The 71,256-nt window shown below is 32.1% G+C and overlaps 1 protein-coding gene across 2 annotated transcripts; it reads right to left on the bottom strand.

The window, feature by feature from the left end:
• Positions 1 to 23,319: 23,319 nt before the first annotated feature.
• LOC139523624 (deoxynucleoside triphosphate triphosphohydrolase SAMHD1-like) lies at positions 23,320 to 70,800 on the bottom strand. 2 transcript variants are annotated; one of them, XM_071317789.1, is made up of 22 exons: positions 70,702 to 70,800; positions 57,728 to 58,411; positions 56,039 to 56,111; positions 55,448 to 55,537; positions 49,899 to 50,198; positions 49,129 to 49,280; positions 46,575 to 46,812; positions 45,863 to 45,929; positions 43,759 to 43,846; positions 43,249 to 43,409; positions 41,771 to 41,886; positions 41,117 to 41,187; positions 40,602 to 40,802; positions 35,715 to 35,762; positions 34,841 to 35,005; positions 34,071 to 34,162; positions 32,186 to 32,242; positions 30,036 to 30,228; positions 29,231 to 29,320; positions 27,387 to 27,491; positions 26,208 to 26,341; positions 23,320 to 23,599 (listed from the first exon to the last, which is right to left on the bottom strand). In XM_071317789.1, exons 2-22 carry the CDS (start codon positions 58,403 to 58,405, stop codon positions 23,560 to 23,562), a joined length of 3,159 nt encoding a protein of 1,052 aa, XP_071173890.1. In that variant the 5' UTR covers positions 58,406 to 58,411; positions 70,702 to 70,800; the 3' UTR covers positions 23,320 to 23,559. The 2 variants fall into 2 exon arrangements, with proteins under 2 accessions (XP_071173890.1, XP_071173889.1); XM_071317788.1 differs by lacking the exon at positions 70,702 to 70,800 and adding an exon at positions 63,616 to 63,691.
• Positions 70,801 to 71,256: the final 456 nt, after the last annotated feature.

The raw sequence follows: 71,256 nt of genomic DNA, 5'->3' as shown, positions 1-71,256 counted from the left end.
TACTCTAACGAAAAATCGTAGCTTTTTTGTTGCTAAATTAAACGTAAAATGTTACTTTCGCGACGTCAAACCGTGACATATTGGAAACAGATGCATTTTTCGACTGATCATTTTATCATACAAACTAATTTAACTTTTAAACGAGTTCATGGACCCCTCTGTTTTAAAATGACATTCGGTTTGATTACGTATGAAGATTATTTGTACAAAATTTCATGAAAAGTCAACCGGATGCAAATTTTTTAAATTTAACAAATATACAGCAAAAACTTACGATTTTTTCTACATTCATGAACATTTGATAAATTTTAAATATTTTATAAATTTATATGATACTTATATAAAAGAGAAAGTAAAATAATTTAACAAACAAGAATGTGTCCATAGTACACGGATGCCACACTCGCACTATCATTTTCCATGTTCAGTGTACCGTGAAATTGGGGTCAAAACTTAATTTAATTTGGCATTTAAATTAGAAAGATCATATCATAGCTAGGGAACATGTGTACTAAGTTTCAAGTTGATTGGACTATAACTTCATAAAAAATTACCTTGACCAAAAACGTTAACCTGAACTTCGCACTATCATTTTCTATGTTCAGTGGACCGTGAAATTGGGGTCAAAACTTTAATTTGGCATTAAAATTATAAAGATCATATCATGGGGAACATGTGTACCAAGTTTAAAGTTGATTGGACTTCAACTTCATCAAAAACTACCTTGACCAAAAACTTTAACCTGAAGTGGGACGGACGGACGGACGAACGGACGGACGAACGGACGGTACGACGAACAGACGTACAGAACAGAAAACACAATGCCCCTCTACTATCGTAGGTGGGGCATAAAAACAGCTTGTGTTTATATTTTAAAACAAAAAAGTTATGCATTTCTGTTGGGTGGAAAAATAAGTCCACAAATACGAGTTTTGAGCAAAACTCGGAAATTTTTACCTAATTTTACGGAAAAAATAGCACGTGAAGGTCACAACATTTTTTATTACATAATTGAATTAAGCAGCGGTCAGTAAAATAGCCTCTATATCTAAAAGTAAAAAAAATCTCACCGTCAGAAATAAAATGTTGGATATGCCCTTAAAACGCCACGTTTCTTGAACGACAGTGTACGTATAGAAAAGAAATTTCAAGACATTTAGTGAAAAAAAATAGAGGGTACTTTTTTCATGTCTATGCTGTTACAAAATGTACCAACAATTTTTATTAATTACACCAACAGATTATACTAGTCTTGTAAAAAGTGCAATAACGTGTTGGAAACCAAATTCACAACAGAAAACCAATATCACTTCACCAAAGGGAGTATAGTTATTTCACAACAGCATTTAAAAATAAAGAAATTTGTCTATCCTATTACTATGGTTGCTATGGTTACAGTAACATAATAGACAATTGTAGACAGAAACGTCGTTAGATTTTTTTTTTATCTTAACATATAGTTGCCGCGAAAACGAATAAAATATTTCGTTGTTTGAACTAATCTTATTAAGGTTATAACGTCTTAATCTTCCCAATGAAGCATTTGCAGGTGCAATACTGATCTCGGTAACAGGATAGACAAAAAGGTAACAGGATAGACTTTTATATAGAGATATATCATAAACGTACGTTCCTGTTACCAATGAAATATAAAGAGAAAAGTAAACTAGCTTATGAGGGATTTACTTGATATTGGGTTTATTTGAAAGAGAGAGAGAAAATGCCGAACAATATGAATTGCTATCTTAGACTTGCATTACTGGAGGTAATTTTTACAACCTTTGAAAACCAATTTTAGAGGAACTTTTCAGTACAACCTGGAAAGTTGACAAATAATCTGTTATTTTACAGAATGAATATATCTAGAAAAAAGTAAAATCACAAAAATACTGAACTTAGAGGAAAATCTAATCGGAAAGTCCATAATCACATGGCAAAATCAAATAATAAAACAACTCAAAAACGAATGGACAAGAACTGTCATATTCCTGACTTGGTACAGACATTTTCAAATGTAGAAAATGGTGGATTAAACCTGGTTTTCATATAGCGCTAACCCTCCCACTTTGATGAAAGTCTCATCAAATTCCGTAATATTTACTTTGATGCAGAAGTTTATTCTCCTGGAAACCATATAATTGGCAACGTAAAACAAGCTTTAAATTTTATCTTAACCTTTTCTTAATAACCCAAAATTTCTTTTGAAAATGGTAACAAGAGAGACAAAATATTGTACCACAAAAAATGTTTCAAGATATTCTTGAATGACATTATTAAGATTGCATCTTTTGATATGTTTTTCTTTAAGTACTGTTTGTTTTGATTTGCTTATGTAGAGGGTTGTTTGAATAAGTAACTTTTAATAAATTTTTCAATTTCAAAATTCTACATTTTTTTTAAAATGACCCATATAAAAACAAACTATATATATTTTAAGAATTGCTACTTTGCGGCAAGATGTGGCAATTGTCCTCAGACCTGTGTCTATTATATTCTACCAGAAGTCACTATTGCCTTCTGATTATACTAACTTGGTTCATAATTATACCAGAGACATATATTATCTCTCTGTTTATGTTATATTAGTTTAATAGTCAAATCTTTCACTTCATTTGATCTGCTCTGGTTAATCATTTGTCGGTTTCATTTGATTACTTTAATTGTTATATGTAGCCTACAGGAAATTATTTAAAATTTTAATTGTATCATTCATAGACACCAAATAAGCTCAGCTCTCAAACCCCCTCGTAAGGCCTACCCGATGCAGATAAACAGCATGAACTAAAGGTAACAACATCTCAATATTATTCACATCAAATAAGATAAACTGTATTAATTATACTATGAGATCACAGTTTGAGAATATAACATAGGTTTCCCTACTGCAGTAGACACCAAAGGAGTCGAACGGCGCTCTAAAAATATGTATATCTATATCTATAATACTAAAATTACGAGGTCCAATTTGTCAACCGTCATCACGTAAAAACGACGAATCAAAGAATTCAACTTTATATATAACTAATTTAGTACAAAGGTGTAGACTAAAAATTACACCACCCCAGGCCCTTTTGTTTTCCACGTAATTAATATTGCCAATAATTAAGAAGTTCCTGGTCGAGTCCGATACCGATACCAATAGTATATTCACCTGTTACCTATTACCTTATCTGTACGTTCCGCATCTGACAGGCGCACCAACAAACGGTGTATTCAGGATTTTTTATGCTATATACACGGGTCATAATCACAGGTCAAATTGTTACCTATTGTAGTATTTTAATCAGTAAGACTTTCTAAGATAACAATACGAATACTAAAAATCTGGACTAAAAATAAAGCCTAGACGTAAAACAGCGAATCAAAGAATTCAACTTTATTTATAACTAATATAGGACAATGGTGTTGATTAAAAATACTCCATTTCAGGACCTTTGGTTTTCCAAATAATTAATATTACCAATAATTGATAAGTTCTAGTTCGACGGGTTCAAACTGAAAGATTTGAAAGCAGACGGAACACTGTGCATCTTATAATCGGCATGACTTTACCAGATGACAATACTATTACTGAAATAAGGCTTGCGCATAGTTATATACTTTAATTCAGTCACGGACCCGCGATATCACGGGTGTGTTCTAGTATATATATATATATATATAGCAGATCAAATGAAGTGAAAGATTTGATTATTAAACTAATATTAACAGAGAGCTAATATATGTCTCTGGTATTATTATGCGGTCATTCGGCATACAATTTTACACCTTGAAATGAAATCTGTCCAGTGACAACTAGTACAAGTTGTGTCTGAAAATTATATTCCAACACCTTCAGGACTCAATTCTTAAGTGATGTGATTGATGAAATTCTGAGCTTTATTCGGCTTCTTCTCTGTTACTAACTCCCCATAATGGAAAGATATTTTATTAGACAAATCCTAATGTAACGGTAAAGTAAAATATTCTTTATTTCATGTCGGGTTTTCATATATATTCAATTAAAGATTGACCAAGGAGCTCTTTGACCTACTGATATGTGTCATAAGGGTTTATTAACTTAATCGAATCAATTATAAGATAGCAACATAAGCATTTATAGCAAAAACAACCAATTCAAGCAGCAAATATGAATTAATACAGAGCACATACAAAACATAATGCAAAAAATACTAGTGTAAAATCATTCAAATGCAAAAACAAACGGTCTAATCCATGCATGAAAAATACTTGTAGAAGATCAAGCATGTGAATGTCAGCAACTTAATATGTACAATTCAAATATAAGTAAAATAAAACAGCCGATTAGTTTAACACACTTAATATTTCAAATTTAACTAAAAAGATAGATAAATAAAAAAAAGCTTAATCTGAATTAAAATATTAGTTCCTTGTTGCAATGGAGCAAAAGTTTTAACAAAGTTTAGCATCTGAGCGCTGTATCCTGTCAGTGTGTCATTAATCAATATAATCATATTTTAAAAAGTCTTTTATGTCAGTTTTGAAGTTATCAAATTTTTGCAATGAAAATACTCTTTGATTGATGTCTGTGATTTTTTAAAACACTGACTTCGCGCAGCCATAAAAAGATATATAGGTTGTTTTTTTTTAAATATTTTGTAATGTTACATAAACATCTTTGAGAAGAGAAATCTAACATTGAATTTTTCAAAGTTAGCCAAATACTTACCAGAGAATTAAGTAATATCTGTAATCCTCGCCCTTCCACAGTCTCTAAGCCTCATACAAACAATTTATTTTCCCCGACACTGACCTATTACTGTTTTCTATATTTTTGTTCGTGAGGTAAATATTAGGAAGCGAATACGATGTATGTATGAGGGTGTTTATGCACAGGGTTTACGGAATACAGAATAATAGGTGAAAACTGAAAATTACTAAATAAAGAGAGAAAAAAATTAAAGAATAGAGAAAACATTAGGATAATACTAGTATCATAATTTCTAGTTTTATAAACAACATCCCGTTATCTAAAACGTAATAACCAGTTTGTAAAAAGATTTTTTTCAGGAAAACCTAACTTTGTCTATCAAAATTTATCCGAGCCATCTGAACCATAGGACGTGCACGTACCAATAGAGACATTCGACCCATCCGAACAATAGGACATGTACGTACAAAGTGAGACATCCGACCCATCCGAACAATAGGACGTGCACGTACCAATAGAGACATTCGACCCATCCGAACAATAGGACGTGCACGTACCAATAGAGACATCCGACCGATCCGAACAATAGGACGTGCACGTACCAATAGAGACATTCGACCCATCCGAACAATAGGACATGTACGTACAAAGTGAGACATCCGACCCGTCCGAACGATAGGACATGTACGTACAAAGTGAGACATCCGACCCGTCCGAACAATAGGACATGTACGTACAAAGTGAGACATCCGACCCATCCGAACAATAGGACGTGCACGTACCAATAGAGACATTCGACCCATCCGAACAATAGGACGTGCATGTACCAAGTGAGACATTCGACCCATCCGAACAATAGGACGTGCACGTACCAATATAGACGAAAAACAATGAACCACCCATGCTTCAAATAGCCTTCTTGATATAAGCTCAAAAAGTGTTTGGATAAAACCAGTTTTGCATGCAAACGATCCCACTCTTTTTCATTCTAGACCACATATTTTAAAAGTAAAACACATAATAAAATACTTGCAAAAACAAAGGCGATAGAAGTATACGGATAATCAAGTTACCGGTTAACAGTTAGGTCATTTACATTGAACGAAAACATTAAAGAGGGTATATATGTAGGAGGAAGCAAGATCAAAATATGCTGGATATTCTTCATATAGGTAGGTATGATTGATAATTAATTTTTGTTGGTTGGTGACTGCCGTTCAAGAAAATAAAGAAATCAGACGAAACACTTCTTACAGGTTTTAGAAAGTCTAGGTAGAGGTACTATAAACTACTCGTAAGAAAATTGACATTTTTTTGTGGTAACACAATCATTGACTTTATCATTCTCCAATTATTAAGCGTGACCTTAATATGATATCTATTATATTCTCATTATTTTCTTATTTATAGAAAGTCCACTTGCTACACTATTCGAATGGAAACTAGACAGAAAAAAAGAACCATACCCCCGTGTCAAGCAGTCCTACATGACGCATGCGCACCATAAACCTTCATCATTTGTTACTTGAAATGCCAGGCACTAAGGTATAAACAAAATGTTACGAAGCCTTGATCCTCTTCACTAAGAGAAGGAAAAACAAACATGTTAAGCAGCAACCTAAGGTCCTAAAGAATAGAAGATGTCGCAATGACGAGGTATAGAGCGTAAATAATGGTTATACAAGGAACTATTAGACCTCCAAAAACCAGCTAACTGATTTCCGACATAGAGGAAGGATTAAATTTGTTCCAAGAAGAGTCTAATTAGTATCTTAGTTCATGAGCTTTAACTTGGTGTTTAGCTAAAACCTTTAAATGCTGAAGACTTATATGCCAACATGACAGTATTGCAAATCCAGGCTTTTTTGGTTTTTTTTAGCAGAAATGTCTGAAATCCCTTTATATATATAACCTAGAAGAACCAACAGGTCTTAATTTTGTTGACGAGACGAGGTACAAAAGTGAGGTTCTAACAGGACACACCACCTGATTACTTGCAGAAGTATGTATGGCAAGAATAGTAATAAACCTAGAACCTTTATCAGGTAATTGAGTCGTAACTAGAAAAGATGTGTAACTGAGGTCTTATCAGCCACAAAGCGGAAGCCAGACTCAGAAATTGACAAGGCACGAATCTCGCTGCTTTTACAGCCAGTACTTTGCCAAAAGCTATGATAAAACAACATTAATACGACAGGTATTTGAAGGAGGCTGAATGAAAAGACTCAATGTTTTCCCTGAAGCCACCACTGAAGATGTGGAAACAACCGTTGAATAATTGGAAAAACTGATAAATTGGATGCCAAAGCTATGACAGATACCACTGGATTGAACGTATGTGTATACGTCCTAGTGGAATGACGACCATTATTGAAATCGAGAAACCCATCAGCTGAGGAAATTGACGAGCTTGGACAGATGAAAACTGCATAAGAGCATTGACTAACTGACGTACCTTGAGTATCTTCTCTTCTGGAAGCGGCACTAGACACATACAATGTATCTGTCCGAAAGTGTTCTCCTAGGAAAATAAATCTCTGACTGGGAATTTTCTCTGCTTTTCTAAAGCGCAAAAGGATAGCCAAATCGATATGTACCTCCAGAAGAGATAGGCAATGCTTCTAGATTTAAGCATCTTCTAGGTAGGAGTAAGAGAGGGACGAAAGATACCAGTCAAACTCGTAAATCGAAAATACTCTGAAAACGGCATGGCTCAAAATGAAAAAGAAAAACAATAGTACATATGACACAACATAGAAAACTAAAGAATAGGCAACACAAACCCCACCAAAAACCAGGGTTATCTCAGGTGCTTCGGAAAGGAAAGCAGATACTGCTCCACATGTGGCACCCGTCGTGTTGCTTATGTGATAACAAATCTCGTAAATAGTCTAATTCGGTAGGTCACATTCATGAAAGGGAAGGGGATTGTAGTTACGACGACGTAAGGAACATATCCGATATCATTTGTGAAACGGTTATTCCATAACGGTCAACCAACTCGTGATGGCGTCCGTAAAATTTACGAAGGGATGACTTCAACTCTTGGTTTAATAGCTTCCTTGTTATGAGTAAATGAGTACTGCCTGAGTATGAAGATACGACACCACAGTCTGAAACATCCTGGTAAAAACTAGGGGTGCAATAGCCAGGCCAAAAGGCCAAGCTTTGACACTGTGTCTCAACGAAAAGTTGGAGAAACTGCGATGTGAATAAAGGCAACAGTAGTATACCAATGCTCAAAAGTCCTAAATCGATTAGTAAGAGAAAACATTAAAACCCTCTAACATACCCTTTTGAATAAGAATATCCACATCGTCTTTGCACAACTAATGCTTTTTGAGAATCATTTGTCACTGACAGATAGATTGGACCAGGAAAAAGAGGAGGCTGTTTCAAAAACTGAAGCTCCAATCCCCACCGTGAAATCGAAAGTACCCAAGTTATATGAAGTTATCAGATACCATTGATATAGAAGGTGTGACATCCTACCTTCCGCTTGAAGATGAGGAATAGGAGTAGAATGATATCCTCTTCCAATGGGGAACGATTCAACGGAGGGGATGCACAACACTTATCCTGCATCTTACCCTTTACAACTTTGACTTTCCACCTGATAGGTTAGGACGAGAAATCACTGATCTCTTCATATGCTGTGAAGAAGAAGATGAGGAAAAAGGCTTTAGCTGATGAGAGAAAGAAGGCTTGTTAACCAGAGAAGTCTTGACACATCTTTCTCTTTCAGTGACCTTAACATCCACCTTGACAACAGGAGGGGCCTTATTCACCTCCTCCTGTAGCTGAATCAAGGAAACAGAGAAGAACCTGCCCTAAGACAGAGGAAAACAATTAATAATGAGTAATGTGGTCATTTTTATAAATTTCCTGTTTACACAACTCTGAATTTTTCGAAAAACTAAGGATTTTCTTGTCCCAGGCATAGATTAACTTAGCCGTATTTGGCACAATTTGTTTTAAATTTTGGATTCTTAATGCTCTTCAACTTCGTACTTGTTTGGCTTTATAAATATTAATAATAAATATGAGCTTCACTAGTGGGTCTTGTGTGGGCGATGCGTGCGTCTGGCGTACTGAATTGTAGTTCTGGTGCCTTTGATAACTATTTACACCACTGGGTCGATGCCACTGCTGGTGGACGTTTCGTCCCCGAGGGTATCACCAGCCCAGTAGTCAACACTTCGGTGTTGACATGAATATCAATAATGTGGTCATTTTTATAAATTTCCTGTTTACAAAACATTGATTTGTTCGAAAAACTAAGGATTTTCTTGTCCCAGGCATAGATTACCTCACCCGTATTTGGCACAATTTTTTGGAATTTTGGATCCTTAATGCTCTTCAACTTCGTACTTGTTTGGCTTTATAAATATAAATAATAAATATGAGCGTCACTTGGTGGTCTTGTGTGGGCGAGGTGCGCGTCTGGCGTACTGAATTGTAGTCCTGGTGCCTTTGATAACTCTTTACACTGATGAGCTTTCATTTGTATAAAGTGATGATTGAGAATATAGCAAAGTGCCCTCGACCAATGAAATTGTAGAATTTGGTGTCTCTTAATTGTGAAGAATGATTGAAATCATGTTCTTAGTAGAGGATTATCCTATTGTTCAGGCCTACTTACTAACCAAAAAAAAAAAATTTCTATAAATGAGTTTCAACTGGCCCGAAGCACTTGTCCACCTTGAAAGAATAAGTGATTGAAAGCGACTTGATTAAAGTTTGATTTTGAAACAAACAAAAAATAAAAATGAAAATAAAAACTTGTGCAGTAACACGTCTTTAATCTTTTTGTATTTTCGCTTGAAAAGAAAGATTGAGATAAGAGAAAACGAAAAGATCTCTTGTATCCTAGAACAAAACAATTATGTCCTTCCCCAAATGGTCTGCTTCCCCGAAAATGTATTTCCCATGAAGATAAGAACTTATTTCACTTGACCTGTACCACCATCCTCCATGCCATTTTTCAGCATTATTATAAATCGATTCATCATTGTCATTATCAAAGGTCGAAAAACCCACGCCATTGTGGCTAGCAAGGCTATTACCTACAATACACAAGACATATAGATACGTGTACTATACAAGTAACAATATTACATAATATACACGTGAATCCAGTCTTCTTTAGGCCAGGAAATAATAAAAAAAAATATTTGCGCTCTCAACTCATCTGTGTGAATTTAATAGACTCAGCAAGAATTAACTTAATTTTGATACAAGGTCATGTTATTTCAGAATTATCATTTTAATTTCCCTAATTAGTTAATAACTTTAACATGTTTAATTTAACTTATAAAAGATAAAAATTGCCCATCATGCATGGAGATTAGATAATTTTCCAAAAGTTCAACCATTTGGTTCGAATGTCAAATGCACCATAGTGGACAGAAACGTTATGAGATTTTATAAATAAATAGTTTTACAAAAGCTAGTTATTATCCATTTGCTGTATGCTGTTTCTTGATTTGTATCGGTACCAATTAAGATTAAAATTTATATCTGATTTGCAATGTCCGATAGTGTAGTACTATACAACTTCCTTTTAACTATACTGATTACTTACAATATTGTATTTGTAGCATTTTTTGCGGACAAACTGAAATTACCCAGGTAATACAACACAATTTTATTTTGTCAAACTTCATTTTATAAAAGAGCGTTGACAATTTTACCTATAATGTCTGTTTTGTTCACGGATCGCTGTAAATGTAATGGAATTTGATGCAATTGTCATACAAGTGTGAGGTTTTGCGTTATAAAACCAGGTTCAATCCACCATTTTCTACATTTGAAAATGCCTGTACGGTCACTATCGAGTCGGGAATGTGACAGTTGTTGTCCATTCGTATGATGTGTTTTATCATTTGATTTTGCCATTTGACTTTTTGTTTTGAATTTTCCTCGGAGTTCAGTATTTTTGTGATTTTACTTTTTACTTTTTATACCACTTTACTTCCAGGATTTCCAAACTTAATATCCATCTTTAATAATATGACATAAGAAAAACTTAGTTATGCCTTTTACATGCTTTAGGTACTTTTGAAAATATAAATTTTAATGTGTTTTCATTCTTGACTTCGCAATATTTTAGTAAATCTAGAAAAAATGCTTCTAAATCTATTAAGCTGTTTTTTTGTTGTTGAATATTTGAATATTTCAAATCTGCAGATCTTTTTAGCTAAAGTTAACACCTTTTTTTGAGGTGACATTCTGTGGAGGAATATATATTGAAATACCTGCGTTTCCACTATAATCAAACACATCTAGTTTGTATTTAGATTCTTCATCCCCGACGTTAAAATGTTGGTATTTAGCATATGCATGATAGAAGTCAAAGTCATAGAGGTCTATTCTAAGTTGGTATCTCCCTTGTGATGTCAAGCTATGAAATTAGATATAAATTAAAGAACCACCTTTCTTTGTTGCATTTTATCCAACAGATTGTTCATACATTTATCGAAATTGATTTGTACATTCTCAAAAAATCATATAGATTATCGTTAGACCTGTTAGAGTTTGCCAGTTGGAACCTCAATGTCTTACATGGCAATTATATCAGCATCCATTATTTACCCAATATCAAATCCAGACTACCTTATGGTTGTTGCCTGTTATCTATTTCGATTGTTTTTTATCACACTGCACGGAGTTTAGTACGAAAAAAGTGATGTGAAAGCTGTGTTAAATTTACGGGCTTATCTAGCATCATGAGACATTTTAAAGACATTTCCATTTGCTATTCTTTATGTCACTGATGCCTTTCAAAGGTCAAGACAATGTCTTGCTGTTACAAAATGTAAGAAATTATTTTTGATTAAGGAATGTATCTCGCTCATGCAAAGCTCCGATTCCTTGCCCGACTATGTCTATTCTTTTTGTAATTTTTTGAGATAATAGCTCATCATCTTTTTAATAAGCTTTAGATTTTCAAATATTTTGACCTAGAGCATCACTGAAGAGGAATATATTGCCAAAATGCGCATCTGGTGCAGAAAACTGGCACCGTTAATGTTGTAAGGTATATATATGCCAACAATTTAGGTACAAACATACACGAAACTGATGTAAAGCACGTATTAAGTCATTATCTAACCAAAATTCGCGATTAAGATCTCCAAATCCCTCTTTGTACTTTTCCCATCCGAGATAAAGAAAAAAAATCAAGGTAACCATTTTCTCTTCTCTGTATAACATAAACAATGTCAAAGAACAAAAATATATCATATATATGCATGTATATATAACATGAAGTATACATATAAAACATACTAGACATTCTAAAATATTGTAACATGTAATACCAATTGATCCAAGAGGAATATAATTTAGCTGCCCATCCATCTAGGAAAGACTATTGTATGTTTTTGATCTTTTGATCTATTTTTGGCATGGCTTATCCGATCGTGTCCGACGTGTGAGTTTAATTACCCGTTTAAAATCATCAGTCTCTTTTTATGGTAAACAAAAAAATGTTCAAATCGAGGCCATGCGTTTGTCAGATTGTAAGCCATGACTTACCGCAACGCTAATCGACTGAGTTTGCATACAATAAAATTGAGAAAGGAAATGGTGAATATGTCAAAGCGACAACCACCCGACCATAGAGCAAACAACAGCCGAAGGCAACCAATGGGTCTTCAATGTAGCGAGAATTCCCGCACCCGTAGGTGTCCCTCAGCTGGCCCCTAAAATATGCATAATAGTACAGTGATAATGGACGTCATACTAAACTCCGAATTATACACAAGAAACTAAAATTTAAAATCATACAAGACTAACAAAGGCCAGAGGCTCCTGACTTGGGACAGGCGCAAAATTGCGGCGGGGTTAAACATGTTTATGAGATCTCAACCCTCCCCCTATACCTCTAGCCAATGTAGAAAAGTAAAACAATAACAATACGCACATTAAAATTCAGTTCAAGAGAAGTCCGAGTCTGATGTCAAAAGATGTAACAAAAGAAAATAAATAAAATGACAATAATACATAAATAACAACAGACTACTAGCAGTTAACTGACATGCCAGCTCCAGACCTCAATTAAACTGATTGAAAGATTATGTCTTCATCATATGAATATCAGGTACAATCCCTCCCGTTAGGGGTTTAGTATCATACTATCATAAAATATATGAGAAGAACATAACCCGTGTCATGCCAACAACTGTTTTTTTAGAAATAAATGTGTTTAGTTCCGATGCAAAGACCCTATCAGTGAATCAATGTTAAAGCCAAAATATGCAATCTTTAATGACCTGACAACAGTATCGTAACTATATCCCCTTTTAATAAGTCTATTTAAAGGTTTTGTTAGTTTCTGAGGAGAATACTGACATTTTTGTGCTTTATAAAGAATATTTCCATAAAATTTTGGATGTGAAATACCTGAACGTATAAGATGTCTGCATGTTGAGTTATATTTACGAATTATTTCCTTATACCGGTGATAAAATTTAGTAAATGTTTTGACCAGTTTGTGATATCGAAAACCCTGGTGTAATAATTTTTCAGTAATACATAAATTTCTCTCGCTAAAATCTAATACATTGTTACATACACGAGCGAATCGTACAAGTTGAGATATATAAACACCATAAGATGGTGACAAGGGAACGTCACCATCTAAAAATGGATAATTAACAATAGGAAATGAAAAATCATCTCTTTTATCATAAATTTTTGTATTAAGCTTCCCGTTTATGATATAGATATCAAGATCGAGGAAAGGGCAGTGGTCATTGTTATCATTAGCTTTATTTAAAGTAAGTTCTACAGGATAAATTTCTTTAGTATACATACTGAAGTCGTCATTATTTAGAGCCAATATATCATCCAAATATCTAAAAGTATTGTTAAATTTTTGTATCAAATGTTGTTTTGATGGGTCTTTGCTAATTTTAGTCATAAATTGTAACTCATAACAATACAAAAACAGGTCCGCAATAAGTGGTGCACAGTTAGTCCCCATTGGAATTCCAATAACTTGACGATATACGGAATCTCCAAAGCGAACAAAAATGTTATCAAGTAAAAATTCAAGTGCATAAATAGTATCAAAGCATGTCCAGTTGACATAGTTCTTTTGTTTATTGCTACTAAAAAATGATCTAAAAGAGTTTGAACATATGTACTCGCATTCCGACTTTTTAAATGCCCAGTTAATTAGGGATGTGAATTTTTTCTTAATAAGAATATGAGGCAAAGTGGTATATAGGGTAGAAAAATCAAAACTTTGAACAGATTCAAAATCACCAATATATGCATGCAATTTATCAAGTACTTCCAACGAGTTTTTGACACTCCAAAAGTAATTAATTCCACTATTTTCAAAGGCCTTATTTGAACAATTTATTATCAGGTTTTTTATTGTACCAAGTGTACTAGTAAGTAAAACAGACAATTTAGTAGTTGAACAATGGCTGGAAGATGAAATAAATCTATATTTGTAAGGTTTTTTGTGCAGCTTCGGAAGCCAGTACATAGTTGGGACTTTCATTGTGTTTGGTTCTGCTTGTAAAGAAGTAGCTAAAAGTTTATGTTTGTTACAGATGTCGTTTTCTGAAAATGAAGTCAGTTGGAATGTTGGTGAATTCGTGATTTCCTTTTGCAGAACCTCTATATAAAATTTACGTCAAACAATAATGATATTATTAGCAGCTTTATCAGCCGGGACAAAAACAAATTCCTTGGCTAGTTCTGTTAGTTTATTTTTGATACGCGAAATAGGGTTTTTATAGTTTTTGTTGAGGGTAAAATGTTCTTTAAAATGTTGTATTCGAATATCAACTATCTTCATTACTGAATTAAAAAAAGAGTCCAAAGATTTTTTGTCAGCTTTTTCCCGTTTTACCCATTTCAAACAGTAGGCGCGGAGTGAGTCGTTGATGATATTACGACACTCATTCCAGTTAACAGTTGACGGGGGACGATATTTAGGTCCTTTACTGAGGAATGATTTTAACTCTCGGTCGCGAACGATGTTAAGGTCTCCTGTTATAACATGGGAAATTGGTCCATAGGTGTATTCTGAATTACTGCAATTACACGACATAGGTGTATTTTCAGTGATATTTACATCTTTACACAATTGGCTATAATTAAACACATATTTTCGGGTAGATTTCTTGTAAATATAACAAATGAGAGGGAGTTCAGTATTATCAAAATATCCAGGAATTTGGTCTTTAACAGAATGGTCGTTAAAAATACCGGCAATATTTACAAAATCAAAACCTTTATTGACATACTTTATTTTAATAAAATGTTTTTTATGATCTTCAGGGCGATCAATTTTTGGAAACAGTTTAGAATAACAATATGCCATTATAATTTGGACAATTTCATACTTAGGACTGTAATATGAAATTGTGTTGCAATCCTCTAAAATTTTATTTAATTTATTTATAGGTAAAGAACAAAGCTTGGTTAACAGATAATGTCTGCCGTTGTTTTTTGAAATGGAAATTAGGTCCGAAATATTTGTATGGTTGGTCCGAAATTTTCTTTGATTGCGATTTTTTCTGCGTCCATGAGAACGATTTTTACGAACAGTTTTAGAAACTATATCCAAAATGTTAACAGAATCGGTTCTTGATATATTGCCAATTCCCATGATATTATCATTAAGACCGAGAGGGTAGACTGTCTGTAATTTTTTAATCCAATTTAATTCATTTATTTTTCGTGATCGTACAAACTTGGAATGAGATTCACCAGGCTGCTTATTTACTACTTCTAAAGGTTGAACTGTTAAATATTTAATAGGATGACTGTGCTTCTTAAGATGTTGATAAATGATACTTTTGAATTTATTGGGTCTTTTAAAACGATACAGGTGTTCTTGCGTGCGTTTAGATAAATATCGCCCAGTTTCACCTACGTACTGAATACCGCATCCCGGTTTGTTTCATGTGAGTAAATAAATAATACTGTTTGTTTTTCAAGTAATATCAGTTTCAAAATTTAGAGAAAATGTGCGACCATTAAATGTGGACCTTACTGTATTGTTGGTGGAAAGACGGGGACACGTAAGTCATTTTTTGGCATGACACTTATCGATAGAAGGGTAACCACGATTTTTATTGTTAAAAACGTTAGCTATGGTCGTATTTTTAGATAAGCGATTCTGAAGATTGAGACGTGTAGATACCCTTTGAACGAGTTTAGTATTTAATATTTTTCCATTTCTAAGCTTCATATTTGTTTTTTGGTATGTAGATTTATTACAAAGGAGCAAAGACTGGCGTCCAGAATATGAACCATCACACAGTAGATTAAATTGTGTAAAAATGATAAAACTGTTCGGCTCAAGACGTCAAATGCTTATTGTCATAAGTTACCCGACAAATTTAACAAAAGATAGGGTATATCAAGGTAGCGACTGACGTCTGACTAAATAGATGAATGGGGCTGAATATTAAAATACTACTTTTTGATAGATATTCCTAAAGTAATGAACATAGAGAAGTTCTCGCTCGGACACACACTCCATAATCTAGTATAATATAAGAGCATAAACCTTAAGCACGGGGAGGCACTCTACTGTCTCCACACGGCACTAAAGACAAACTCTGTAAAAAATAAAATTGAGAAAGGAAATGGTGAATATGTCAAAGCGACAACCACCCGACCATAGAGCAAACAACAGCCGAAGGCAACCAATGGGTCTTCAATGTAGCGAGAATTCCCGTTTGAGTTTGCATACAAGTTCATTCAAACATGTGAGGTGGATTTACGTCACTATGTTCTTCGAGAAATTGTTTTTTAATTCTGTATTTCTTTGTTCAAAAATATATGCATTGTTTAAACCGTATGTATGTAAAACAAGTGAAACATTTACGTTATATAAATTTAATTTTGTTTTTGCATTTGATGAAATTACATTTTATTTTACAACAAAGCATATTGTTACAGTTATCTGTGAGTGGTCGACATTTCCAAATAAAGGGGTAAAAATATATGAAAGTTATGACGAAATGAAGGTAATATCGTATTTCGCGCTTGATTAGTAACTCAAACACATATGCTATCATCATTATTACCAACAATTATTCTTTTCTCAAATTTTTCTCTTAGAAATTGAAAATATGTATGAATACATTCATTTCTTAATTCAGATATCAAAAAAAATATTTACCGTCCATCCGCCCCCGTCAACTTTCATTTCACAATAAACTTTAATGCTTTGTGAATGATCTGGTTTTATCGTGTAAATACCACTTCTGGATCCATCTGGTATATCACTACAGTCTCTAAAAACACCTTTAAAGCAAATTAGAACTTTAAAATGACGTGTATTTTTGTTTTTCAAATTTACTGCATGCAATTTGTATTAATATTCAGAAGAGGAGGAATACATTAAATATCTTCAGCAATATCAATGTTATTCATTATTTTTTTCTGCTGCAACTTTCCAACAGTGTTCATATATGGAACATGTGGAATATGTATTTAAGTGGATGCGTTTCTTTGTGTGATTTCCCTGATAGAGGATTGCTGCCTACAAGTAAATTTATAACTAAAGTTTCCAAATGGAATAGTTGAAATTTTTTCTTCGAATAAATTATTGTTTTTAAATCAGGATTGAAGTTTAATGAACGGTCATCGTTATGGAATATCTGTGAAACAGAAGACCAATGATATAATTCAACTGTTGTAGCCGAATTATTACTCTTAATGAATAACGCAATGGTAGCTACTAGATCTGGAACTGGTTAAGGTTCCGGATGAGCCATTTATTTTTCGGTAGAAAGTATAGATTAGCCCTTCTGTCAGAACTGTGGGACAAAATACGGAAATTTACATACTCATTCGTATTGAGTTGTTATTAGGTCTTTCCATTTTTCTGTGGAAAGACCTATTGTTTTTCTTCTGATTATTTTTTTTTCTTCCGCCTAATTTTGTTCTTGCGATAAATATTTGTTTCGCAATATGTCGCTTAGATATTTGGTATATGATATCGAACAGTTTATGCGCTTTTGAAATTTACCCTGCGTAACCGAATACTTTTCGTTGTAGGAGTTTTCTCCCCAAACACTGTTTTCCTTGTGATCACGACTCCTTCGCAACCGCAAGAGATTACGACAAATTTATTTTATAAAATTGCTCGTTTTATCCTTGGCATGATTTGTCCAATTTCGACCGAAGCAATATTGCGTCTGGTGTAAAATTAAAATTTCAATCCTTGTATCTATGATGAGTTCATTTAAACCCCCAAAAAGGTTTGTCGATGAAAACGTCCAGAATTGAAATGGTATCGCTTCGGTTTATTGTTCGTTGGACTAAGTGTAAATCCTTCCGAGGTAAGATTTCTTCATGACCTTAAACAGAACTCGTTTATCTAGAACAGCACTGTTAAATGTGAAGATGTAATCGATCTGTCAGGTTTCATAGAGAACGTATGTGTGATATGTAAGAAAATACAAGAGATTTTGGAGTTCATCTTTAAAAATTTTAAAGAGAAGGGAAACATATCAAAGGGACATTGAAACTCATTTGTCAAAAAACAAATTAACTATGCCATGAATACATACCTAATTGACACCATCTTTTACTGTGAATAAAATTGTTGAAGAATTTAGGAATTTTGTTTTGCTAAGATTTTAGAATACCCGGCTGCATTTCGGTATCTATAAGAATGTTCGTCAAAATTTTGATATCCAGTAAGAATAACAGATATTTTCTCCATCCTTTCTTGTAAAGACGTGACATTGTTTTGGCATGTCACCTCATAATGTATTAACGAGGAAGAATAAGGGAAAAATTATTCATACAGGTTAATAGATCTTTTTTTTTTAAGACTTGAAATACATTTATTGAAAACACCTGAATATAATTTACCTTGTATATCCCAAGGAGGTATATACAAGGGGCCCTGTGTTTACAATGATCCACCGTCCAGGTTCATAATCTTAATGATTTCGGGGATGAGGTGGATTACTTTAGAATGTAATCGATTAAATTACAATTACTTTACTTTGCTAATTATTCTAATCGATTACTTTGCAATAACATATAAATTCAAATGTAATTGGACAGATTAGATTACTTTTCAAAAAGTAATTATGATTACTTTAGATTACTTATGATTACATTGTATATTGTAATATTATAGAATTTCTTATAAACTTTGTATACTTACGAAAGAGCTAATTTTGGTGACATTTTTTTTAAATTTCCTTAATTTATTTATCTTATTAGGAATTCAGACAACTAGGAGCGGTGTTATATGTGTAAAATTTGGTAGAATAAACAAGAGTCCTTTTCTGTTTAAAATAACATATAAACCATTGAATTTAAAAAAAAATAATTGCGAACTGCCCGATTTACAAAAACGTGATCAAAAAATGAAAAAATGTATTAAGTAGTTTTAGTGTAAGTGGGATTAGAATTAATATATCCATATAAAAACAATAGGTGAACGTGGGTATGAAAATCTAATTGTCTAAATTGCAATATAAATACATTTATTATTTGTTTATTTCCATTATGTATATAATTGTTTGAAACTTTTTAATACTTGCAATAGTCAGAAAGTACAAAATTAATTCAAAATGTAAAACAAAAACATTTGGTTCTAAATCACATTATTTATTAAGCAAGAACTCATTCTCGGAATGGAGCATTAAGAAAGGTAAATTCCTTAGGTAAACTGTTTATAAGATAAATCCCACAATGTGATGTCTTCACTCTTCATCATTGTGCCACACTTGGTTGTACTAAACATTTTATACAGGCATGTGATATAAATATACAATATTAGGTAAATGAAAGGAAAATATTAACTTTTTTGTATGAGGCTGAGGAACTGGGGAAGGGCGAGGTGCTACCGAGCCCTTCCACAGTTTTGCGCCGAGTACAAAAAAGTTAATATTTTTATGACATTGATCTAATATTGTTTTATACTGCAACTTAAACTAATACATTGATAGGTTATTAAATCATAACACAATTGTCAAATTTATTTTCATCCCTTAATGAACCCCTGATTGTGGAGAAAGTGTTCCATGATGAAATTGACATTATACAAAATATAGCTATGTTACTATATTTAGGAAATAAACACAACTAGTTGCAGTATAAATGATATGATTAACCACATTGAACAATGATTCATGATATACTAGTTGGATAATTTTTCATTCATATCACCCATCTTCTTATTTTCATATTGTATATCAAATACTATTTTTATAAAAAAAAACATTTGTAATCAGTAAGTAATCATATGAATATAATCGTAAAATAATCTAAAAGTAATCATAATCACACCTGTTTTTCACACTGATTTGATTACATTACATTTTCTTGTAATCAAAATTTCACGAATACTGATTATATGAGATTATAATGCAAAATGTAATCGATAACAGCTAATTAAGATTACTGATTACGTATACTTACATATGTATATCGTCATATTCTGGTGACGATGAATACACACAAAAGAGTTTCACACACATATTCATGAAATATAAACGAATTTTAAATGTGGAGCAGGATCTAATTACCCTTCCGGAGCACATGTTTGGTGGGGTTCGTGTTGCTTAGTCTTTAGTTTTCTTTGTTGTGTCTTCTGTACTATTATTTGTCTGTTTGTCTTTTTATTTTTAGCCATGGCGTTGTCAGTTTATTTTCTATCTATGAGTTTGACTCTCCCTCTGGTATCTTTCGTTCCTCTTTTAAAGACAGCTCTTGAAAATTGTTAACTTTTTTTTTTAAATACGCGATAGTTTAGTGTCAATTTAGCCATAAAAGTAACATTTTCCTGTTATTGTTGATTTTTTTAAAACTTCATTAATATGCAACAAGTAGTTTTAAAATCTCATAGATTTGAATTTCGGCGATAGAAGACTTTTTGATCAATTTGTCTATTTTTTTATTTCTATAGTGGTAATCATGTCATACTGCATAATTATAAAGTTTGCCATTGTTTTGCCATTGGCGTTTGTTTTTGTTTCACTACAGTATTTCTCTTGTTCCGTTGTTTTTCTTTAAAAGTTGATGTGTGTCCCTCGGTTCTAGTTTGTACCTCTGATTGTTTTCTCTCAATCGATTTATGACGTTTGAACCGCGGTATATTACTGTTGCCTTTATTTAGACAATGTGTCATCTCATTATGTATCAGTAACATTTGTACAATAACTATTAACAAAATGTATCGTTTCGGAGTCAGACGCTAAAACAATTGTTATCAGGAAGCAACACTTCACATATGAAATATAAGAAGAATGTGTCCACAGTACACGAATTCCCTATCCGCACTATCATTTTCTATGTTCAATGGACCGTGAAAATAGTGAAAAATATCTAATTTGGCATAAAATTAGAAAGATCATATCATAAGAAACATGTGTACTTAAGTTTCAAGTTGATTGGACTTACTTCATCAAATACTTCCTTGACCAAACACTTTAATCCAAAGCGTGACAGACGGACGGACGAATGAACGGACGAACAAACGGACGGACAAACGGACGCACAGACCAGAAAACATAATGCCCATCAATGGGGCATAAACACCACTTATGAAACATGGTGGGTAACAAAGCTGATAATGTCTAAGGGTAAGACAAAGAGACAGTGTCATATGCTTATCCTTTATTGTAAAATGCTTTATCATCAAATATGGTATATATGATTTCTACACTCTGTACTATTTATAATTATCATATACTTAGCATTAATATGATAGCTTTTGTATATGTGTAATGGGCGGAAGTGCACAAGCCATATCTTCCCACCCGGGCTGATAACCCATATCAAGTGCCTCTCGTGCAAAAAACCCATATCAGTGCCTCTCGTGCAAGTTACTTCCGGTGTTTCCGGTATCGGTTGTTTACTTTTCCATTTTGACGTCAGATGTTTATTTTTATGACGACGTCAAAATTTACGGGAACTTTTATGGGGATAGTTTAGTACTTGCTAACAAATGCCATTGACAATTATGAATCATTTTATAGTACAACAAACATGGATTAGTAATGATCGTAAACTTTTCCAAATTTTCAATGTTTCAAAATGCCTCTATAGGAAATGTTACCATACATATATAAGGAGGTAGTGATGCTGTTGTTGGACAATTATAGTATATTTGATTCATAATTTATTTTCTTTATAAAGTTTTTGACTGTTTTAGTTATTGCATTTGTTTATTTGCCTTACATAAAACTATTGTCGGAAGTATATGATAAATTGATTAATACATGGCCTTTTCCATATCAGCCTGGGTATCATCCCTCGACCCCTATCAGCACCTCGACTCCGTCTCGGGCTGATATGGGGGTCTCTGGATGATACCCAGGCTGATATGGAAAAGGCCATGTATTAATCTCTATGTAATAGACTTAAAGCAATCGTTTTGCATGGCTTGGCGTGCTTGGTAAAATTTAGACGTTGCGGTATAATTACACATGTAACAGAGACCAACGGAAATGGCACAAACTAATATTGCGATGTATCTAAGAACAGATTGGCAATTATTTCAACAATATCAGCAGCCCAAATATCAGTAAGACCAACACAAATATCATGTCGTTCTTTACTTGTTAGCGAGAGGTAAAAGTTTTCTTCCTTTGTATACCTCAAATTTTCTGTCGTTGTCATACCCTAATAGAATTATATAAACGCACTATCGAATCTATCATGAAACAATAATTTGTAGCAACACTATTAGTAACATAAATGACTCAAAAACAACATCACAAGTCTGTTTTAAATTCAGGGTCAAATAATTGTTGAGTACGATCATTAACATTGTAAAAAAACTTTATGCCAACGTATTAAACTAGCAAACACTACTGAGGTCATTTATCAAGATGTTCCCTTCTATTGGTAACTCAGGAATAGAAATGCAGTCAATCAGTTCTTCTTCTGACAGGCAGTAAATCCTTTCCCACCATAGGGCGTACGTTTAGCAATGTGAGATGTACAAGTAGCAACGTCTTGTCAGAATAGGAATGTTTACTTCAAAGAGTGTCACGCTCTCTGCGCGATAATAAACACTGTTCACCAACTCTTTGACGGGCCGTTGGTGGCCTGATGTAAGGCACTACTTTTGCTCTTAATTTATATACCCTCCATTGTCAGTCCAAATTACATGAACTTCGCAGTAGACAGCCTCTATTACAGGACCAGATATATTTTTTAATATAAAAAAAACGTTTGGTTATATTCATTTTATTTGTCATGTTTGTGTCAACCCTTCACATCAACCTCATCTGATAGCCAATTAAAGTCATCAGACATTGTGTTTTGATATTTTTATTAAGAGTGATAATGGTGTTTTGTTTCTTTTCATCGTATGACACGTAAACATCCAGTTACTAATGTCCTTAAGTCCTCTTGGTACTTTTATTTAGTCATTCTACAGGGTCACACTCACCTATACTGCTAATGACGTTTTAATTTCAAATATGTTAATAATTATTATAACACTATCTTACAGGCCAAATTAATTTTTATTTTTTAATGTCAGCTTCCATGGAAGGCATAAGCGGTAAATGCATTACCCCTTAAAGTTATAAAACTAGGAGACAGTACAGGGTTAATAGATTCACAAAATAAAATGTATAACAGCCATCAACTACCAATATCTCTGATTTTGAACAAAACTTCAATGATAAGCGTTTTAATGTTTAATACATTTATTGATAGATTAGTTACATCGACATTGGTATTGCCCTGTCGATTTATTTATATTTATTGTTTTCTAGTCACAAAAACTCCAATGATCTCCTTGTGCATGTTAGAAAGTAAGAGTAAACCAGATTTACTATAATACACAATGTAGCGTAAGCAACTTTGAGTGTCAAAATAAACGTAAGTCTTGAATTTGACAAATTGGTTATCAATTGAAAATGCAAATGTTATGCATTCTTTACCAGTACTTCTTCTGACACCTTGATACTGTAAAACATAAAATATACAATTTCTGAGGCTACATATAAATCATTTAATAAGTATACTATATATTTTTGCAATAAATGTACAATAAAAACCCGCAGACAAAATCGACTTACAATATATCAGAGTCTCTAATTGGTTTTACCTGTATTGTTGGTTTATCCGATTTGTTTTTTGTTTCAGTTGCTCTTATTTTCATTGGAGAATACGGTTTACCGGGTAACTGACGAAAATTATTCTACCGGAAACACGTCGCAAGCACAAAGCAACTTGTATCAATCGTTTTCTTTATACACATGACAAGTTATTTTTTCGTTTCTGTTAGGTGTCTCTTTTATTATTTTTGATTTTTGATTTATGAGATAATTATATCGTTTTATCTATAATCCTGGTATCTATGATGAGTTTATTGATATGTGTAGTTCTTTAGGTCTTTTATATATAGATAAACATAAACATACCTGAAGTAAATTATTGCATGAATTTATTATCGGTTGAAACAAAATTATAATATTTTTATTAACTGTAGATATTACCATTTCAAAAATTGCTATTTCCATATATTCTACAAATACATCCTAAATATTTTACAAACAATATCTCGATTAAATGAACGTTTAAATCTTGAGCTAGTGAAGCAATGATTTATTAATTGCGTTTATTTTTTTTTTCCTTTGACTTGTTTTGTCTTATAGAATAAAACCATATAATACTCAAGATGCAATTGTATGTATGAAGAATAATTCATCACAAAATATTAAGAATACAATTTAAAGATAATCAGGCCAATGGTAAAGAATCAGAAGATATCATTGATATTAGAGGCTCTAAAGTGCTTGTAGATGTGTCGCGATCCTTGGTGTATGTGCATATCATACAAAGGACATCCTCCAACATATTGTAGAGAGACGAGAATAGACTTCATGACATAAATCTCTATTTTGTTGATCTTGTATTACTGATCTTTTAGTCTGTTAAGTTTCTCTCTATCTTCTTTAGTTTTTGCTCAAAACACAAAAGAGGGTAAACAAAATTCTCATTTAAGGGCAACCACTCATATGAAGAGTAACACTAAACTAACTATATCGTCAAAAATTGACTTTTTAATGGATTTTGCATTACTGATCATTTTTGTGATTTAAAGTGTTTATTAATCTATTATAATTTAAATCATATAAAGCATAACGGAAAAAAAAAATTCTTTTTAAGTATCAAAGTTTTCATGACAAAAGGCAAAAATGAAAAAAATTGTATTTTTTGGGGCAATAACTCCTATACGATTTTTTTTACGTATAAGGACAATTGGATAAACTCATTATCTTAAACGTTTTGCTTCTTTCAGATTTTCTTTACTTATTACAGTTAAAAATGCATTTTACCACTATGCTCTTTATTTCGCAATGTCGGCCATGTTTGTTAGCAGACGGGGTCATTGGACACAATATTAAAACTAGATACCCTGATTGTGGCCAATTTTGGTAAAATGTTTCTCATTTGTTTTAGAGGAGAAGGTTTTTTGTAAAAGATAACAAAACATTACAAAGAATTGTAAAATTTGACTGTCAAGGGCAATAACTCCTTCAGGGGTCAATTGAATATTCTGGTCATGTTTGACTTATTTGTAGATCTGACATTACTGAACATTAATGCTGTTTAGAGTTTATCTCTATCTATAATAATACTCAAAATAATAACCCAAAATAACAAATTTAGGGGCATCATCCCAACTACAGGTTGTCTGATTTGTCTGAAAATTTCAGAAACGATAGACTTTAACCTGATGAACATTTTACCACATGTCAGATTGTCTCTAAATACTTTAGTTTCAGCGATACAAGACACAATTTGCATTGTATCTCTATTCTATTTTTTTTAACCATATCGGACATCTTTGTTGGCGGGCAGGATCATTTTTTTTTAACTAGATACGCTTTTGGTGATTGTAGCCAAGTTCGATTAAATTTGTTTCAGTAGTTTCAGAGGAGAACAGTTTTATAAAAGGTTACAAAAATTTAAGAAAAATGGTTAAGAATTGACTATAAAGGCCAATAACTCCTTAAGGGGTCAATAGACCATTTTGGTCATGTTGACTTATCCGTAAACATCACTTTGCTGTACAGTTTATCTCTATCTATAACAATACAAAAGATAATAACCCAAAACTGCAAAACTTCCAATTCATGGGCAACAACATAACAATGGCTTGTCTGATACGTCTGCAAATTGCAGGGCACATATATCTTGACCTAATACAACAAACTTTTACCACATGTCATATTTGCTCTTAATAATTTTTGTTTCAGAGATATAAGCCGACATTTATTTTGTACAATATGCTCTATTTCAAGCCATGACGACTATCTTAGTTGGCGGACACATTCTAACTAGATACCCCAATGATGATTGTGGCCAAGTAGTTTCAGAGGAGAAGATTTTTGTAAAATTTAACAGACGTCGACGGACAACGGACGACGGACGCCAAGTGATGAGAAAAGCTCACTTGGCCCTGAGGGACAGGTGACCTAATGATATTCATATTACAAAAAAACTCCACATTGTAACTGAAGACTGCACGTCTGACTAATATGCATTTATATTAAGTTTGTCTTACTGTAAGAGAAGGTTATTATCTTGACACCATTTTCTAAAACAATCACTGGCTATCTTCAAGCTTTCATTGTCACTTTTCTTGCAATAAAGCCTAACGATTTGCTCTGCAAACACATTTGGCAGCATAAGCGATACCTGTGAAGTAGAAAATATACAACTGTTAGTTACAGGATGATTATTTTGTAAGTATTGCCATATCAGAATTTTTGAACAAAAATGTAAGGATTTAGTTGCATTAAAACAGATACATTTATATAAAATAGTGCATGAAGTTTTCAAAGTGCTGTTTTTCGTGTTACATAACTTGGTTTCTACCGCTGCTATTACAATATAAGTTCCCGATTGCGACGATATCATCAGCTCAGTAGTCAGTACTTCGGTACTTCAGTACTGACATGATTTATAACAAACCTTTCACAAATTGTTCCTATAGATATAACCGAGAAACTTAGATTTCAACTCACTCAGGAAAAGTTTTCCTTAAACGGATTTTGGTTTTATTTCTAAGCTTCGTTTTGACCATATACCTCGCCATCAGTTCCAATTCTTATACATCACAAGCTTTTAAAATTCGTTGTTGAGCGTTCCTGGTGGAGATAAATCCAGGGAAGCGGCTCGGACTAACGAAATGCATAAAGTGTTGTTTAATTTCTTATAATATAGTTTCAAACAAAACCATTAAAAGAAGATGAAATATGGAAATTGAATAAAGTAATCGTATAAATAAGATTTAACAAGAAACGCTGATTCCACTTGTTCCAATAATTGCAAGTCTTCGATTTGTATTTTTGTAACTAAAATAAATATACAATGTAGAAGGTAGTACTTTAACTTTGTGTCCCTGAAAATAAAACAGCTAACGCGTACAAAAACGTTTGTCCTACAGCAAACATTGTTTTTTTTTTTATATATATTTCCTTCATTGGTATTATTTATTAACACATTCGTTAATTTATTAAGAATTGAGCAACTTTCGTTTTATTAATAGCTTTACAATGGTCGTTTTTATCATTATCTTTTTAGGTTTTATATCCATCGAGCAAAATATTAAAACATAATCTGAACTTCTCATTGTTGAACAGTTTTGCAAAAGGATTTTGAATATTGTATAGAATATCTTAAGATAACTATTGTGTTTAAATGTCATACATCTTATTCCAAAGCTTTCATTGGTACATACCTGATTCTTGTCAATACGAACTGGTTTTGTTACATCCTTTTTGTTATAAAATCGGACATTAGACATGGGATTTTTTGATTTGCTACCATAATCCAGGTAAACTAACTGTAAAAGGAAATCATTTGAGATCAACATTATTTAATTTTGATGTAAAAGTTTAATATAAAATTAAATTTAAGAAGTTCCTTCTGAAATTAAAAGAAGATGTACGAAAAATAACTTGTTAAAAATGGTTGAACGAAGGAACGTATCCTTTATTAGTCTGTTTTTGGTCAAGTTTCTATGTACATTATTTTAATTCGGTCTTCTTAATGTTTATGTTTAAATGTTCGTTTCTGCAGAAGACTAATCAAGAAAAGCGCGTCGCGATCGGACGCACTCAATTATAAAGAGATATTTGCATTTTCTGCAAAACTTCATGGATTATTTGTTCACATTTGGAGACTGTTACAGCAACAGCAATGAAAAATGTATTTCAACAAGCAGAATACTTTCAGCCTTGATTATTTCTTAATATAGTTATCTTTTAATGAAAAACGCCCAACCGAGAGCATCCGTTAGAAAAAAGAAATAAGACAGGTATATCAAAGAAGTGCCCTAAATCCTAATATGTGGCCAATATGAAGCCTTTTAAGACGTCTTCGTAGGATGCACTTGCTTCAAGTTCCTTTTGTTAGTTTGCAATAAAGGTATAAGGTGGTAGAAATTGAATTTCTGTTTACAAAAATGTGGAAACTATACAGGTTTTGAATCTTGAGTGGGAGTAATGTCGACCCGTTTTTTATGCCATTTTGTATTACCAGAATTAATCCTTTCTGTTGTATAAGTTAACAGCACTATGATTATTCATCATAGTGTTATCCTTGTATTAGTGTACCATACGTTGGATTGAAAATAATGTTATTAACCCACCTCATTTACATGTAATCATAAGATTGATTTGTTTGACTGTGATAGGTACGGCAAACCTTATTATATGTTTACAGACTTGTTTTGATAAAATGTTTGTTTCTTTACTCCCAGAACACATAGAGCAACGTGATTTTGATATAATAAAATAACATTAAATTAGAAAACAATTAAACTTTTCCAGATATCAATACAAGGAATGCAAATGTTTTGGGTTTGATAGATAAACCCTTTTCTATGTTAAGACTTAGGAGTATGATTACCAGTAAAGTAAAGACTTTTCATTGACAATTCAACTAAAATAGAAATTAGCATCAAAACTGAACAAGATTTATGGGAGTTAAGGTATCGGACACTAATACATGATATAGTAAGAAAATACTAGCGCGGCTAAATAAATAGGAAAGTAGTAAACAGAACATGAACAAGAAGACAATCAATAATCAATAATACGTGTCTTTGGACGAGTATGGTAGTTACATTCTATAGCTAACCAGGTTTTAAAACACACTTTGTCTGAATTAAAATTAATACAAACGTGAAAAATGCAGAGCAATATGTCTGCAAACAGTTGTGAGCTACATTACCGAAAATGATTGGCCAATTGGTTATGCACATCGTAAAATGATATGATTTTTCACAACATGTCTGACCATATTTCAGTTACCATAAAAGAATAATTAATTAAACAGCAATACGATGAATTTTCTTGTTATGACTAAAATTTCCTGAAATCTAAATGTTGCCAGTACTCAAATGTTGCCTTCATTAACCGATAAAAGTAAATAGTATTACATTTAAACTTATTTATGTTTTGAACAGCATTTCATAAAAATGTAATGTAACCAGTACCCTACATAACCCTGTGAGAAACTCAGAAATTATAGAAACATGGCACACTAATGGGTGTACCATTAAATATCTGTATCACTTACGTCAACATAAAGGTCATCACTCAGGAGTTCACTTTGCAACTTCGGCGGTATATTTGATATTATGTCTTCCTTGATTTGAGACGATTCTTCCTAAAATAGTAATATGAGGATATACACACAAAACAAATCTCATTATTTCTTTTATCAACTCCAATACTCCTTTTTCATCTCCATTGATAACTAATTACTTGTTTTTAATATTAGACGAAAGCTTCAAGTGAAGTTGGATTTAGCTAAATTGTACTTTATTGGGAGTTATTTTAGATGTATTTGAATTTTTTTATGTATTTGTTTCATTTTTTGGTTGTTTATCAAAATTTATAAGCAAATTTTTTCTTTAAGCATTGAACGAAATATAATTCAAACATTATTCAATGACACTAAAACACTGCGGTTTTACCTCTCAAAAGGTGGTAAATTATTGATATATTTCGTAATTAGTCAAAAAGTTATTTGGGAACTTACATTCAAGTTGTAATATTTACTACAGTAACATTCGAACAATGGTCGTTACAAGTGAATTCAATAAGTTAGACAAAACCCGCTTTGTATATATTGTATCAGAGTACCTCTGTCTGAACAACGTTTTAAGAAATAATTCGTTAACATATGCATATTTTTTAATGTATGTGATCTGCATGGTTATAGTAATATTCATTATACGTGAACTACATCTTTTATGAAATATTATGGTCAATGAGGATCAGCTTAAACGTTAGATTAAACTTGATGTATTTAAAAGGTAACACATAAGTATTTAAATAAAAAGAAACTATTCACTATTAAATTTATTAATTATACTTACAAATGTTTCGCCTTCGATCGGAGTAGTTTCTCCAACACATGCATACAATTGCCGATGCATGATTCTTTGCAATATTTTTCTTGACTTCTCAAGGTTTTTATCCGAAGACATGAGTATCACATGAACAATGCTGTCGGTAAGATTTGTATATGCTTCAGGATCATCAATACACTCGGATAACTTCTTCAATTTCCTGATAAACAAGCAAAGGAAGGATGAATTAAACAAGTTTTAGCAATATTGTTTTTTAGCATTTTAGCATTTTTATTATTCACACGCAATGTACGTACCAACCGTTGTTGGACCCGCCGTCGTGTAGGCTTAAGAAAGTGTGGTTTTTGTTTTCCGATAATGTGACCACTATAACTAATTGACTAAAGCATGTTTTAGGGGTACGAAAAGGAGGTAGATTATTGTATTCCGTAATTAAGGATGTTTTTACATACTCAGTTTTGTGTAAACAATGATTTTGACAAATTGATGCCACCGTAATAAACATACATGCAGTTTTAAAATCCTAGATTCAGACGCAATAAAATATAAGTTATTCAAAAATTAGAATCCGGGAATGTGTCAAAGAGACAAAACCCAGAGTAAAAACCAGGAAATAGCTCAAAGCCACCAATGGGTCTTCAACACAGCGAGGAAATCTCGCATCCGGAGGCAGACTCTAGATGGCCCCTCAACAAACATATGTACTACTAGTATATCGGGTCTATTTACAAATTTACAACTGAAGTAAAAATATTGATCCACTCCATATATAATGGACTACGATTATTTTTTCTAACGAATTAAACAAACTAGTTAATCCTTCTACTCTTGTGTAATGGAGATAAATCCCTCAAATGATTTACCTAGCAAGTTAGAACTATACATAAACCCACAAAGGAAACCCAATTTAATTGTCTCCCTTTTTACATGTTTGGACCAGGATCGTATACTAAGGGTATAATCTAAGTGCGAATTTTTTTTTCAGATATTTGTCAATGATTTGCCGTTTATTTTTTTATGATTACTGTCAACCATCTGAAATAGGAAGGTCATTTTTTTTAATGTATGCAGGTTTGAGAAGATGTTTGAATACATCAGAAGAATATTGTAAAAGTTGGTGTGTTCAGGTTAAACTTAAGAAAACATTTTTTTTAAACAAAGGTGATAATATGATCAAAAGTAACTTTTATTTTAATGATGAACCAACTGAAAATGTTAGAACTTGTGAGTATATAGGTGTTATTTTTTCTGCCTCTGATAGTTTTTCATGGGCTAATAATCATTTGCATCAAAGGGGATTAAAACCTTTTTTCTAGTTCAAAAGTACTTTCAGTTAAAACATCCCCAAAATGGATAGTTGTTTACATATCTTTGAAAAAAAGTCATGCAAAGAATTAATGATTTAGTAAGGGATCATTTGTTAAAACAAGCCTTATTCACAAGTATTGACACTCACAAATGTAATAAGTCATTTTGGCATAATTCTAATATTGTATATGTATTGTTGTTGATATGGAAAGTTTTGACGTTGAAATGGAAAATTGCGTACTTGTTTTAAATTTTCAAAAACATCTGCAAAATAGCTATATGAGAGGACAATTTGACATTATAGATGTAATCAATTACGTTCGACTATCTTTCTTTAGCACATATTTTAGGTCATACATTGCCACATTTCATCCGAAGGTAGCGTATACATAGAACTTTGCAAAGTGTCATCAATATCAGTCTGATAGATTGAAATAAAGTGTTCCACTTAAAAGATATCATTTAATCATATTGCAGTATTGAAGATTATCTCCAAATTAACAATGAAGATCTGGATTAATTTGAATTTCTCTCTTAAAATTGCTTTGGTTTTACAAGTCAGATCTACTCTTGTGTTGAGTCAGAGCAAGTGAAAAACATTATTTGAATTCACACGTTTTGCTGGTTTTCCAGTTGAATTTATCTCGGTAAATAGATATAGATATTACAAAATTATTGGATGGACTAATTTTTGAGTTCATCTTGTATTACCTAAGCTTATTGAAAAGAGTAATCAAATGAGGTTTCAGAAAACAAACGATGCAAACAAGTGCAAATAAATCATATTCATATACTAGTAATCAATTCCTCTGAGTATCGTAGCAATTATAACTGTTAAAATCACATACCCATCTTTTCCTGGAATGATTCCTATATGGTCTGCGGCAAGAAATGCATCGAGTACCCTGGTAAAATGTAGATAAAAATACTTGTTTAGAATGAGTAAATCTGTAAGTAATATATAGCGATAATTATAGATTATTTTTATTTCTTAAACGAGATTAATGTTATCATCTTCAGCTCATCGAATGGCGACTTGAATGAGAAAATGCATCATGTTTTTAAAAAAAAAACATAAATAATCTATTTATCGGTATAATGTGTATTTTCGAATATTATCTAATACAAATTACAGCAAAAAATATAGCTAATACTCTAAGAATGCATTTTCTCTTTTTTGCAAATTTTTTCGCGCAGGCTTATTTGATATATATTTAGTCTCACAACGATTATCATTCATTTGAAAAATTGCGTTTGACATGTTGAACTGATTAGCCGGCGTGTTCATTTATTTTTGAATGAGCAGTAATTAATATTTGGAGCTTCGAGTGAAAATGTGCCAAATCAATGTTGTGTACCAAACCTTTCAAGATGTTCAAAACTTTCTAATACTTGAAGCGTTGTATCTAGATCAACATCAGAGTCCCATGATTCTAATGTGTCCATGATTGCGCATTGTGGGAATGTCATAAGCAGACGTAGATATATACATGCAGGCCGAATAAATAATTATATAATTCGAATATGACGTGCTTCTTTTGCTTTATGAATAAACCCATGCTCTAAATCCAATAATTTTTTTTGCCCATTCGTATATTGACTACGGCAGAATATGAATTTTATCAAATTGGCATGCATTTAATATATTTCATTAAATTAAAACACTTCCAAACTCTTAAATGATGCAACTATTGTTACTGATTCATTCATGACTGTAATGTGTTTCATTCCGAAATTGACATATTTGACCAAGATACGACAACCGTTCATGCTGGCTGTTCAACAACTCTTCCCACTGAAAAATCACAGTGCAAACAAAAAAGGGAGGTTCAAGGAAGAGCCTACACAATTGCTTTACCCTTATACACATCGGACATAGAAATTACCTTAATTGTCCTAATTAGAATCGAAATAATTGATGCAAGCTATTCTTTATTGTAGTTTTAACATGGGTAGGCATTACATTCGTGTTATTTTAGCCCTCACTATCGCTCAGGCAAAAATAATCACGAAGATAATGCCTACTCATGTTCAAACAACAATAAAGTATAGCTTGCATTTGTATTTGGTTTTGATGTTATATTTGTTATTCTCATCGGATTTTGTATAATGCTTAGTCCGTTTCTGTGTATGTTACATTTTAATGTTGTGGTCGTTGTTCTCCTCTTATATTTAATGCGTTTCCCTCAGTTTCAGTTTGTTACCCCATTTTTGTTTTTTGTCCATAGATTTACGAGTTTTGAACAGCGGTATACTACTGTTGCCTTTATTTTGCATCAATTATTTCTTAAACAATACATGCAGACATTTTTTATTTGTAAGAAACTTAATTTAAACACTTATTAACTCCAAGTTAATCTATTAATGAAATTCACTGTTCAATTGAATCAAGAAAAATCCTTTTTTTTAGCGCAGTCATCCGATAATGTTTTGTCATAGTTCCGGCTGTTCTTTTCTGATTGGTTGACACTCATGCGCGTGGATATGGCTTACTAAGCTTTAGCTAAGGACTATTATTTCCATTCTCAATTATTTATGAAAACTATTTTCAAAAAGGATACAAGAGTATAGTAGTTTATCTCTAAATCACCCTTTCATTTTCAAAAAAGGAAATGTTTTTATTTTGGATGTTCTGTTGATTTCATTTGTGACATTCTTACATATCAATAGAATATGGTCATTATAGATTGCGACATATTACATATTAAGGAAAATAAATAATAATTAACTCACATGGCTTCAATAGCATCACAAACTCTATGCTGATAAGCTCTCCTATGTAGCGTTGCTCGAATTTGAAACATACCGTAAAGTGTTTCTGCTTCCTAAAATATTTATGTGGTTTGTCACTTGATATTTATCAAGTTTTTTAAATCACCTCATTTTACAACGTAATTCGTCGAAATGAAATCTGTCAATGTTCTTTAAATTTGTTCTTACAGTTTAGTTTCATTGTTGATAAATTACTTTTATCATAATTCGGGTTTGACAATAACTTGAATTGAAAATTGAAATAATGAAATTTCTCATGATATGCTATTAATGTTAATTTATGTGATTATTTCAGTTTTCAAAAAATTTAAAAAAATGTGTAGATTTTTCAAATTGATGATAATGTCGATACAATATTTTAAGATCGGGTTTGACAATAACTTGGATTGTAAAAAGAGATAATGAATGTCTTATGATATGCAATTAATGTTGATTTAAATGATTCTTACAGTTATCAAAAGTAATAAGATGTTTGTAGATTTTTAAAATTGATGATTTTGTCGAAACAATATTTCACAGTTGGGTGCACACCAAGCATTTCATAAACGCAAGTGAAATCCGGGTGCACATATTTTGTTAGTTAACTTCAATGTTCATGTCTACTAGTAAACGCGCGTTTACTATAATAACGTTAATGCGGTCAAAATGTATATTCATAACGTCTTCCAGAGTAAACGTGCGTTCACTCTGTGTTCGTTTAGTCAGCAGTTAACATTAAATATATCATTTACCTTATCTCTGGAACAGATCTGGTATTCACCTTTCACTTCCAAAACTCTTGCAAATGTCATGAATCTGTTGTGGTCAAAAGTATTTTTTATTCCCAAGCCATAACAGTCCCTGGCAAAGTAGTCCCATCTATCAACATCAATACCATTCCTTTTGTTGGCTACTATCTGAAAAACAATAATATGAGAAAAGCATGTGATTTATGTTGTATATAAAATCTGAAAATGTCTTATAACTCCTAAATGTATATTTAAAAAATGTTTGGTATTGAAACCTGACAAACACATTACATTATGTTATAAATATATATGATGTTGTGTTCAGAGATAACAATTTGTTTCGCTATATCCTATTGTTGTCTTTATTTGTTACTGGTTGCATTTTAAATTCATTATTCAGATTTTATTTTAACCGTACTGAAATATCATCTTCTTTTCATTTTTTGTTGGTATTTGTTTTTTTCTTCAAAAAAAGTTCCAACCATAAGAAACCTTGTAGTAATACGATGCAGATTGATTGCATATTTAGCATACATAAGCCTTTTGTTTAAATATACGGCAAATTTTACCGATAAACCTCTCTTTATCTACCCTTTATCACATTTGAAAACCATGACTATGGTTAATCACCATATTATCTTATCAAATTGCATAAAATTAACAGTTTACTAGACGAAGGTACAGACTGCAATTAACTCTCTCACGTTCCTTAGAAAAATCCAAAGCTCTATGTTATGAGAGTCAGATTGATAAACGTTCTGCTAGAATAAATGATAAAAGTAAAGCGTATAAATAAATCATATCGATTGTTGCCTTTATTATTTATTAAAAAGTTGTGATTAGACTAATTTTCGGTGACAAGCGATAGACAACTAACCTCATATAAAAAGCCTTTCCTGTGATCTCTACCTCGATATGGCCAAACCTTTAAAAACAATCGCAGCTTAATCTTTGTAAAACGAAACATAAACATATCTTCATGATAAAAGAATTAAAAGAAGCTATAAATATAACAATACATTTTAAAATTAAACAAGTTGAATAAACTCCATAGATTTCAGGAATATAGATGCTGATGAAATGACACCCATTTGGTTAACACCTACCAAAAGGTATTGATGCATCCGAAACTTTTCTTCTCGATTAAAGAATTTTGAAATGATGAAACTTTAGTAAAATTTCACAAATTTAAAGGCAGAAAAATATTGAGAAATAAGGGGGTCGGTTTTTCTGTATGAGCCTGTCCCAGCCATTAGCCTGTAATTCAGTGGGTGTTGATAGTTGCTGTATATTATTTTTTTTTTGTGTTTATTGATTTGCTAATAATTCAGACAGTTAGTCTTATTCTTTGATTTTATTTTCATTTTGTCTTTTCGTGTCTGATATATCTGGCTGTATGTGTGATACGGGGTTTGGTCATTTTTGAAGACCCTATGGTGACATATCGTTCCTAACTTCTACATCATTTGATATCTGGTGGAAAGTTGTCTCATTTGCAACCAAACCATATCTTCTTATTGCTATATCAATACTAGATAGTCCTGAGTGATCAATAAAGTTTAATTATAATTAAAACTCTGGTTATATATATCCACACGCTTGCGCGATTGGACATCAAGTTATGATAATAGCCAACATGACAAAATCAACCATAAAATGTACATGTATAATTGTACTGGTATTTTAATCTACACAAAAGGCGTATTATTTCCTATCATGATTTTCTTGATAAAGGGTTGCTGCTCACAAGGAAGCTATTAAACCAAGAGTTCTAAATGGTAAAGTTGAAATCATCCCTTCATAAATTTTACGGACGCCATCACGAGTTGGTTGACCGTTATGGAACAACCGTTTAACAGATGATATCGGATATTTTCCTTACGTCGTAACTACAATCTCCTTTCCTTGTAAGAATGTGACCTACCGAATTAGACTATTTACCGGATTTTGTTATAATATGAGCAACACGACGGGTGCCTCTAGGAGCATCTGAGATCATCCCTATTTTTTGGTGGGGTTCGTGTTGCTTATTCTTTAGTTTTTTATGTTGTGTCATGTGTACTTTTGTTTGTCTATTTGTTTTTTTCATTTCTAGCCATGGCGTTGTCACCTTATTTTCGATTTATGAGTTTGACTGCCCCCTGGTATCTTTCGCCCTTCTTTTAAAATGATAACTTAATTTACAGATAATTATATTAGAGTAATATTATTCCAACATTGGATATACTTGTAATTGTGTCTGATAATTCCTTTTCAGAAAAGCATTATTAATCAATCCGACTGTAGCAAATGTTTAAAAATTATTATCTATACTATTAAACGAGAAGACCTCATTTTGTGTATCGCTTCTCTTCTTTCCACAATAAATTAATCAACACGCCTCTGTGTCCTATAGGTACAGTGCATAGTCGCATTTGTCATCCATTCATATAATTATTCAGATTGAGTTATTTTGGGAGAAAAAACGAGAAAAAAGGCATCCGGATATTGTCCCGTCATTGGACGAAATTTCAAGTCAGATTAGACTTCCTATTTGTGTTTTCTGTATACTTTGAACATACATATACTAAGAATAAAATGTATTTTCAGAATTTTATCTGCTATCATTTTCAAGTTTACTATCCAAGGTGGTCACAGAGTTTATCAAATAGAGAGAGTCTGTATACTATATCAATGACCACCATGGATCGATGAGTAAACTTAGAATTGAAAGTAAATACACTATATTTATATAGTAATGAATGTTCATAATATACAGATAAGCGCTAAAAATATTCATGTGAACTTTTGATACCTTTTCCAGTCATTAAATCTTTTACAAAATTCATTGATAACAAAAAAAAGAAGATGTGGTATGATTGCCATGTTGAAACAACTCTCCACAAGAGACCAATATGACATAGAAATTAACAACTATAGGTCACCGTACTACCTTCAACAACGAGCAAAGCCCATACCGCATACTCAGCTTTAAAAACTCAGATAAAAAAAAAACATTTTCCTGTCCCCAATAATCTCTGCTTATCATGCTTATGATACGTTTGCTGAAATTCTCCAATCATTCAATATTTTACAAAATCTTCCAACAACACTTTAGATACTTTAAACTACGCCCGCGATTTCGCGGATGTGTTCTAGTTAATATTTAACTTTCAACACTGAAAATCTTTAAGAAGTTTTCAGTTTTACAACAGTTGGAGTTTCCTCACTGGGAAATGCGTTGATTTTGGTATTGTAGTTGTCAGATATCTTACAATATCTTTGTTTCTTACTGTCTAATTCTATGGTCTTTCGGTTTAAGATCTCATAGGCAGTTATACTGCATATTTTGTATATCTCATCATGCTATTCTTTATAAAGCGCAAAAAGTCGGAATTTAACCCAAAAAGCTAACTAAACTCTTGAATAGACTTATTAAGAATGGGTATAGTTACGATACTGTTGTCAGGTCATTAATAATTGAATATGTTGTCTTTAAAACTGATTCATTTATAGGGTATTCTATCGCAAATAAACACATTTATTCCCAAAACCAGTTGTTGGCCTGATACGGGTTATGTTCCTCTCATATATTTTATGATGATCTGATACAAAACCCCTAACGGGAGATATTGTGCTACATATTCATGTGATGAAGACATAATCTTTCGATCAGTTTAGTTGAGGTCTGGAGCTGGGGTGTGAGTAGCTGATAGTTGTCTTTTGTTAATTTATGTTTTATTGTCATTTTGTTTAGTTTCTTTTATTACCTAATCTGACATCTGACATCGGACTTTTTTAAAACTGAGTTTTACTGTGCGTATTGTTGTGTTTTTGTTTTTTCGATATTGGCAAGAGGTTTAGGAGGAGAGTACCAAATCAGGAGTTTCTGGCCTTTGTTAGTCTTGTATAAGTTTTAATTTAAGTTTCTTTTATATATTTCGGAGTTTAGTATGACGTCCATTATTACTGAAATAGTATACATTTTGTTGAGGTGGTACCTAACACTACAGGAATATAACTCTTTAAAAATCATCTTAACGTTTTAATCATGTTGTATTGTTAAGGAAATGATTAAGCTTCTCAATGATCAAAACTAGTGTTTGTCAAACTGCTATATAACCAATGAAATTTTTCTGATAAAGTGGTTGGTTCAAATTTTTTGAAATTTTTATATTTTTGTCAAACAGTCAAAGTAAATATTTTGTCAAATTTTTATGATAATTAAACGAGCCAAATTAATATTAGTCAAGGTGTTGGGTACCACCTTAAGGGGCCAGCTAAAGCACGCCTCCGGGTGCGGGATTTTTTCTCTGTATTGAAGAACCATTTGTGGCCTTCGGCTGTTATCTGTTCTTTGGTCGGATTGCTGTCTCTTTGGTACATTCCCCATTTCCATTCTCAATTATATTTTTAAATAAACATTCTGTCTAGTTTTTAATATTCGTTTTGAGTTTCTATTTCATGCAGCTCCCTTTTTAATTTTCTAGATTTGGTTACACTGATATGTAAAAAATATATTTAACTGTACAAAAAAGTTATATCCGTATGTTCGTCGCTATTGTTTGTGCCTATTGAATTGGCAATGGCCGATTTACATTCTGCCTCACGTTTTTTTAGCGACTACATCTGCAAGAAGTTTCTGTTTTTCGGTCTTTTTAGACAATAGCGACAATCTTAAACCTGTCGTATCAATTGATATACGTGTTTTTGCTTAAAATTGGGAGTTACATAAAATATATGTTTTGCTGACTTTTTTTTGTGACCTCATTGCCATTGCAACATTTTTATTTTATTTTTAAACGAAAATCACTTGACAAGGGTTATAAAATCGACACCATTGGGAGATTTCATGTCTAGCTGAAAGTACTAATTTATTTACGGCTTTTGTTTGACTGATGAACCTTTAACCTAAACAAGAACGTTGAGCAAGGGATTTAATGATTTTAGTGCAATAATTTTCATGAAGCAGCTTACATAAGTGTGATTAAAGATAAAACAGATTTTTCTGTAGGTAATATTGATAACGAACACACGAATGCATATTGACGCTTGTTAAGTCTATGGTAATCTGTTGGGCCGATTAGAATTTTTTTTCTTGTCAAATTGTTAATAGTTATAACTGTCTACAGAAGATTTTCAGGCACTTAATGTATGCTTATTTGCCTAAATCATTTCCGTTTAACATTTTTCTTATCATATTTGTTTCATAAATATTTAACAATCATTGTTGAATTAAAGTTATAACAATGGTTTCAACAGCCGAGTCCCTCAGTGCATAAGCACTGTCAAGAACATATTGATATCATCTTATGAACGTTTTAGTTATAAATCAACTAAGGACAGTCCTTAGAAACTTTGATTCTATTTTAGGGTTTTGCTTTAATTTTTAATTCTTTTTGGTAAGTGGCCACGGAGGTACAGTTGTATAAGTCATCCCTCTACTGTATATCTAGCAAGGCACCCTTAGGATGTGAGTTGGAATTCAGTACTTGTCAGGTGAGATCGAATTAAATCGTAATTGACTAGGATAGTCAGGTTTTTTTTACAATAGGTCTAATGTTGTCTCTTGGCATTCTGGTTTCTTCCACCAATGAAAATTGACCGCTGCAAAATATCACAATACTGGTGCTGGCGCCTAATACTAATAAATCCATCAATCGTTTTAAACGAGTCTAAGAATTTGCACACACTTTGAGCTGATAAACGGTTTGTCTCGCTATCATTATTCAATAAAAGTATGAAATAAGAAAATCAAGAAAGCAACGAATTTAAATATTCTTACACTCTTTTCTGTTTTCAGACCTGCAATATGCTCTTCATGTTCAGTAGAACCTGCAGCTCGTTCTTCATTTACTTTAGGACCTGCAATCTGCTCTTTAATGAATTCAATGTCTTGATCCATCAAGCCATACTTATTAAATTCTCCCATAAGATGGTGTTTCTCGATCAAATATTCAAACATCATTACTGATCCAACTTCATGCTGAAAATAAATGTTTGTCAAACATTATAATGTATCGAAGAAAATCAATATCAGTCTTGGTTATACTTTCAAAGCAAAATTTTATTTTAACTTAAATGTCATTTCTCAATATAAAGCAACATGAGGATAACAATTATTGACAAGAATATTCTAAATGTGGGTATAAGATCATGACTCCACTAGTTTAAAGAACTAAAAAATATGATGACATGTGTCCATTTGTAAACCTTATATGAAATAATAACAATTGATTTGAGAAAATTAGCAATTAAAACTAAAACAGACAATTGTTTCTATATGTCTTTATAACATACTTTCCATTTCCTAGTAGGTCTAACTGTTGCTATAAATTTGTTATCAAAAAGATGTGAAAATGGTCCATGACCTACAATTATAAATTAAGACATGATTGAAAAACATATTACTACATTTTTATATCACTGAAATTTGTTGCACGCCCAAAAGACAAACATAACTTCTTAACTGAAATTAGTATTTAAAAAATCTTTGACTCACAACCACGGCACACAAGTAAAGAAACCAATACGAGGGCTTTATTAAACAAGTTAATAATTTATCAGATAAGCCCCAATACAATTATTAACTTGCCGTGTATATAAATGTTTTAGACAAATATAACTATGTTGTCATGTTTTTTAATTTTTTTAAATATTTTGGCCAAAGGCGTTTATCTTAACAAACCGAATTATTTTCAATTATACTCTCGTAGGAATTCAAAAACACAGATTATACAAATAGTTGTGCAATGGGTGCAAATGAGACAACCTTTCACCGGATACCAAGTGAAGAAGAACATAAATACGGATTTTATTTTTTATGGCGACAATATAGTGTTAATGCATTTTAAGTCTAGCTTAGACATCACATCATTGGCACACTATCTTCATATGAACACAATCACTTTATCAAAATATATTGTTACATATACAACAAGGGACATATCTTACCCAGGTCATGACATAGGCCTGCTATTTCTACACACAAAATATCTTTATTTGTAATTTTTAGTTCTGGTTGTCTCTTCTGTAACATACGGACCAGCTTTCCAGCAAGATTACATACTCTGAAATTAAGTTTCTATAAATAATTAACAAAGGAGGGTGATGATAGCTTGTATAGTCTTTTCTGTCGACCTAATTCCCTTGATCAGTCTCTTTTTTATTACCCCACAAACCGTATGGTTTTTCAGTGAAAAGATATCAATTAATATCAACTACTTGAAGAATATAAAATGTTTCAGTTTGTTTGCTACATGTTCACCCGCTCACTAATAAATATTCATAAAATTGCTTATGACTAATATTTTACTAAAGCAATGTCGGAAACTGGATAATCTATAATTATGTTGCCTTTGAATATCAATATTTTTCAACCCTTACAAAATAATCATTTGTCTATCAATAAACGAAATGGGAAACTATAGTGCAGAGATATCATATTTTGATAAACATTTGCATATTTATGGCTGTACAATCTGTAGAAACCTGTATCTTGGCATTACACAAAGATGTGTTCTTCTCTGCTGCTTTACACTAAAGTCATTGAATGTTGGGTGTGAACTGATTGATATTTTATTTTCAGATGCATGATTTTTTAATGAATTGTTATTGGCTTTAACTAGCTGTCAGTAACTGCGTGTACTCTCATATTGATACTTAGTGTCTTGATATTGTTTGTATGTGCAAGAATCGGTCCACGTCCCATCAGTGTTTTTTTCGGATGTTTTCTATTTGTAAACTTTTTTAACTAATTTTTATAGTTTGTTCTTATGAAGTACTGTTACATCACTATCCATGTTATGGGAGGGCTGGGCGCCCGCTAACATATTAAACACAGCCAAATTATGCATGTGCCTGTCCAAAGTCAGCAGCCTATAATTCAGTGGTTATCATTCGTTGCTTTGTTTCATTTTATTCGTTCATTATCCTGGTCGTTAGTTTTTTTTCGTTTGAATTGTTTTACTTTTGTCATTTCGGGGCCTTTTATAGCTGACTTTGCAGTATGGGACTTGCTCATTTGTGAAACGGTGAGCTATATTTCTGTGTCATTTGGTCTCTCGTGAGGAGTTTTCTCATTGACAATCATACCAGTGTTCTTTTCTATATGAGTTTGTTTCAGCAAATTAGAGATGACCTACGACATACTCTTAATAATAAATGTGGTACCAAATTTACTGCACCGGATTCGCATTCTAACAAGCAATATCTCTTCAGTGATTCTCTTTGTCAAAGTTTGTGGAAATAAAAAATTATTTAACCACGTTGGCAGATTTATAAAAAAAACAACTCTAACGTTGTTGTCGATATATACATAGCGATAAAAATAATTCACAAATACATATTATTGCATTTATCCATTTTTTTTTAACCTTTAACACATCTGGGAACATTTATATGATTATTTGCAATATTAGTCAGTTGCTTACCCAATGCAATGTTCAAATCTATTGTTAGTTGCTCCAGGATAAACAAAATAACACGTTCCAGATTGTTTTAAATCCCTCAGTCGCTGAAATTGGGGAGTATCTATTATTTTGATACAAAGAGGATGAACTTCTATATGTCCATGAACAGGATCATTAAATATCTGCAAATTAATATAATATTTTAAAAATCGTTTATCATGTTTATAATAATGCTAGAATATTAAAAAAGTTCAAGCCAGAGATGAAATTCTTTGTTATTGTTTTTTAAGAGAAGCAGATGATCCTAACGGAACATCAAAAATATAGAATAAAATGAAAGCATCTTTACTTAATACAATTAAAGACAAACCATCAAAACCCCAGCGATTTCAAGGGGTTGTTTTTTGTCCCAATGGAAAGGTAAGCAAATCTTTGAACTTGTATTATATTTATATGTGATGAATATAATATGCACAAACTAAGAATTTATAAACGATTTGTTTAAAAAGAAAAAGGATTATTCTTTCTTACCTTTTTCTTGTGCTCTTCTAAATCTAAATCTTTAACTCTGGTAATTTCCATGATGACCTTCATTATTTGTAATTTCTCTCCCATTGCTCTACAATGACACAATAAATTGCATCGAGGAATAATGACAATCATGTATTGTGAGTCATTTCTCAGTGTTATTTTTATGCCTTTATTCCAGTTATTCTCCGATAAGCAACCCACTTTCTGCTCATATACAAACATGAATAGCAGGATTAAATCTATTTTCTACGACGCCAATCGTCAAGTTCAAAACTCACATGAGAAAATTTGTAACTCACAAAATCAACCATGTAACAATGTCAATAATTACATGAATTACATGAATTATTAATATACAGACAGCTCGATATTCTGAAGTGTAGAACAAATCAAACACTGTTGTCCTCAATTTGAAAATAAATATTAATTTTGAGCGATTTATCATTGTTGACCTTGCGAGATTATTTACGTAACGATCTTCAGCGGGCTGTGTGATTTTTTTCTTTCTTGATAATATACATATAACTACACGGACCTCAAATGGTTTTAAATAGAAAAGAAAAACAAAAAATGTTAGTATTTCTGTCTTTCAAAGCAAACTCAATGCACAAAATTATTTGCAGGATAAAGACAAAACTGGTTCCTTCAGATATATCAGCTGTAATTGTACTCGGCTCAGAGCAGGCGTCATAAATCGCAGAAAAAAGTAAAATCACAAAATAACTGAAATCCAAGGAAAATTCGGAACGGAAAGTCCGTAATCAAATGGCAAAATAAAATGCTAAAACACAAAATCAATTGAATGGATACAACCGTCGTATTCCTGACTTGGTACAGGCATTTTCCTATGTAGAAAATAGTGGATTGAACCTGGAATATAGCAATCTTTAAAGGGGCACTAGCTGTCAAACTCGTGGTCACCGATTTGACTCAAATTCTCATATTTGATTTATAATAATGTAAAACATTTATCCAAACTAAAGTCTAAAATAAACAGTTTACAGAGCATGGGGTGGATACTATGTAGATTCGTTTCGTGTGTATTTTAGTCCAGACGCCATCTAATTAACTATCGATTTGACCTCAGATGACCATATAAGCGATGTAAACATGAATAAAGATATGAATAGATTAAACCAACACGTGAAATTGTATTTTTAGGTCTGTTTGAGTTTATTTTATAGATTAAAAATATATGTTTCTCATTGTTTTTACCGTATAAGATTGATTTTATATGGATCGAATCAGTAATCAAATGATTTACCGTAGTTTCACCTTCATTATTGACATTCTTTTTCTTTAAATAACCAGTACACGTACAATGCATGTGTTATCAATCTCTAGCAAGGGGTTAAATTGAAATTCACATGAATACGGATTTAATGAGGTCGACTTATTCACTTGCAAGTGAATGAGTAATTATCAATATTTCGTCGCTTAATTTGTCAAAATTGAACCATTTTAGCTGCTAAAAGCGAATTATTATTTCAATATTTAACTTTCACTATTGATTGAACAAATACAATCTTACTTTAGTTTTTTATATATCCTGTAGCTAGTGCCCTTTTAAGCTAGCATTACACCTGTTTCGTAGTCTCGTAAAATACAGACATATTTAAAGACACTAAACAGTTATTGTCTATATATATAATTAGTACGGGCTTGACTGAAATACGCTGTCATAAGGTTTTAGTAAATATTCAGAATATTTTTTTTCTCTTTTTAGAGTTTTAGTTGAACTTGAATTATTAGCCCTCGCACGGACTGTCCAAAATACTTTGGCACAAGCATAATTTTGAATAATACTTGAAATCCAACCGCAAAACTTGACCTTTTGATTATTTTGGTTGGTCTATACGAGCTTATGTACCATATGTATGGTATCTTAAATTTTCATATAACATCCACGCGCTCGATTTGACGGAAAACATCAAAACTACTTAATATATGCATCTGTTTCCATATGAAATTATTTAAAGCCAAAAAATGAAAGTAGAGTAACACCAGAGAAAAGAAATAAAACTGATTGAAAAGAACATGTTTTTAGGTCATTATTTCGATATACATCGAAAAGTACTAGTGATAAGCAAAATAATTTACTTACGTTATGCCCATTTTTTCAAGTCGTTCGTCATCTAACATGTCCAACACGTTTCCAGATATATCTTCCTCTACAAATACATCTACGACATGAACCAAAATATTTCAAATATATGTCAAAAAGTTGAAAATAATGCGTAAAACATTTACGTCAATGAATTATTGCACTTTTTGGGAAGTTAACTCCTTCAAAATGTAACGTTTATCAAACGAAAAATCAATATTGTAAATCATCTCCATGTAACTTTTTTCTGGTTATTTTATTAATGATGATTATCATGCTAGCTTTATTCATCAGCAATAGCATTTGCCGGATTCCAAATTTCGTCTTATCGAATAATTTTCCCCGCTATAATGCGATCAGTACGCATAGTAATCATTGAACGAGCTCCCAGGTATACAATTCTGGCCACAGTTTCATTGGATGTATGCCAGCGGGTTACATTGGCATCACCCTTATTAGCACTGTTCCCTAATCAGATGATAACAACTGGCTGATAAATGGGATCAAGTAATTTCAGTTTTGTAGAAATACATTATCATAATAAGTTTGTATCTAAACAAATAAATCATCAAATTTGTTTTCAAGCCTTCCAAATTAGGTGTTAAACTTTAGTCCTACTTATTCAATTATTTGTGTTTAAAAATTTAACATTGATTTTCATATGGCTCGCGAAAGAGGAGCGAAAGATACCAAAGGGATAGTCAAAGTTTACCTCTGAATACTTGAGCTGCCTCATATAAAGAATGGTCTTCCAATTTCTTGGCTACGTCTTCTTTTGTCAACGATATATACCCCTCTTCTACGAAAAGGTGAGCAGACGTTGAAGGCTGGGTGTCCTCCTCCTTTACAGATTCGCTAATTGAGACTTCAGATTTTTTTCTCTTTGAAGCTGGAACTCCTATGGATTTTGATTTTGATTTTCGTTTTTTGCCCGTCATCCCAATAGACTGCTGAAATGATATATGCAGTCGTTTTACCTTTGTACGTTCAACTATCATAACTCTAGGTACAAACAAACAAGAAAAAGTATTATGGTGTTGCTGGAATTAATCAATTTTTGTATACTGATCACACAAACTGTATTGGCTTTATCTGTTAGTCAAAGCATGCAACTAGACATGAAAATTCATACTCAGTCAAAATGTCAAAATCGGAGATAGGATTCAATAGCTTAAAATAAATAACACACGATGAAACATGTACTAGTCTCTTAAGATCTGATACCGCGAAAACACGGTACTATTATGGTTTGGTGACACCAAATCGTATCAACCAATTGAGCAACTAATTCCTGATGCTGACTATTTTGTTGTTGATATTTCAGTCGGTTTTATAATTACTCTGTTTGGGAAGTTTTTGTGAAGGGGTGACACATTTTTCAAAGTGGTATATAAAGTGTGAACAGGCATGAGTCGTGTCAGCGTAACCTATAAACTGAGATGTCTAAACGCCTTACGATGAACCAAATGGTATACTGATGAGAAATGGAAAGTTGACAATTGGAAAATTGAACTCATCCAATCTACCTTAAAGTCGTCCACCTATGTCAATATCAAGGAAAAGACCTTTATATTAAACAGACCTCCTCCTTCTCGTAGTATCATTAGTATCAAGGTAACATATGAGCTATGCACACTCTTTATATCTGAAAGTGAATTTAATGAATTTACCTGATGATTTTTGCAATCGTCCTCGTTAAGATTTTGTATGAATCCTGCTGTCGACAAATACAACAAGCCGGCAAATAGTGGTGCTCAATGTGTAACGATTGGTATATTGACTGCTTACTTAACCACACTATTATTTTATTTATTATTACTTTATACTGTTTAGTCAGTTTTTGTTATATCTATTTTGACTGACTGTATTTAATATATGCATCCCGTCATACTTTGAACGACAAAATTATTTTATGTCTACCTGTGCGAGTTTCAAACGCGCAATTTTACACTAGTACTCAAAACCCTCCTTCCTTGATGGGTGCATTTTACATAGACAAATGAAATCGTATAATATAATCAAAATGAGGATGTTAATTTGATGTGTGCTTCTTCGTTACATTTGTTGTTTTTATAGTGATTAATATGATAACACAATGTTGACTGCTGTAACCCTATTTTTGACATTTTTAACTATTGTGTCTGTTTGTTTTGTTCAAGCATCGGTGACAATATCATGGAATGTGATACGACTATCCTGTCATACAAGTGAGAGGTTTAGCTAGCTATAAAACCAGGTTCAATCCACCATTTTCTACATTTGATAATGTCTGTACCAAGTCAGGAATATGACAGTTCTTGTCCATTCGTTTTTGATGCGTTTTGTTTTTTGATTTTGCCATGTGATTATGGACTTTCCGAATTGATTTTCCTCTGCGTTCAGTATTTTTGTGATTTTACTTTTTATCAAGACTCATCACTTTTATTGTCGATTAAAAAGTCAAGTATTTAAAAGGATCGTCTTTTGAACATTTGTTGTGGAAATTAGTGTGGTTTTCCATACAGTGAGATAACACAAAAAAAAAGGAACTTGTATCTGTGTTTCCCATATTTGTACAAAAAGCTTTGTTGCATCACAAATTAAAGTCAACGATACAATTGGGCATGGGATATAGTAGTAATGAAACACCTTAAAAAGTTTTAAATTCTGAAAATACAGTAAAATTGGGAGATTGTGATTGCAGATTTTCGAGAAGATCTTTCGAACGTTTAAGATTCCATATCTGATTATTCTGAATATAACTTATCACTTTATTTCACAGGGCCATCTTTTATATAATCTCGTTTTTAAGCAAAACTTTACAACAAAGCGATGGAAAAAAAAAATTAGCAACTGAAGAGGCCAGATTTCTTTTTTGGTCAAGGTTACAGCCAGATTACTATTTCAACAACCCCACCACCACCCCACCCGAAAATCAAATGGTCAATGCCTAAAAGAATCCTTTGCATTTTTTCATTTAAAAGTTATTGATAAGATGGCGCAGTTTTATAGAATTTTTAATTGGTCTCTTGTTTAAAGATAACCGACTAGTATATTCAGTCTTATAAATTTGAAAAATATCTGATAAAAAATGTGTTTTATGTATCAATTGTGATTCACATGGATCATAACGTTGACGCATTGCATGAATTATGATAAATGTTAGTAAGTTAAAAAGGAATCTCAACAACACAACTGAAGCTTGACTTATAATTCACACATTGTCAATGTTCTTTCCGTGCTATTTGGCATTGGATTTTTTTTTCTTCTAACCCTTGACAACATACCTGTTTCGTGGATGTTATTTCAACCGTTGGTTGTAACAAAGATGCACATCGTTTCCAGAACTTATGATTATGATTTAAATACGCATTCACAGTTTGCTTGAGTTGATCACAAGTGATTCCAACAGATCTCTCTTTAGATTTATCTTTGTATGCTAAAAAAATTAATTGTTGTAATTAAAGGTGCATATATATTCGACACATACATTTATGTGTTTGTTTTGTAAAATAAGATCACAGCACTACTGTATCGCTAACCAGCATAGATGAGATCATTGGAAATATACTTATTGAATTCATGGAAACTCTTTTTCGCAAAATCTATAGATGCACGTTAATCCATCTATTGAGATTCGTCAGGATGAATCATTGCTACTTATGAATAAGGCATGACACATGGGAGGTTATTACCGAAGTAAGGGTTCAATCGCCTCCGACACAGTGGACTAAGAATAATTTGGCTTTACTTGTTGTTTCATTTGTAGTCATATAGCTATTTTACTTCTTCGGCTCTTATACATCTTTGGATGTAACATAATCGGCAGTGAGCGTTCGTGATGAAGGAAAATACAGAAAGGCGCTTCTGAGGAATACATTTTACTGGGTTGACAACACTTCTAGTGGTCTATCACTCCCGAAGGGCGAATAGTTGAATCAGCTGAACAGTCGGTAATTCGGTACTACCATGATTTACCTAAACCGAATGCATTAAACTAATAAGTGTTATTTTCAAATTTTGTTTGCACTGAAAATGTCAATACATGTGTTCTTACATCTCCATGGCAATTCAGACACTGCTATACACACGTCGATTGTCATATCTTTTGACGTATCAATCTTGCAAATCTCTGTAAACTTTGCTAAAAATGTTAAGATACTCGTAGCAAATTTCTTTAGATTAAGGACTATATCATACGATACTGATGATTCAATCTGCACAGAGCCTGCATAAACAAACAGTATTTTATGATCCGACAACTCTGTCACATTTTGCATCATCTTCTTTATATGTGCAATAGACATATTGTCCGGATTGTCCAGTGTCCATTTCACGAAGTACTCTGTTTGATCACCTGTAATTAGTACAAGACCAGAATTTAATCCCACGCATGTCACATTTTTTATACAGTTTATAACGTGAGTGCTATATATTTTGGTATATTTGATGCACGTGATGGCATGGCCACTATCTTCAACAGCTACAATCACTTGTTTTATAGAAAAATCGCAAAGAAATAAGTCTATCGTAAACATTGTTGATCATAAGTAGCCTTATTATCAGCATATGACCGACTGAGATGTATCGCTTAGGACTAGGTGATGCAATTTATGATTAGGTCTTTCAGTGTTCTGTTTTTATAATCGTGCTCTGATTATTATTAGGTCTACCCACTTAACAGAAGAAAAAACTTTTGATTTTGTTCTTTTCCCCAATTTTTGATTAAATTTGTTGTCAGTTTTAATAGAAGCGATTTTGAGACTCCTTTTGAGGGGATCTTTGCCCTTTTGTATTTGACATAAATAATATAACCCATAAGTGATAAAAACAAAAGGTATCTTGCTTTGATGTCAATTATACACCAAATGAAATTTCAAATATAAATGGGCCGATGTTCATAGGTCATGTCTTGCGATTAATGAGAAATGGTACATACTGTCTATTCGATCTGATGCAATCTTGTAGTAGTTATTGCCCCATGAAAATAAAATTGTTTAAGTTTATCATTTCATACTACTAGTACAAAAACAAATCATGAGGTCTTTTCAAAGATAAGGTTACATATGACCTTATAATATTATATCAACCACAAATGACAATAGTAATTTTGATTAAGCATGGAGTAACTTCTTCTCTATTATTTTGAAAGTTAATGGGAAAAGGTCATTTTATTGTTTCTTGAACACTTGTTTTTTCAAGTAGTGTTTAGTGATTTCACAAGATATTTCTCCGATGTTTTTCATCTCATATTAAACAGCAATTGTGCTTTTACAACAATTATGTAACCAGATAGCTTGCTTTTAATTACAATATCCTTATAAGAACGACCTGGGACATCTAGTTTACAAGGCAGCACTATAACCGACTGGGCTACTTCTTTATCTAAATTTACTTATAAGTGACTAAGTATCTTCGAATGAAGGAAAGTAATCATTTCACACTTCCATTACTTTAACAGTTATCATACCATTATGACTATTACATACATACCCATTCTAAATGTCCCCTCTTACCACCTATGATTATTTTAGTTGGGCGCCATATATAACCGGAGATCATAATTTATATTGCTAAATAGCTTGTGTTCTCTTGGATTCAAATCAGGGACCTCTATGTTACTTCAAGACAGTACGCTTACCGACTGCAAAACACTTAAGCTCAGTAGGTTCGAGTTCTTCCTTTAACACACAGGTCCCGGGTTTGAGTCACTGTTGGGACAATTTGATTTCTTCATATGAAGCATGCTTTTCGTTTACACTTACCCGTCTATTTTCAGAACGTTATTTTAAAAGTAATCCAGTGACATATAATAGGAGTTATCTAACATTTAAATTGTGTAAATTTTTAACCATCAATCATAATAACCTAGTATATGTATATATTTGAGGTCTATTGATATAATTTAAAAAAAGGGGTAAAGGTCGAAGGTCAAAAGACAATATCCTTATAATTTCAAAACGAACACAATGTAAAAAATATGATAAAATATAACCTAAATGTGCAGCTGTTATTATGTATTCATCTAAAGCAAAAAACAAACAAAAATGCAACCTATCACGGTCCCTCCCTCTATGATTTTTACCATGGATCACAATTCTACTGAATTGAAAATCGTAATCTGTCCCATTTAATCAACTGTAAATCTTTATAATATATAAAGAAACATCTGAAATAGATATTTATATATATTTGGTCCAATTCATTATTTTCTTAAAATACTAGATAATCGTGTTGTAGAATTATACACTATATAGTTTTTAAAAGCTTTGATTGCACAGAAGCTCTTAGCACTGTGTTGAGATGGATGACCTCGACCACATCTTCATCTGATAAATACTCAAATAGACTAACAGTTTGATTTGTGACACGTCTAAATCAAATAATCTTCAGGTTTTTTTTTTTAAATAATACAGAGTATTTCCCCATTCAAATATAACTTGAAATGTACATAATTAAATCAAAAATAAACATCAACATCCGATCTCTTTACATATTAAAAAAAACACACACACACAAAAATATAATACAAATCCCACTTGAGAACGGAAGCCGTAAGGAAACACACCAAAAATTAGAAAATCTTTTTCTTAATTCGGGATCACGATAAAACATCTCCGTTTTTTTTCGAGATCTCGTTAAAAAATATATCGTTATCTAGATAAAACGAAATTGTTTTATCGAGATCTTGGATTATAATATATCGTTATTTTGATTTATTATATCGAAATCTCGGATTATTATATTGTTATATCGGATTATTATATCGTTATCTCGATTTATTATAACGAGATCTCTGATTATTATATCTTTATTTTAATTTATTATATCGATAAAACAAAAACTGGTATATTAGGATCTCGGATTATTACATCGTTATCTCGATTTATTAAAACGATATCTCTAATTTGTGTTCTATTTTCACATTTCCTGACCGTTGTGAGAAAAATATTTCTCCTCGCTAGTGAAATATCTGTTCTCGGCAAATGATTGGTTAAAATTTAATTGTTACGTTAAATTTTCTTGTTTCCTTCTAAATTTTCTTATTGTGACGTCATGAAAAATGCGATCATGGCTGAATCTTTGAAAAGGAAGAATGAATAAAAATCAGAAGAGAAACAGATTCCACTGCTGTTATTTGTGTATTACGATATTTTTCTACTCTTAACAGTTAAATTTTAATTATTTAAAAAGCTCGACAAGCATCGCGCTTTAAATATTAAAATTAAAATTTAACTGTCTCGAGTGGACAAATATCGTACTACACTTGTTGTAGTTGTGGAATCTATATATCTCGGATTATTTAATCGTTATCCGGTTGAATAGATCGCGATCTCGGTAAAAATATATTGTTATCTCGATAAAACGAAACTGTATTTCCGAATTCGTCATTTTGATGTTATCTTACAAATATTCAAATTAATATCAGAAAGAAATATTCAAAGCACTCTTTAAGATTTTTATTTATTTGGTTTCGGAGAATAAACAAATGGATTTCCCTTACAATTTTTAACAGAAATTCCTTGGTTCAATGTATAGACGACCTGAATACCAAAACATGATTATGAATATTAAAATACTCAACGCTATCTTTTTTTATTTTCACGTTACCTTTGTTGATCTTCAACCTATATTTATAGATATAACATGTCCTTTCTACCGCAATGATTAATCGAGGGGTTACGGAGGACATAAATGCCAAAATAAGCGTGAAATTTAAGAAATAGCCAATTTTGAATAATGGAATTGACTGCTGCGACCCTTAAGCCCCTAATAACAGATATACATTATACCTTATTCGAAAGCCTTTTAATAGACGAGCAAAAGGTATAAAGTCAATATGTTACGCAACGCAAATAAGAGGAGTAACGCAGGATAAAAAAATAGAAATACGGGTGAACATTATGAAATAGCTTATTTTGAATAATGGAATGAACTTCTGCGAACCGTCAGCCCCTAATTAAGAAAAAGTTTATACACCAAATGCCTAAAATACGCGTGAAAATTAGGAAATAGCCAATTTTGAATAATGGAATGGATGTTTTGAATAATGGAATGGATAGATTGAATAATGGAATGGATATTTTGAATAATGGAATGGACTGTTGCGACCCTTCAACCCCCTTATTAAAAATATACAAATAAGCTATTTCATAATTTTCACACATATTTCTATTTTTAGGGTCTTCGTTACCCCTTTTCATATGTGTTGTGGGACATATTGACTTTATTATTTGTTCATCTATAAAAAGGCTTTCAAATCAGGTATAATGTATATCTGTAATTAGGGGCTGAAGGGTTGCAGCAGTCTATTCCATTATTCAAAATTGCTTTTTTCATAATCTTCACGCGTATTTTTGCATTTAGGTCCTCCGTTACCCCTCTAATGATCATTACGGCACAATGGTACATCTTATATCTATTGATATGGGATGAAGAACAGCAAAGGTAACGTGAATATAAAAAAGATAACGTTGAGTATGATATATTCATACATATGTTTTGTTCAGGTTGTCCATACATTGAACCGAGGAATTTCTGTTAAAAATAGTTAGGGAAATCCAGTAGTTTATTCTCCGAAACTAAATAAATGAATGAATTTAGGTTAAAAAATTTAAAGAGTGCTTTGATGTTTTTTTTCTGATCATAATTTGATTATTTGTTAGAAAACATCAACATGACGAATTCAGAAATACGGTTTCGTTTAATCGAGATATTTTTATCGAGATCTCGATATATTTTACCGAGTTAACGATTTAACAATCCGAAATCTCGTGTTAATAAATCGAGATAACGATATAATGATCCGAAATATTGATGTAATTAATCGAGATAACGATATAATAAACGATATCTCGATAATATAATTTCGTTTTTATCGAGATAACGACATCATAAATCGAGATAACGTTATAAAAATCCGAGATCTCGAAAAATTAAATCGAGATAACGATATCATAATCCGACGATATAACAATTTCGTTTTATCGAGATACTGTTATATTTTTTATGGAGATCTCGGTAGAATGAAAATGTTTTATCATGATCTCGAATTAGAAAAATATTTTTTTTCAATTTTTTGTGTGTCCCCTAACGGCTTCTGTACTTGAAGGACCTATAAAAACATTTAGAGATTTTCATTTTTGAGGGATGTTAAATAGACAATCCATGTTCTACTTTTCTAGAGAACCCTTTACATGTCTTCACAATGGGATCTAGGTTCTGTTTTTATCATCCACTTGTTCTTAGAGACCCGGTCCCCTATGTTAAATGGCTGATTAAGAGTCTCCGTTCTTTTATCGCTTGTTTCTAGAGACCCGGACCATGTGTTTATTAGATAGACAGCTAACAAACCAACCAAACAATCAACCATAAAATAAACAAATAAATCGATCAATCGCATTTCGAAGGGGGAAAGATCGTTTGCAATTGTTTTATTTTTTTAAATTGCAACATAGATGTTCTTCTTGTTCTATGAAAATTCAATATTAGTGTGTTATATCGTCAATACAAATGTACACTTCACGAAGAATAGTATTAGGGTCGATATAGCAGTATATTCACAAAACTTCCAAACAAACAATGAAAAACATTTACATAGTTTACCTGATTTTTTATTCTTCTTATCTTCATCTCTGTTGCTTGTTCTTGAGGCTATTTGCACATCAACATTCTTAAGCTGGTATATGAGTTGTTCTACAAATATGAATACCACCTAAGTAGACATAATAACCGTAATATACAATGTATGTTTGAAAAATAAATACAGCTGATTTGCGAAATATTATGGAGATATGAATGAGCCGATTTTTATAAATAGTGTAATACATATTAAAGTCAAATAATCTAGATTGTATGTTTTCGCAAATGTTCGTTATTCGACATTGTCCATATTCAAATTCAAAAATAAGTATCAACGAATGAACAATAGTTTGATTTGGTAATGATATAAAACAATGTTCCCGAATCAGATTGAAATATTGCAATGCATATTAAATTGTCTCATATATTTATACTTTTTAATTTTTTTCTAATAAAGGAATTCCTTTTTTTAACATTTCATTTATATTCTAAATCTATGGATATTAAGAACAAGAAGCATCAGACACGAACTTTAATTTTTTGTAAAGTGCAAATCCAAAAATATCATGAATATCATGAATATAAGGGGGTGTTAAAGTGCATAATATCTGTTACCTATCGGATATTTGATTAGTCCACTTTCACCCAGGCTAACGTTTGGTTCATTTTTGAGGACTATTGATAACATCTGTAAAAAAACAGAGCTTTGTTATTCTTTAGATAGTTTTTATACTATGAAATTATATGTTTACAAGAATTTTTCAGATGTAGTATACACAAAACTCTGATTATAAGCAAATGTAACTAATAAGAAGTTACCAATATCCTTCAACTTTACTTTCCGCTATATAGATGATGATCTCTTACTAAATAATCCTGAAATTGGTGACTATGTTGAACTAGAGATAAAGGACACAACAGATACAATGAAGTCGGCCTCATATCTTGAATTACATCTAGAAATTGATAACGAGGGTCAGTTGAAAACAAAACTTTACGACAGAAGAGATGATTTCAGCTTACCAATTGTAAACTTGCCATTTCTTAGTAGCAACATTTCAGCAGCGCCTACATACGGAGTATGTATCTGCCAATTGATACGATATTCCCGTGTTTCTATTTTTCATGATTTCCTAGAAAGAGGGTTGCTGCTCACAAGGAAGCTATAAAAAACAAGAGTTCCAAATGGTGAAGTTGAAATCATCCCTTTCGTAAATTTTACGGATGCCATCATGAGTTGGTAGTATGGAATAACCGTTTCACAGATGATATCGGATATCTTCCTACGACGTAACTACAATTCGTGTTTCTCAGTCTTGTTGCATGTGAACTATTATTTGTCTGTTTGTCTTTTTTATTTTTAGCTATGGCGTTGTCAGTTTATTTTCGATTTATGAGTTTGACTGTTCCTCTGGTATCTTTCGTCCCTCTTTTATGAAACATGTGAAAATGGTTTTCACAATTTGAATAAAGATGCGGAAGATACCATACGGGATTCGGCAACTTTAGTTGTAAATAGACTGACAACTTTATGGCAAAAACTAATCGACAAAAATACCATCAGTTCAACACGATACCTCATAGAAACCAAATGAGTAAGCATACAAACCCCACCAGAAAGACTGGGGTAATCTCGAATACTCTAGAACATAAAATTTAAAACAAAAAAAGGGAAAACCAATATAACGTTAACCAACGTATGATGTGTCCCTTCCTTGAAAAAAGATATTTTCTTCACCTTGGTTAATATTTTTTTATTATGAAAATCTGAGACCTATTGTTTCAATGGTCTGTAAATTTGTAACAAGAAATACTTTTAAAAAGCGTAGACAGTCTTTTTTTTATGAAGCAAAATAATAGTAAACCGCTGTTCAATAGTCATGAATCGATTAAGCGAAAATAAATGCATGTTACAAACTTAAACCGAGTTAAAAACATCAACTATAAGAGAAAAAACAATAGAACAACAGGAAAAAAAACATCGCCAACATACAAATAGACATGAAAAGAAATTGGTTTCTTGTGCAGAATTGTATCATTGCCAATCATACCATATTTTCTCTTGTATTTATATTTAGCAGTTTGTATGTACTTTTTCTGATCTTTGAAATAGTTCGGTATCTAAATCTGATTCATACCAAAATGCCTCGGAAGCCCGGCATTGATTCTGATAAAATTTATGATAAAATTTCAAGGAGCGCTTGAAAAAAATCCAGCAATATTATGTAGTTTTTTGTTTTTTTTTAAATATGTTGCAAAATAGAAAGTTCTCTGTAAAAGGAAATAGATAGTGTTAATTCCTACCTCCTTAATTTCTGCACATGCATCGTTAGCGGCTGTTTTAAATTGGTCAAAAAGATCAGCACTAGCACTAAGATATGTGATTTGTTTTTTTATCCCTTCTTGGTGTGTTACGCATGTCAGTCTGGCAATTTCAAGTGTTGTCTGTTCAAGAATATCCCATTTGGCGTTGAAATCTTCCAAAGATAGTGCATCCCCTCTGCCTATATGTGCAATATCATTTCTTATGTCTTTAATTTTCAAAAAAGGTTGTGGCGTTCCTGGTGGACTAACAGCATTAAAACACGAATTAATGATGGCATAAATAAGGATTATATCAAGCTGTTTCACTTCCATGTCTTCACGCGGCTCAAATTTGCATAAACAGTGCTGTTTCCTTTTCACATGGTTTGTTACTTCCTTGCCAGAGGACATGTAAAGTTTATCAAATTGATATAAACAACCTTTTCTTTCTGGGGGTTTTTGTGCTGCGCCTTTTCCATGTTTACATTGACAACATTTGGTTTTAGGAAAACATTCGTGGTAAATAGCATGTTTTTTATTTTCGTTTTGTAAAAATGTAGACAATTTTTCATTTTTTAAGAATTCCCTCTCAAAATAGATGTGTACTACAAGCATTACAATTTCATCATAAAAGTGTTGCAATCTATCATAAAGTCGTTCCTTTTCCAGTTTCTCCATGGTTATCTGAAATAAAAAAAAATCATCATATAAACCAAACAAAAAACTACTGACCATGTAAAGATAAGTCAGTTCTACGTCAACAGGAAGCATCTTCAAATTGCCTCCTGAATTATATAACGAACAAGTTAGAAAAATATGACTGAGGAAAGTGAGAAAAAAAAACCAAAGTCAGCAAAAAGTAATGGGTCAATATTAATTTCTCACCAATGTTCTAATGTCACTCAAATTCTAACTAAGGCCGTGTTCACACCAAACGCCATGTACTGTAAACATGTTAACAATTAGTTTAATGTAATGTACAATGGTTTCACATTAAATTTGTTCACATCTATACACCTGGTTTAGTTACCTGTGCATAAGCTTTGTTCAAACTTATAAACTATATGTCATTTAAATGTTCATTACATAGAATCGAATTAAAGTTTCTTGGAAAACGTTTCTAGCAGTGATGAAAGCCATATTAATGATTTGTGCTGATTTTAAGGATACTAAAGATATCTCGATTACCAGAGGCGTTTAAATGCATTTTTAAAATGCATGGGGTTCCAAACATTGATTGTCCGAAATAGGGGGTTCCAATCCCCGAAACCCGCCCCCATCTGAATCCGCCACTAATTATGCAATACATCACGTAGGCCACAAACGAAGAAGAAGAATTGAGAAGTGTAGGGTGTTTTAGTAATGCATTTATGAGTGAATCGTTGATTGACCAGTGGCAATTATGTCTGTAAACGTCCAGTCTATTCGGGAAGACATTTTCAAATGAATTATGTGTTGGGCAATGATACTGCTTTGAATCTGAATTAGAGGTTCAGGGAATGACCATGAAAAATATTCTGATTCTAAAATTGATGAAAAAATATTCTGCTCAATGTGGAAAAGAAATTCTGAATCCGGACATTTTCCATAGCTTATAGTGTTAAATTTTGAACAAAATTGTTACATTGATAGCTTTGAAAAACTAAATAAAAATGTTCATGCTATGTGCGAAAAAATTCTGCGTCGAACATAAAAATAATAACCCCCTACCGCATGCATTTTTTTTTATATAACATTCAAATTAATATATATCGAGTTAAGACAAATAAACCGGTAAAAAAACTACACAATAAATTGTTATAAATATCAATTGTATTAAAGACAAACGTGTCTTTTTTAAATATGCATGGTAAAATGCATTTTCAAAATGTCTTGTTTTGTGTACTCTGAACCACACAAGTTCTACATAGACTATCGACTGCATGTCGGCAAAACATGATTTAAACTAGATGTAAACATTGAGTTTTATCAATTAAAACGTAATTTGTTTAGTTAACGTGTGAACTACACTAACACAACACCGAGTTTAGGTTAATGCAAACATGACCTATATGATGACAAACTGTGTAACAAAATTGATCCATTTAAGTCATTTGACCAGCACCCGAAAAAAAACGCTTTTCATTTAAATGCGTTATGTTCAATGAAAAAAAAAACCAACAGAAATGTATATTATCAAAAGTTATATATAAATCGATTTAGGTTGAGAGACTGGCTTAACTAGAATCCACTTTTAAATCAATTTTGATCTGAAACGGTTATTTTATTGCAATATACCCTTAAAAGAATGAACAATGAATTATAAAGTAATTTTTAGTCTTTCTATCAATTTTAGAAATATCCACCGTAGTACTGTTTAAAATTTACCAACATCCAATTACAATAGTGTAAGTATGTGATATTTTTATTCAAACATCAACATCACGCTATACTGTCTGAAAAGGTACCGAATAGTACTGAATTTACTGCAATCGTATTGCCTGAATGGTACTGAGTTTACAGCAGTGGATAAGCCTGTAAGTATTTGTGGTCATCTCAGGATACCTCCAATAAACTTCAATAAACTTCAACTACCACTAACACATTAATATTGCCTTGATTGTCCAACTCATAATATTATTGGATGATCGTTAAGTTTTTTATTCTGGTTGATAAAATATTTTGATAATACTAGTATCACAAGATTTTTATTTGCGGCTCCATATTACAATTGGCTGCACAGTGTTTGGACAATAAACATAACCAGGCAAAAATGCTCAAATTTTACATCTTTTCAATGCATTTGTTGATAAATTTTCAAAAGAGCTACAGCGTACTAAGTTTCGGAATTTTTATAAATTTCGCAGACATACATATTTCAAAAATAAATCACATGGGTTCGTTTGTCGATTTCTATAGAAGTTATAAGCCAAGGTGTCTTCTCATGATTGTTAATGTTGCCATCTAAATTTATAAAGCTGTATTTTCCTTTCTACAACCAACCAAATTAAAGCTAGCTCCATATAATGGTTAGAATTACCTATATTGAGTGCATTATTTAAATGCCAGCAGGTATCTGATATAACTATTTTAATTGATTATGAAGTCTTCTATGACTTAAAATAGATGTTTTTCAATTAACGCAAACAAAAAGATTACAGTATAATTGACTCGAAAGGTATAATGTTTAATATCTTACCCCAAATGTGTTCAATGCAACCTAGATTTATTCAAATGTTTAAATCTTTTTTCCGCATTTTCCAAGATTGAAAAGTTAAAATTAAGACCCCCGACACCACCACCACAAAAAATAGAAAAAAAACCTAGACAAATAGAATATAACAAACAACAAATAAATAATCAAACAAAGGTTGTACAGAGTACTGAAGGTTGCTAAAATACCCTTATCTACGAATATTAGGGTGTGACAGTTTTCGTATGCCTAGGACTTCAGGTTACCCTTTTGAGAAGGGGCATTCTTTAGGTTTACAATTGGAACAATCATTGTGGGGATGTATAAGTACTTTGCCATTATATATATTAAAAAAAAGAAGAGGTAGGATTGCCAATGAGACATCTCTCCCCAAGAGACCAAATGACACAGAAATACACAACTATAAGTCACCGTTCGGCCTTCAAAAAAGCAAGCCCAATTCGCATAGTCAGCTAAAAAAAGGCCCCGAAATGACAAATGTAAAACAATGAAACGAGAAAAATTACGGCCTAAGACATGTACAAAAAATGAACAAAACACAAATATGAAACACATCAACACAACTAATCACTGAATTACAGGCTCCTTACTTGAAACAGGCACATACATATAGACTATGGCGGAGTTAATCATGTTAGCGGGATTCCAATCTTCCCATAACCTGGGACAGTGATGTAACAGTATAACGTAAGAACAAACTATAAAAATCAGTTGATAAAGGCTTAACTCATCAAATAAATACAAATAGAAATACATCTACAAAAAACACAGAGCAGACGTATTCGGGTTATTGTATATTCAAACAACAAACAGACATTAAGTACTCATCTGAAAGTACTCGCAGTTACCGACAGCTAGTTCAAAACCACTAATAACTACTAATAATTAAAAAAAAAGTATGCTTCTAAGACACGTCCACTCTATTTTTTTTGTTAAATGTATTTCTCTAGTATCCATATGATGAGTTAAGCTTTTCAACAGATTTGTGTTTTTTTGTTCTGATGTTGAAATGTTACACCTCTGTCACAGGTATGGGGAGGATTGGTGCCTTCAACTTGGTTAGACCCGGCCACATTATATATGTGCCTGTCCAAATTCAAGAGCCTATTATTGAGTGGTTGTTGTATTTTGCTGTTTCTAGTATTTGGTTTCGTTTATTGTTTTGCATAGTTTGTTCTTATGTTGTGTCGTTTAACCGCTCTTCCAGGTATGGGAAATGGTTTGGTGCCAACACATAAGTGTAGCAACCCTGCCACATTCTATATATGCATGTCCTATGTCAAAAGCCTATAATTGAAAGGTCTTTTGTTGTCGATGTGTATCATATTTGTTTTTCGTTCATTATTTTGTACATAAATTAGGTCGTTAGTTTTTTCGTTTGAGTTGTTAAAATTAGTCATTTCCTGGCCTTTGTTAGCTGATTATGCGGTATGGGATTTGGTCATTAATGAAGGTCGTACTGTTACCTTCAGATCTTAATTGATATGATTTTTGGTCTCTTGTGGAATGTTATCTTATTGATAATCATACCGCATCTTCTTATTTGTATATACATGAAATATTAGTTTGTTACATTTTTAAAACTGTATGAAAGAAGTATTTTTCATTAATTGATAATCTATTGGCTCCGTTTGGTAGCTAAGAATTGACCTATCGTCATATTATACTTTATTTAAAAAAAAAAGGGAGAATCGATGTAAAATTTAAATAGAAACTCGCATATGTACGCGTCGATTCTAGTTCGTCAAAATGATTACCCAAACACGTCGACACATTTTATCAATCGTGAAATTTGCAACCAAAACTAGTTATATTTTTTGAAAAACAAGTATATCTACTTGCTTATAATGCATTATTTAATGCTCTTTTATTCTTTTTATCACCTAAAATATATAATTTGGTTGGTTGTGAGAACGAATTTTTGAAAATAAGAAAAACGCACTTAAATGACTCACTTAAAATGGGTTTTTTTAAAAGGGCAGACTTTACATTTTCAGAGGTTGAAGACAAATTATCCCAGAGAGCACACATATATTTTGTTTTTCTTTGAACCACTTTTAAAACAGTATTTTTTGCTAAAACAATGAGTGAACGAAAATGTAAAAAATGCAAGTAAGAAATACACATCCACTTTAAACATTTAAAGTAGTAAGAAATTTTTATTTTGTCTTTAAACAACACTCCTATTCTGTTGTTATTTCGCTTGACCCATTTATTTTATGTTTGGCTCTGTAAAATTTGTAATGATGTAATATTGAAGTGTTGCCATTTAAATATTTAAACATACTTACACAAATAACTGCTTAAAAAAGATCAATCTCTATGGTCGACAGTGAGAAGAAAACAGCTTGAATACCCCTAATGTCACTAAACGAATCAAAAAAACTAACGAGAGCGCTTGGTTTTTATAGATAAGATTCTGAATAAAAAAATAGTAACTTTTATTTTAAACTCTGCCTAATACTTCCATGGTCTGACCACGTGCACGTACTACATGCTTATTCATTCAGTATATTTGTCATGTTAATACGTATCATCCTCGGTGGTTTTAGTAAGCCTTGGCATCAATTTAAATATGAGCGTCCGTGTAGATGATTTTTCGAAATTTTTCAATAGTTGTTGTATTAAAAGCAGTAATACTACAGAAGTATATAATTCAAACATTCATATTAAGACAAGTGATCACAGTACTTACGATTGAATAAATATCTCACAACCATTCGCAAAATTTTATAATACAACCCTGCTTGACTGTATGCATTCAACCAGATACTATTCAGTTTTAAATTATTAAATCACAAAGTTATTGTATCTATTATTCCTAAGACACAATTAACTTGTCGTTATTTAACAACAACCTTTTTTTTTCTATTCAATATAGTTTTAAACCTGTGAAATTTATCTGATTTGGACATCTGTCAACGCAAATTATGCAATTATGTTACATTTTGTTTTCCACAGGGTTTTAAAGCTCTTTAAATTTATAACGCATCAGTACATTTTTTGTAAAACTCACCCGTTGTCGGCGTCAATTATTCTGATTTTTTTTTATAAATTCTGTTTTGTTTGTAATTAGCAACGCAATAGTTTCGTATAGTAGAGCTTTGCAACTTGTTAAAAATATAATATCTTGACCGCTATCGAGAGATATACTTTTTTGTTAATAGTTATTAAAGGTACCAGGCTTATAATTTGATACGCCAGACACACGTTTCGTCTATATAATACTCATCAGTAACGCTTAGATCAAAATAGTTATAAAGCCAAAAAAATGTATAAAGCTGAAGAGCATTGAAGACCCAAAAATCCAAAAGGTTGAGCTAAATACGGATAAAATAATCAATGCCTAGGATAAGACTATCATTAGCTTTTCGAATAATGCATACTTTTGCCAACAGCAAATTTATGAATAAAAAATACTATATAATTGATATTCATTTCAACAACGAAGTGTCGATTACTGGGCTGGTGATACCATCGGAAACGAAACGTCCGCCAGCAGTGGCATCGACCCATCAATATGAATAGTTCTCATCAGGATTTTGATTAAGAAATAATTCATGGAAGCCACATATTTGTTGGACATTTACACATAGTCTGGGCCGTGATTTTTGAATTTTATCCTGAGCGTTAGCGAGGGATAAAATTAACGAATATCACGGACTAGGCAATGTGTAAGTTTACAACAAATCAATGGCTTCCAAGAATTATTTCGATTCTAAAAGTCAAATAGCGAGGATTGGAATGCTGTGTGTGCTGCTGTTCTTTTTTACTCCATGTAAGATAAAGCTTAAACTTTCTGATAAATCTGTAGTTAGCATGAATTATTTCGTTAAAAACGGCATGAAAAACTTAACTTTATTCTTGAAATTCTCATTCCGAAGATTTGCAATTTTTAATTTAAGCCCCAGTCCCACTAGACCACGATCGCACCATGCTCACCGCGATCTAAAATAAATTTAGATCGTGGTGAAGTCGCGGTATGAGCGGCATGAAAATGTAAATTTTCCTTGCTTTCACGATGCTACTACGTCCTCTCTATGCTTCTACAAAGATCCCGCTACGATTATAGCGGTCGTAAGAAGACGGCAAGGGCGTGCTAGAATCGTACTATGGTCGTGAACAGCGTGGTATAGTCGTAGTGGAAGCGTAGTTGGGTCGCAGTGAGAAAGTGATGGTCGTAGTGAGGTCGTGATAACGTCGCTCTGTGATCATAGCACAGTCTCTCCGAATAGAATCACGCTTTCGCTACGCTCTCGCTACGATTGCACAGCGACCTTTGCGATCTTACTACGATCTTAGTGCGCTCTCACTACGCTTCTACTACGACCTGATTTCGCCACGACCGCACCACTATTGTTTTGAACATGTTCAAAGTTGGCCACGCTCTTCACGATCTTGAAGACCTCACCACGACCGTGATACGACCTTACTGCGATCTACACGATCGCACTACGATCATCAAAATTTGCATTTTTTTCACAGATCGTAGTGCGATTGTGGCCTAGTGGGACTGGGGTATTACATGTTTTTCCCGTAAGCTACGGTCAAATCCAAAGATGACATTTCGTAACTAAGGAGCCGCCATGTTGACTTTCTGAAATCAGTTAATATACGAATAATGCATTATAATAAAAAATAAAACAACATCTACCCCAAAGAATCATTTTAATGTAATAATATACGAATTTCAATGGTTTATGTAACGGAAAAACCTTCAGCTTTAGCGTTTTCATTTGTATGACGTCATGTTTGTAATGACTTAAAGGCGCCAAAAGCATTGATGAATTTTCGAAATTTTATTTTGATTTGTATATTTCCCCGAACTCTTGTGTATTAATTCTTTTTATAACGCATTTAATAAGAATAAAAGTTCTGTAGTTATTACAATTTCAGTTTTTAAAACAAAAATCGGCAAAGTGTTTGTAAATAGGTTCTGATACATTTGGATTTACGTGAGGGGTATATTGTAACCATCATTATGTATCTCTATGAGTGTGCGCTAAGTATAGGTATATCGAGAATTTTATTCCGGTGTTATTTACAAACCGAAAGAAGCACATCATATTAGAATGAAGCATAGTTAATGCTTTTGCAACATTTGAAAATGTATTAAAATTTAACCAATTAAGAAGAATATTAGTGCAATAACAGTTCATTATTGTTGATATAATATCAAATTATTTCGTTCCATCCTACGTTTTCAAAAGTCAACATGTAAATATGTTTATTGCTTTTTTACGAATTTTCCCTTTGATTTTACTCACTGATAATTTCCTTTCTCAGCACAATATAGTGAGTATAGTGATATGATATAGTGATATGAAATTAAGGGCGAAGGGGCCGTTGTCAATGCAAACATCGATGTTGTCATATGCAATAAAAGCGATAAACAGATTATCATTGATAAAAGATTTTTATCTAAAACAATTCCGCCTAAATATGTTAATAGATATGCATACTTTTTGACTGAATATCATATACATTAATGATGACATCGAATGTATGTCAGCACTCTTTCAACTTTATATATATATATATAGACGTATGTTCTCAATACAACCAAAAAGACTGAAATGATACCGACTTAATTCCTCTGAAAGTACTGGTCATCAATGTATGGCATCGTATATGTGACAAGCTTCTTAATTGCAAAACTCATCATTGGCATGGAATAGAAAAACTATTATAGTATAGACGGAGAACAGAAGCACAGAGCCATGGCGTTCTCACATTGTGATGTAACAAATACTGAAGTAATAAAGGTTGTCTTTCATCGCGGAACCAGAGAGATTTATACCAGTTGACAAACATTTACCTGCCATTTCGTTCCAAAACATACATAGTGTCGATAATGTAATTGTATCTCAAGTTTTTACCTTAGGTTTCAATGGCACAACTTCGTTAAAAGATTAACGATTCACAGAAAAATGCATTTGTTTGTCCGACGTCAGCAACCTGTTGTTAATTAATTGTCTGATGTTTGTTCATCAGTCTTTCTCGTTTCTCGATTTTTAAATAGATAAGATCGTTGGTTACACGAGTTGTTTTTAGGCCCTATATAGCTTTTTGTTCGGTTGAAGTCCTTATTGATACCTATAATTGTTTACTTTTACGAATTGAGACTTGGATGGCACTCATACCACAACTTCCTATATCTTTACATTCGAACAGTAAAACTAAGTCTAAAAAAAGAGGTCTAAGTCCGATATCAGAATAGGTAACAATAAAAAACGACAGTGATATATAAATTAACAAAGGACAAACTAGCAGTAATTTACAAGCCAGCTCCAGACCTAAAATAAACTTATCGAAAGAGTATGTCTTCATCATACGATAATTAAGCACAATCCCTCCCGTAAGGGGTTTATTATCAAACCATCATAAAAAAAATATGAGAAGAACATAACTTGTATCATGCAAACAACTGGTTTAAGAATAAATATGTTTATTTCCGATTCAAAGACCCAATGATTGAGTCAATATTTTTTTACTAAAATGTCAACTGACAACAGTATCGTTCTATATCCTACTGCATGTCTTATTCTTTTTAAAGGTTATGTTCAATTTTTTGAAGTTAGTGTCGACATTTTTGCGCTTTGTATAGAATATTACGCTATGAGATTTGATGTGAAATACCTGAATGTATAAGATGTTTGTATGTTGATTTATAATTACGAATGATGTCATGTACCAATGATTATATAAAGTAAATGTTTTGACTAGTTTTTGATATTGAAAACCCTGGTGTAATAATTTTTCAGTTATACCGAGATTTCTGTCGTTTAAATCAAATACGTTGTTACATACATGAGCGAATCGAACAAGTTTAGACAAATACACACCACAAGATGATGACAAGTGAACGTCACAATCTAAAAATGGATAAGTAACAATAGGAAATGACAAATGATCTCTTGTATCATAAGGTTTGGTATTTAACTTCATATTCCTGACTTGGTACAGACATTTCCTTATGTAGAAAATGGTGAATTGAACCTGGTTGTATAGCTAGCTAAAGCTCTCACTTGTATGACTATGACAATCGCATCAATTTCCATTATATTGATAACGATGCATGAACAAAACAAACAGACATAATACCGTATAGCGGGTTATTTTCGAGGGGTGTTAATTTTTGCTTATTTTCGCGGATAGAACAAATCGCCAAAATAAATTCCGCCTATTTAAAAGTGCACATGCAAAAGTATAGATATAAACATTGAATGCCCCTAAATAATAACCGCCAAAATATTTCTTATACCTTATTTAAAGAAAAATGTGAAATTTTACACCCGCGAAAATAACCCGCTATACGGTAGGTAAAAATGTCAAAAAGTCAGCAGTCAACATTGTGTTATGATCTTAATCACTAAAAACACCCCCCCCCCCCCTAAAAAAAAAATATGTAAGAAAGAAGCACACAATGGCATATAGAATAAGCAAATTAGCAAAAATTAAAGACAATAGACATTTTAGTAATGGAACAATGACTTAAAGACATTAAAAAGCTATTTTTTTAGTTGTGTGGTGGAAGCCAGTATATAGTTATACCTTTCGCATTGTATTTGGTTCTACTTGTAAATAGGTAGCTCAAAACTTATGTTATAGGTGTCATTTTTCGAAAATTGAGCCAGTTGGAATGTTGATAAATTGGTCAACCTGGTTTTATAGAAACCTTCCACCTGAATAGGAGTTTTATTTTCAATACGTTATGTTGACAAAATTTTATGAGCATATCATTGGAATTTGACTTAAAAAAGGTATATTGAGGAAAATTTCATTCAATCGTAAAACTCGTCGCCAGGAATAGACATCATACATGTATTCTTTAAAGTCCGAGTTTTTATGACCGTTTGTTGAAGGAATAAGATAAATTTCCAGAGAGACATTTTTCTTAAAAATAAATTCTTAATTTGTCATATACCAAGTTAGGAATACGGCAGTAGTTATAAAAAAGATTGTTTCTATGTATGTTGCATTGGAGTGTGTTTTTGTTGCACTTCAGTGTTTCTGTTATTCCGTTTTCCTCTTATAGTTGATGTGTTTCCCTTTGTTTTGTTTGTAACCAGATTTTTTTTCTCTCAATCAATTTATGACTTTTGATCAGTAGTATACTAATGTTGTCTTTATTTCTAAAAGCTTACTTTCTATATTTATATAGAATTTCACCACTATAAAGTATTAAACTGACTTTTGAATATCAATTGAAATCATTAAATATTGTCAACAGATATTTAAAAGAGTATAAGTGTATATAAGCACATGTATACTCATTCAACCTATAATATATCAGAATAGGAACAAAAACGGTGTTATTAATAATAGAAGTAGTATGGCCTCAATATCCTTCTAGAATTTTGTGACAATAATACTAATAATATAAAATAATTTTTGTTCGTGAATTATTATGTTAAATGTTCATTGTCCATTACATAAGAGACATTGATTTTGAATTATCTCTATGGTTATCTTTTCACAAAATGTGAACCGCAGGACATAGACCTAAGAACAGAATTTCGATTGCTTACGGAACAAAAATATGTGGTCCTAATCACAATTCTCAAAAACATTATTGTGTCTTACTTCAAAAGTATGATTTTTTTACACACGTACATGTAGTTATTATGCAAGTTAATTTATTTAAGATAATTTCCTGATAAAACAACTCTTACGATCAGGAAATGTTTTTGATAGATAATGATATGAAAGTAAAAAATCAAAATGTCCGTTATTTTAGATGATTATCTATAATTTTTACGTATCTACTTATTAATGAAGTCTATATTCATACTCAGCTGGTTAAACTCATTGTATGTGATGTTTTTTTTTCTCTTTCAAATTGGTAAATGTTTACTTATTATGGTGGTGTTGCGAAGTCGCGTCTGTATCGGTCACATGAGCTCCAATTAGAGGCGGGATATATTTAAATTGTGTTCACTTAGTAGCACTTTTGATATGTTATTCTTCACCTATGTGGACTTGTATTAACTGAGAAATAAAATAACACTAAATAAATCTATATATAAGTATTACAATGTATTGCAAACTGGCCAATTTTTTTTGCAAAGTATGATAATATAGTTACACTTAAATGCATCATGCTCTAACTGTTTTGGAATTATATATCGTTTTGTTGTTTTGACAAATTCGGTTTATTCAGTTAAAAAGTTATATTATAATAATTTTTGCCAAGGTATGACGCCACTGTCATTTTTTCAAAGGAACTGAAATGCAATCATATTATAATAAGAATCAGACTTTCACAAATTCTTACTCCAGTTATCCTTTTCCTGACCTGTTGATTATTTTCAGTTTATGAATGTGTTATCCGTTCGATCTTAGTTAGTTAATTGGTAAAAATATTCCAGTTCATTCAAAAAGAGGGATTAAGATTGTCTTTATATCGTCCAAAAAATCATTAGAGAAACAGATTCGATCACCAAATATCTTGCAACACGATGTTTATACATCCAAACAGTCAAATTTTAAATATTTAAAACGCGCGGCGAGCTTTGCATTTTAGATTTGAGAATTTAACCGTATTGAGTGTATAAATATCATATCACACTCGATGCAGTGGTAGAACCTATATTTCATTAATTGGTCTCCTTTTATGACGTCATAAATATACACATAAAAACGAAATTGTTCAACATATCTTAACTTATATTTTCATATAATTTTACTCACAGTTAAAGAAATAAGATTTTTAGGGCCGAATCTATGAATGAGTGAACCAACAAAAAGCATTTTGTAGAATCTTGATATAAATGCTTACCTTCAAAGACAATACCTAAGACGTTGTTGGAGTAAAGTCTGGTATTCGGTACGTAATACGGAAATATACACAAATAACTTAAATATAACACATTGAAAACTAGATATGATTCATATAATCTTTTTTACGTCCTGGTCTTTATCAACATGTTTATCTCCGGTTGTTACTGAGAAATAAAATCAATGTGTTTGTTTTTACAGGATAACTTCCTCATCATGCAAATAGCATTTCAAAGTAAAATGCACCAAAACAAATATTTATTTTCAAAGATAAGACCAACCACGATCAACTTTAAAGCAAGGACCGACGCTCATTATAAACTCATAAAAAATACCAGGATTGAAATTTGTATTTGCGCCAGATGCGCGTTTTCTCTACGAAAGACTCATCAGTGACGCTCGAATAAACCCACAATTATTTAGAAGAAAAATGAACAAGTTAGCAAGTATTGGGTTAGTTATAGATCAATGTTGAACTCATTCCACTGTCTACTGGAAGAAGATTTTACGGGTCAATCAATATCTTAGTGACTAAGGTTAAAATACAGTATATTGT

The sequence above is a fragment of the Mytilus edulis genome, chromosome 5, assembly GCF_963676685.1.
Source record: "Mytilus edulis chromosome 5, xbMytEdul2.2, whole genome shotgun sequence".
In the NCBI taxonomy this organism is placed as follows: domain Eukaryota; kingdom Metazoa; phylum Mollusca; class Bivalvia; order Mytilida; family Mytilidae; genus Mytilus; species Mytilus edulis.
The sequence above is the reverse complement of the archived record's forward strand: the minus strand, read 5'-3'. Positions and strand labels throughout refer to the sequence as shown.

Coding starts and splice junctions, on each gene's coding strand:
- LOC139523624 (XM_071317789.1), bottom strand. CDS start 58,405: ATGGAGAAACTGGAAAAGGAACGACTTTATGATAGATTGCAACACTTT. Junction 43,847..45,862: donor CTTGAAAAAATGGGCATAAC/GTAAGTAAATTA, acceptor GTGTCATTGTAG/AGCAATGGGAGAGAAATTAC. Junction 34,163..34,840: donor AGATCTGTTCCAGAGATAAG/GTAAATGATATA, acceptor TAAATATTTTAG/GAAGCAGAAACACTTTACGG.